This window comes from Chlorocebus sabaeus, chromosome 13 (assembly GCF_047675955.1).
Source record: "Chlorocebus sabaeus isolate Y175 chromosome 13, mChlSab1.0.hap1, whole genome shotgun sequence".
In the NCBI taxonomy this organism is placed as follows: domain Eukaryota; kingdom Metazoa; phylum Chordata; class Mammalia; order Primates; family Cercopithecidae; genus Chlorocebus; species Chlorocebus sabaeus.
In genome coordinates this window covers 49575515-49647603 of record NC_132916.1, presented here as the reverse complement: position 1 = coordinate 49647603, position 72089 = coordinate 49575515, and the positions used below count along the sequence as shown (strand labels likewise).

Here is a 72089-nt window from a genome sequence, read left to right as displayed (position 1 = left end):
AAAATTGCTCCACATAATATGTTATTGGAGAAATTTAAAATGACAAGGAGACATTAGAATGGCCAAAATCCAGAAAACTGATGATACAGTTTGGATCTGTATCCCCGCCCAAATCTCTTGTTGAATTGTAACCCCCAATGCTGGAGGTGGGCCCTGGTGGGAGGCAATTGGATCATGAGGGTGGTTTCTCATGGTTTAACACCATCCCCGCTAGGTGCCATATAGTGTGTGAGTTCTCATGAGATCTGGTTATTTAAAAGGGTGTAGCACCTCCCCACCTCACTCTCACTCCTGCTCTGGACTTGTAAGATAAGCCTGCTTTCCCTTTGCTATCTGCCATGATTGTAAGTTTCCTGAGGCCACCCCAGAAGCCAAGCAGATGCCAGTATCATGCTTCCTGTACAGCCTGCAGAACCATGAGCCAATTAAACCTCTTTTCCTTCTGAATTACCCTGACTCAAGTATTTCTTTAGAGTGGTGCAGGAACAGACTAATACAACTGACAATACCAAATACTAGTAAGAATGTGGAAAAAGAGGAATTTCATTCATTGCTACTAGGAATGCAATATAGTACAGCTACTTTGGAACACAGTTTGGTAGTTGATATAGTTTGACTGTGTCCCCACCCAAATCTCAACTTGAATTGTATCTCCCAGAAATTCTCATGTGTTGTGGGAGGGACCCAGGGGGAGGTAACTGAATCACAGGGGCTGGTTTTTCCCATGCTAGTCTCCTGATAGTGGATACATCTTATTAGATCTGATGGGTTTATCAGGGGTTTCCACTTTTTCTTCTTCCTCATTTTCTCTTGCTGCCACCATATAAGAAGTGCCTTTCGCCTCCCACCATGATTCTGAGGCCTCCCCAGTCATGTGGAACTGTAGGTCCAATTAAAACTCTTTTTCTTCCTAGTCTTGGGTATGTCTTCATAGCAGCATGAAAACAGACTAATAGAGTAAACTGATACCAGTAGAGTTGGGAGTTGCTGAAAAGGTAACCAAAAATGTGGAAACGACTTTGGAACTGGGTAACAGGAAGAAGTTGGAAGAGTTTGGAGGGCTCAGAAGACAGGAAAATGTGGGAAAGTTTGGAACCCCTAGGGATTTGTTAAATGGCTTTGACAAAAATGCTGATAGTGATACGTCCAGGCTGAGGTGGTCTCAGGTGGAGATGAGGAACTTGTTGAGAACTGGAGCAAAGGGGACCCCTGTTATGTTTCAGCAGAGAGAGGTGGCATTTTGCCCCTGTCCTAGAGATTTGTGGAACTTTGAACTTGAGAGAGATGATTTAGGGTACCTGGCAGAAGAAACTCCTAAGCAGCAAAGCATTCAAAAGGTGACTTGGGTGCTGTTAAAAGCATTCCATTTTAAAAGGGAAATAGAGCATAAAAGTTCAGAAAGCGAGCAGTCTAATGATGCAGTAGAAAAGAAAAACCCGTTTTTTGAGGAAAAATTCAAGCTGGCTGCAGAAATTTGCATAAGTAACAAGGAGTCTAATGTTAATCCCCAGGACCATGGGAAAAATGTCTCCAGGTCATGTCAGAGACCTTCATGGCAGCCCCTCCCATCACAGGCCTGGAGGTCCAGGAGGAAAAAGTGGTTTTGCAGGCTGGGCCCAGGGTCCCCACCCTGTGTGCAGCCAAGGGATTCGGTGCTCTGTGTCCCAGCCACTCCAACCATGGCTGAAAGGGGCCAATATAGAGCTTTGGCTGTGGCTTCAGAGGGTGGAAACCCTAAGCCATGGCTTGCAGCTTTGAGGTTTGGGAACCTCCACCTAGATTTCAGAAGATGTATGGAAATGCCTGGATGCCCAGGCAAAAGTTTGCTGCAGGGGCAGGACCCTCATGGAGAATCTCTGCTAGGGAAGTTCAGAAAGGTAGTGTGGGATTGGAGTTCCTACACAGAGTCCCTGCTGGGGCCCTGCCTAGTGGAGCTGTGAGAAGAGGGCCATCATCCTCCAGACCCCAGAATGGAGGATCCACCTACAGCTTGCACCATGTGCCTGGAAAGCAGCAGACACTCAACACCAGATTGTGAAAGAAGCCAGGAGGGAGGCTGTACCCTGCAAAGCCACAGGTGTGGAGCTGATCAAGACCATGGGGACCCATGTCTTGCGTCAGCATGACCTGGATGTGAGACCTGAATTCAAAGGAGATCATTTTGGAGTTTTAAAATTTGACTGCCCTGCTGGATTTTGGACTTGCATGGGGCCTGTAGCCCCTTTGTTTTGGCCAATTTCTCTCATTTGGAATGGCTGTATTCACCCAATACCTGTACCCTTGCTGTATCTAGCAAATAACTAACTTGCTTTTGATTTTACAGGCTCATAGGTGGAAGGGACTGGCTTTGTTTCAGATAAGACTTTGGACTGTGGACTTTTGGGTTAATGCTGAAATGAATTAAGACTTTGTGGGATTTTTGGGAATGCGTGATTGGTTTTGGTATGTGAGGACATAAGATTTGGAGGGGCCAGGGGTGGAATGATATGATTTGGCTGTGTTCCCACCCAAATCTCAACTTGAATTGTATCTCCCAGAATTCCCATGTGTTGTGGGAGGGACCCAGGAGGAGGTAATTGAATCATGGGGGCCAGTCTTTCCCTTGCTATTCTTGTGATAATGAATAAGTCTCATGAGATCTGATGGGTTTATCATGGGTTTCTGCTTTTTCTTCTTCATTATTCTCTTGCCACCACCATGTAAGAAGTGCCTTTCACCTCCCACCATGATTCTGAGGCCTCCCCAGCCATGTGAAACTGTAAGTCCAGTTAAATCTCTTTTTGTTCCCAGTGTTGGGTATGTCTCTTTTAGCAGCATGAAAACATACTAATATGATAGTTTCTAACAAAGCTAAACATGCTCTTACTATATAATATAGCAATTGTGCTTCTTGGTATTTATCCAAAGGAGTTGAAACTTATGCCCACACAAAAACCTTCACAAGGATGCTTGTGGCCCCTTTATTCATAATTGCCAAAACTTGGAAGCAACTAGTATGTCCTTCAGTAGGCAAATGGATAAATCAAGTGTAGTTCAACCAAGCAATGGAATATTATTACATTGGATGTACTGAAAACTGTGCATCCATTACAAAATAATATATAATGTAAATGTGGAGTATATGGTATTCTGTTTTAAATGCCACATCTTAAATGTGGGGTATAGACCAACTAATGAATAATATGTGTAAAAATAATATTTAATAACTTTTGGATGTTTGTTAACATGCCAAGTATCATGCTAGGCATTTTACCTACATTCTCTCATTTAACTTTCTTTGTCACTTGTGCGATGGGCATTATTATTATCCTCTAGTTTACACATGAAGAGACCAGGTCTCTGAAAACTTAAGTAACTTACAAATAGCCACCTAACTAATAAGAGATGGAGCCAAGATTCAAATCCAGGCAGACCGACCTTAAGGCTTGCTCCCTTATCACTTCCCTATGGAACCTAGAATGGTGTTCTTTGAAGATCAGATGAAGAAATAGGAAGTGACTAACTCAAGGACAAGCTGACTTGAGGATGATGATTGCTGTACCCAAAGACTGAAAGACCTCCCAGGTGAAAAAGGATTACACTTGGGCCCAAAGAATGATGTATGAAAGCCATACAAAAGCAAATTTTGCCTAAGTAAAAAAGATGATTTTCTAACAAAGAAGGTGTCAAAATAAGAAATGCACAGTCTGATGTATGTTCTTTTCTCTTTTTTTTTTTTTTTTTTTTTAACCTTTTGGGTCAATGGGTCAATGAGATAGGGTCTATGGACTAGATGAACTTCCTTTCAATCCTGAGGTTCTAGGACATGTTCTCGTTGTTGTGAAGCTTATCCAAACAATCTTGCTTTTGCTAAATGGAATACATAGTACATCATGTTGTCTTCTCATAAAACTAGAACCTTATAACTATTTTAGTGTTTCTCATACTATTGTGTAAGAATTGGCACTTATATTTGGCAAACTACTTGAGGACACGACTCTGCCTTATCTGACTTTTCTTCAGCATTTTTGTGCTAAAACATGTAGAATGTTTTTAGTAACCTATTAGAACTGAATTTTAGCTTCTTTTTAAAGAAGTTCTTTTGTAACACCTATGGTAGATCTCAATCACCAACATGCTAAGGGAGAGCATCCTGTCACAGGCATAGAAACTGTGGTGTTTATTTCATGGAAATGTAATGAGAAGAACATGAGAAAGTTTGAGAACTAAAAAGGGAAAATCACCATGACCACTTAAGGACTGGTATAGTCATAGCTATTAAATATTTCCCCAAAATGTCAACTCACTGTAGTTCTAAAAACAAATGGGCATAATTCTGTGCCAACACCACAGAACTTCTTCAAGGAATTGAAGAAAATGCTAATTATCAGCAGTCCAATTATTTTAATCTAAAGCTTCTTGTTGGCACAGAAGATTCAACAAAAGAAGCTTTGCCATATTAGTGCTTATATTCCTGCTGGTGACTGTGTTATATTCTTTGCTCGTGGTGTATTTTTCACATGGGGCCTAAAACAGAACAATTTTATCTCATATTTTAAAGCATGGAATGTAAGTGAATCAATAGTAATTGAACCATCCACCAATTATACTAGCTATCAGTTAGTTACAAAATTTAATCATTTAATTAAAGTACCTATTTTCAGGTTACTGAATATGTGGTTGAGCAACACATTTACTGTAATTGTTCACTGCTGAACATTCCTTGCTATTGAAACATGGTTGCTAACATCTACTTGGAAGATGGCTACAAGTTGACTCTCTGGGTGGAGGAAAAGGGGGTGGCTGAATGTCTGAAATCCATTTTATATCCACAGATATTTCTCTACAGAAATTGTTTTTGTGTGAAAATGGTAACCCTGACTTTAGTACTTAGTATCTCACAGAAATATTTTATCTTCACCTCATGGATTTACATGGCAGTTGTATAACTGAGTTGCCCAAATTACTGAATTTGTGTAAAGCTGTGTTGAATCTACTTCTCTTCAGAATTAAGAAATGTAGTATGCAAAAAACAAAACAAAACAAAAACCAAAAAGAATTATAGTATGCAGTGCTTCTGTATCTTGGAAACTAGTGTTTCATAAAATACTCTATTTCTATTACATATATTCTCACATGTAACATAAAGTCCAGAGGATGATGGGGCTTCAGGGCCAGTTGATGTTTTGGGGAAATATTTAATAGCTACAACTATACCAGTCCTTATGTGACTCAACAAGATCCCCTGAGACCAAGCGTTTTCCCATATCTTCACTCTGATATCCACAGCATTGGCAACATCATGAGGCTGGCGTTCCTCAAGGTCATGAGTTGCCCATCAGTAGTAACTGGGACCAATATGTTCCCATTTGTACTCAGCAGGAATAAGAGAAACTTGGTTCTATTTCCCAGGAAGTTTCAGTAAGCCTCATCTGGTGTTTCACTGGCTCAAACTGACTTAGATTTACCCATCCCCAAAAGAATCACTGGTAAGGGGATGGGATAACAAGACTGGTCAGCCTGTATGCTCTACACACACTTTGGAAACAGAGGACTTCATTCATTATTTTTCAATTTTCATATCTTTCCAAGGACATTTACAGAGAACTCTGCTCCAGGCACAGTAAATCTGTCCCTCCACCCACCTCAGAAAGCTCACCATCTGGCAGGAAACGAAGATAACACTGCACCATAATGAGTATGCAAAAGGCAGTGCAGGGTCCAGATGAGGAGGGTCTAATGAGGACCCCATAGTGTCACAGGATCCTTGGGGTGTCGCTTTTTCTGCCAGACACCTCTGTGGCCCCTAGTGCCTTTGCCTGAGTTTTGCTTGGGACCACTGGGCTCATTCTGCCCGCTCGGCCTGGTAGGCTGTGCTAGGCTCATGCTACTGGCCTAGATCCCATGCCTATCAAGGGTGAGCCATATGCAGAGTGGCAAGGGGTATGTGAGTGAGTAAGCATGGGGTCTGCCCGCTGCATGCAGCCAGGCACACTGGATGTGGCAGGGCAGGCAACTCCAGGTGCCAGCCTGGGCACCAGTTCCCTGTGAGGCTGTGGCTGGACCAGGTGTACCAAAAGCAGCTTCCACATTGCCACCAGGGAATGCAGTGGTACCCAGAATCTTGGAGATGCCAGGAACTGCAAAGCCCCAAAGAGGGTGTAACTGCCCTAGCCTAGGGAGCTCCTAAGTCTGGGCTCCCTGAAGGGCTGCAGCTCTTCTCTTCTCTCTTCTATCCTTCTTGTAACCTGCAACATGGCGAGCAAGGGGCATGTTTCAGCCCTGTTTGTGTTACAGCTCTTTCAACCCCACCATCTAGCAGGTCCTGAGTTCTTGTCCCATGTCCAGGAAGAATGAGGTACACAGACAAGTGGAAGGTAAGCAAAGTGAAGAGGTGCTTTATTAAGCAACAAAACAGCCCAGAGGAGACACAAAGTGGGTAGCTCCTCCTTGTAGGCAGGTCAGTTCAATGAAGTGTCCATTTCTCAGCAGAGAGGAGACCCCCAGTGGGTAGCTTCTCTCTGCAGGGAGGTTGTCCCATCGTCTGCCTGAGTCTGGCTGAGTCTAGGGTTTTTACAGGCTTCAGAGGGGAATAAGTGTGTGCTGATTGATCCATAGGCAGACATGGGCAGGCCTGGAAATATCACCATAAGTTCTCACTCTGGTACACAGAACTGGCAGCCTGGCCTCCAGGCCTCAGGCCAACCCTGACCTGAAGGTGGGGTTCCACTGGGTACCCACCCCTTTCTGCACAGAAGCCTGTCTGCCTCCTGGCTCTGTTATCCTGTCATCCATGATGTCCATGGTGTCATGGTGCTCAGGCTGTTCATGGTGAGGGGTGCCCGTAGGCCCTTGCCAAGCCACTCTTAGCTCCCCCTTGGCCTCTCTCCAGTGCTCATCAGCACTCAAAGTCTGGAAAGGGCTGAAGTGGCTGGGGGCTGGCTTGTCAGCATTGCCCTGAACTTGTGCACACCCAACTGGGTTGTGATAGTGCCCAGGCTCAGCCACAACTTCACTCTGAAATCAGAGCAGGCTCCAGGAGTAGGGAACAATGAGACAGTGGGAGCAGGCACTTTTGAGTCTGCAGGGGGCTTCCCAAGCCCCCAAGAATGCAGAGATGCCTGGGTCAGCAGCCTCGGCTGGGTGGCTGCAGCTGTGTCTGGGAGAGTGAGGCTCCCGCCACTCCAACTTGGAAGAGAGTGGGGCTTCCTTTTGTTCCCAGCTCCTGCTGGCTTCATAGGTCCAGATGTGCCACCACTGCCATCAATAGGTAGGGGCCCGTAACTCAGCCTGGAAGAGAGGAACAAATGGGACAGTCTTTCAAGTAGAAGTTATATTTTGGCTGTCTTGGGGAAAACACACAATTAGACGAAAGGATATAAAAAGAGAAAATCTTGAGAAAGAGCACTATAGGAGTAGGATTAAGAGTAGATAATGCAGGCTAAGTATGGTGGCTCACGCCTGTAACACCAGCACTTTGGGAGGCTGGATCACGAGGTAAGGTGTTCAAGACCATCCTCGCCAAGATGGTAAAACCCCATCTCTGCTAAAAATACAAAAAATTAGCCAGGAGTGGTGGAGGGCACCTGTAATCCCAGCTACTCAGGAGCCTGAGGCAGAGAATTGCTTGAACCTGGGAGGCAGAGGTTGCAGTGAGCCAAGATTGCACCACTGCACTCCAGCTTGGGCGACAGAGTGAGACTCCATCTCAAAACAAAACAAAACAAAACAAAACAAAAAAAACACCGCATGTTCTCACTCATAGTTGGGAGTTGAACAATGAGAACACATGGACACAGGGTGGGGAACATCACACACCAGGGCCTGTCAGGGGTTGGGGGGTTGAAGGAGGGATTAGCATTAGGAAAAATCCCTAATGTAGATGACGAGTTGATAGGTGCAGCCAACCAACGTGGCACACGTATACCTATGTAGCAAACCTGCACGTTGTACACATGCACCCTAGAACTTAAAGTATGATAATAAAAAAAGTAAAAAGAGTAGGCAATGCAGTGCTGAGGAGACCACAAAGAAAGACTGTTTCAAGAAAAAAGTGCAGCGACTAATGCAGCAGAAGGATAAATGAGAAGAATGTCAGTGACAACTCATCAAATGTCTAGCTCAATACATTTAAACCTCTCAACAGAGCACAAGCCTGAGGCTCAAGTAATTTCCCAAAGATGAGGGCAACTAGTGAGGAATTACGTCAGGATTTGAGCCCCAGGGATGGCTGGCTTCACAATGTGCTCTTAAAATATTACTCTGCCTTCTAGTGAGAATGAGGATTGAAAATGGTGAGTGTATTTTGAAAACAGGAAATGCAGTGTCATTAAAGGAGGTTAAAAGCAGATGAAGTAGGGAAGACATGACTGCAGACAACTGGGTTGAGGATCTAGCACGGTGATGAAGAGAGGAAGGCATGGCTCAATGACACTAGCTCTGTTGCCATTCTGTTGTTCACTAATATGTAAAGTTTTCTTAGCAGTTGTTTCTGAGGGTCTTTTTTCTTTTCTTGTGTAAGTTTCACACTTTCCCTGCAACTCTTCTGCTAATGTCAGGCCTGCTTATTTCTTCTTTAATGATATCCTGTTCAGGCAGTCTGTCCTTGCTCTAACCACAAGCATCCTTATATTCATACACCTACTTGTCAAGCCTTCGCTCCTTGTTGTTTCATCCTATGGACATTTTGAGAGACAGTCAACAAACTAGCAGGGGACGTCAGTCACTGAACTCAGTACGTGAGGCTTCTAGCCCAGTAGATTACAATTCTGGCTGTACATTTAAATCAGCCAGGAACCATTTTTTAAAATGTAGGTTCCTGATTACCACTTCAGACCTCCTAAATGGGAATCTCTGGGGATTGAACTCAGGTAGCCCTATTTTTTTTTTACATGCCCAGGCGAGCCCATGCAGTCAGCCTAGCACATGTCCAGAACCAGATACTGGGATCTACAGCTCTAGCTTCTAACCCACTCTTCTATTATTTAGACTCTGCTGTGTTCTGGGCTTTGAGAGCAAAGCAGCATCACCCTTGATGGTGGATGTTTTACCATTGTATCTCTCTTGCTTGCAGAGTTGTCTTGCTTGCAAAATGTCTGGGGACATTTTGGGAAATGATCCTAGGTTGACCTTGCATTTACCACAATTTTAAAATCACATCATAATTATATCCTATATGTCTCCTACACTTCCCTTGTCTGGAGCCCAAATCTCTTCTCACTAAGTCGTTCACTATTTTGTCTTAACCCAAAAAGGGGTAGTGTTCTACACTGGCTTATTCTTAAGAGTTGTTTAAAGCCAAAGTCAGGTATTCTTGCCTTTATTCCCTTAATGTTTTACCATCTTTTTTGTGTTTCAATTACACATTCTTGGCCCCACTGGGTGTCATGGCCTACTCTTTCTCAGTAAATTCATCTTTTCTTCAGTTGAGCTAGCTGTTGCCTGTATCATATGTATTGGGATACAGGTTGGGGTCTGAGGTATAAGGTATAAGGAAGGTATAAGAGTGAACAGGTATAAGAGTGAACAGTGAGACTGGGCACGGTGGCTCACGCCTGTAATCCCAACCCTTTGGGAGGCTGAGATGGGTGGGTCACAAGGTCAGGAGTTTGAGACCAGCCTGACCAATATGGTGAAACCCTGTCTCTACTAAAAATACAAAAATTAGCCTGGCTTGGTGGCATGTGCCTATAATCCCAGCTACTCAGGAGGCTGAGGCAGGAGAATCACTTGAAAAAAGAGTGAACATTGAGATGGTAGAAAACTAATAGGTGAGGATGGGAAGCAAAATTACCACATGCCACTAGGGAGCCTGTAACTTTTCATCACTTTCTAATGAGAGTTCCTAGTTCATGAAAACAAGGCATTGAGAGTGAACGATTGGGTGTCTCCCTGTAAGTCTCCAGGGTGGGGAATCAGAGCCTGCGGTGGTTTCCTAGGGAAGCTGACCTGGGGACTTGGAAGCCTTTGCTGTCATTGGCATTTGTGGGGAATGGAGTCTAGACCAAATTCTGTGACTTCTGGGGCGCTAAAAGGGCATGAAACAAGAACAGGGAGTGCTAGAAAACCCAAATTCCAATTCCCTGTGAATGGGGTACTGGGTGAGCTTATCATTTGTGAACATATTGTGTGTTGAGAGGGTATGGTGGTGGGCAGGGCCAGGATCTGAGAGAAACAAGAGAATGGATGAAAGGGAAGGGATGGACATCTTATGGAGGAGTCAGCAGGGCATAGGAGGAGTCAGGAAGACTCCAAGGACTCAGAGGATCTTTCATTCTTGAACTCTGTAGTCAGTGCTTAGTGTTCATGAAAAAGATGGTTGATTAGACTTTGTTCAGTTATGCTACTACTAATTCCTAATTCCGAATTTCTTTTTCAATACTCATGATTTCTATCTTCCTTTTTTAAGTTTCAGGAGAATATTACATAAGCCATTTTTAGGGAGAAAAAAACTATAAAACAGGGATCTCCAACTCCTGGGCCACAGAAGAGTACTGTTAGGAACTGGGCCACACAGCAGGAGGTGAGCAAGCATTATTTCCTGAGCTCCACCTCCTGCCAGATCAGCCAGTTTCTCACAGGAGTGTGAACCTATTGTGAGCTGATCTAGCACGTGATAATTGTGAGCTGGGCATGTGAAGGATCTAGGTTGTGCATGCGCTATGAGAATCTAATGATAAATGTAATGCACTTGAATCAACATCAAACCATCCCTCCCTCCCCCGTCCATGGAAAAAATGTCTTCCATGAAAGTGGTCCTGGGTGCCAAAAAGGTTGGAGACCACTGCTATAGAACATTTATTTGCCTTTTCCATGTTTGCATTTTATCTATTATTTCTTTATGGAAACTCCTTGGTGACAACTTCACAGCAAATGTCATGTTGCTTTATTTTCACTTCTTCTGCAATTATTTTTTCACCCTCCTGACTTAATTAGAATACTAATTTCAATGTAGAAATGTTTAGTGTTAATTCAACCAAAAGAATATTAATAAAAAGTGATGGTATTTACTTGATAATGGAAAATGATTATCATGTGCTAGATCAGTGTTTATACACAGTACATTTTTTAAAAATGTATTCCCAAACTTCCACCTCCAAACTCATGGGACCAGAAGGCTGAAATGATCCTTGGCTTCAGCATGTCAGTTGTCCAAAAGTCAAATAAAATATGTTTGAAAAACTGAGAAATTAAATATCTAAAATGAAAATGTTTCCGCTTTTCTGTTGATAAAATGCTTTGATTCCTCCAAGTGGACAGGGAAAGGGAATTCCTGTATCCCTTACTGTAATGTCTCTGGTTTGTTAAGAACATTGTAGAAAGGCCCTCGCCAGATGCCAGCACCTCAGTCTTGGACTTCCCAGCCTCCAGAACTGTGAGGAAATTTATTTTCTTTATTAATTCTGTTATGTATTCTTTACGTATTCTGTGACAGCAGCACGGAAAGAATGAAGACCTGAGACTTTGAATCAATTTGGCAGTTGTAGGAACAGAAGAGAAGATAAACTCAGTAGTCTTTTCAAATGCTTTGAAAAAGCCTTCATATAAGGTAGTATTGAGCTAAAAAATGACTCCATGACTAGAGTAGGACAATTACAAATTGATTTGTTTTATTCAGGTTTGAATTGAGATAATGATACAATGATAAAATCCTACCTACCTTTCAAGGTATAGCTCAAATTCTGTCTCCCTCTCAAGCTACCTATGGTTACCTCAGTCATGGGTGATTTCACCCTTATATAGCCCAGCTCCAGGAAACTCCAGACTCCTAAGCTCCTGCTCTACAGCACAGTGCTTTGTAGTATCTCTACAAGTTGATGTACTTTCCCTCCTCCACTAAAGTATAAGTGCCTCAGGGCTGGTTATGTCCTTGTATAGTGTTGAGTAGTGGTTAAAACATGAGCTCTGGAGTCAGATTATCTGGACTTGTATTCCAGAAAACCCCTTAATATATTTATGTCCTTGGTAAGTTGCCCAATCCAAGTCTCAGTTTTCTCACCTGTAAGTTGAAATAATCTAATAATAACCATCATATCTACTTCATAGTGTGGAATTGTGAGGAATAAAGTGAGAAATGAATATAAAACACTTACTATAGTGATTAGTAGTCACTCAGTGAATCTTCTCTATGATTATTACTCTGTAAATTCAACAATACTTAACACCATGTACTAAAATAGTGAATGCCTAAGCAAACACTTCTTGAATAAACTGGATACATGAATGAATTAGTGTCACCAAGGCTCCTCAGAGACTGTTACATGGGACAAGACTCAGGGTCTTGAGGACAAAGGATGGAATCTGGGATGGCCAGAGGTCACAGCTCTTAAATTCCCAGTTTTAAATTGACTTCCTACCATGTGATGATCCTGGAGATTTTGTTTGGTTTCCTTTCTTTTAGGTTTTACTATGTCCCAAAGTCATCTTGAGCTTTTTGGGAATTGAGAAGGCCATCCCAGAGGGTTTTTTTTTTTTCCCCACAAAGTTTTTTTTTTGAGAAATATATTATACATTTCCATCTTAATCATTTGAGAGGATCTCTGCATCCATTTGTCTGTTCATGCATACTGTACCTCCTGTGGATTGCCAGGGGGACATTATAGGTCTAATATATGTATATGTATATGTATATGTATATGTATATGTATATGTGTGTATGTATATATACACACACATATATATATATGCTTTATTTGACAAAGCCATAACTTAAAGTTTTCCAAAGATGATTTCTTATTATTATGAGATTATTATCCTTGCATTCATAAAAAGTTTTTGGGGGGATTTTACTTATAAGTTTCAAAGAGTATTGTCTTCTACAGCAGAACCTAAGCATGTTGCATGTGTTTTGTATAAATAGCCTTTGAAGCTTCCTAATCTCCAGCCTGATCTCAAGTTCGGAACTGAGGTATCTCAGGGAGAAGAGTAGAGAGGGGCTTGGGAAACAAGCTCAGGAGTTTCTTACAACTTATTCAATAGTCTAAGAAGTACTTGGTGTCTGCAATGTGTTTTTGTAAAATATCTGTGATCTTTGCAGTACACAAAAGATGAGGTGTGCCCTTACCCTGATTTTTTCTTATTTTTCCATCAAAACAATGACAAACAATTGGTAAGGGAATTTGCACACACCAGACATGTGATGTGCTCACTTGGTGATGTCATGGAGCTGCATATGACCACATGAATGACCAGGGACAGCAAAGTGGGAGCGCTATAATCCATTCCTTTAGCAACGCCCAGAAGCAGAGTCAGCAAGCTCTGAAGAACTTCATGGAGCCCTACCGTACAGGTGATAAGCTTGCTGAGAAGGAACTGAAATTTAAAAGGAGAAACAATAGGTGAGCAACTCAGAGACTTCCCAGTGGCCTAAGACAAGTTGGAGGAATTAGCAAGTAGGAACGTGATGGGAAACAAGTCCCAAAAGGAAACATGAACAGCTTGAGACAGTGGCTGCAGCTCCATGGTAGCATATATCCTCTATGCGCTTCACCTGAGAAATGTTTAGAATGCATCTTAAGGGGGAAACTAGACATACTTTTAATGCTCTTGGCTGAAAACAGCAAAAGCAAATACCATTAACTTTTCTCTTAATTGTTGGACAAAGGAGGGACGTGGTTCCATTATGTCTGTCGTGGCACTCTGTTTGGCATTGTGGTAATTTGCTAGGATCTGTGTCTCTATGTGAGGGACACCACATACCACCCAGGTTCCCACCAGAGTCAGCGGTCTGTTTCTTCTTTGTCTTCCTTCTGAACTGCCACTGTGTGTCTTCTACCTCCCAAAATGTGCTGTCTTGCATTATCCAACTAAGAAGACACTTTAGCAGCATAAGCATCCTCAGATGTGGTTCCTTCAAATAGCATCCTACCAGCAACCAAACAGTAACTGGCAGCCATCAGTCTCTGAAGAACAAGAGAGCTGAGACAGGCAAGATTACTTCAGGCTTAAAGAAGCAACAATAAGAACATGTGCAGATTCCACAAGAACACACAACGAATTTAATAAAGTCTTGGTGCCACAAAAGGCCATGTAAGGGGATGATGGTGGAGTTCTTTTGTTTCCCTACTGAATTTTCTTGTATAGGTTTGTGTATCTCGATGCCGTGGTCCCGAATCTGCACTCCCAGATGATAATGAGTCAGTTCATCTTAGACTGTGCTGCCTGTTGGTAACTAAGAGCTGGAGCTGGTCAGCTGAAGGGCTTGTTAGGGTACTGCTTAAGTGAAGCCAAAATTATGAGCTCTAACCCATGGGATTGTTAGGTTCAGTGTCCTCCAGTCATCCCCCAAACTGCCTGGATTTAGTCACAAGGGGCATCAGTTTAGAAGCATTGATGAGGCATCCATGGTGCAGTGCTTCAAGATGAGCCTTAAAATCCACACTTCCCTGGCAATAGCTAAAGAACTTCATTACAAATCAGTAGTAGTTGTAAATACAGATTGTAGGAGGAGGGAATATCTGAACACATCCAGAGGCTTCACACAGAAAGGGATATCTGAATTGGCTTTGGAAAAAAGCAAACTAACATTTTTGTCTTGTGGAGATTGAAGCAAAGCATAAGCCCAAAGAACTAAGAATAAAATTCAAGAGCACATTCAGGTTTGTCACGGTGGGCGGAGGAGTGGGGCGGCAGGAAGGGAAGGGAAGGCACACTTAGTTCGGGTGAGCTGTCAGGCGGGCTGGCTGTTCAGAGGTGGGTGCCCTGTGTGGGGAGGCTCTTTGATTCCTGGGGAGGAAGGCTAGAGAACAGGCAGTTCTTTTCTCCCTGCTAGAAAAGAGGAGGCGGCTCCTCACAAGGCTCCTTCCCACAGCTGAGCACTGTCCGTGGCTGCCCTTGCCCCTGCCTTTCCACATTGCACAAGTCCAGCACAGGGTACCCACTGGATGTGCCTGAGGCCTTCAGAGGGAAGGAAAGGAGGAAAAGGGACAGAAGAAATGTTCACAGGAACTACATATGGGCCTGCTACTTGTGTCAAAATGTGACTGAACTCTCTTCCAGCAGGTATAGTGAGTGAAAGGGTTGTTGGGTGGGAAAGTCGTGTGTGGCTTGCTTTTCAATGGAAGAGAAGGGAGGAGAAGAAGAGTGAAGGTTCCATATGGTCATCAGCAAATGGCAGCTTTTCATCGTGCTTGTCTGTGCAAATCTGGTTTCCTGTCCTTGACCCTAAATTGCTTTATCCTGTCACGAGGCAGCTGGTTCAGTCAAGTCCTGTGCTGCTCAGCAGCCGCCCAGGGGTGGGGGTGGGGAGACGGGAGCAGGAGGTGGCCGCCCTGACTCCAATTTCGTCTGCCTCTGGGTTAGCAGAGGCAGCTAGAGGTCCTGTGAAAAGCGTCTGGGTGGCCTCTGTTGGCCGTCCTCCAGTAGGAACTGTTCACAGGGCTGTTCTCAGGCGGCCTCGTTCCAGAGGGTCTAACTGGGAACACAAAATGCATTGCATTTTTTTTCCCACCAACCTCAAAGAGGTCCTTTTATGGACAGACCCGTGCCTGCCTCCTTTTTAAAAAAATTCCCGTTGAGAAGCTGACCTCCCTTGACCTGGGCAAGGCGACAGGTGACCCCTCAGAGAGTGGGAGGCTGTCAAAGCAGCTCTGTCTCTGGGGTCTCGGCAGAACTGAAGACAAATGAAGCTTTCAGCCTGAAAGGACAGGCGTTGCCTTGGGACATGCCATTGAATCTGATGATGTGGCCATGGTGCAGGTCTCCCCGCCTCATGCAGAAGCAGTGGCTGGTCCCTAACCTTTGAAAACTCACTAGGTTTTGCATGATGGTGTTAGCAAACAGGAGAGCAGGATGAGTGCCTTGCCTTTAGGAAAAGTTACTTGGGTCTTTATCCACATCTACTTGGATGTATTCAGTTTAAACATTTCCTCTCTACACTGTCTTCTCTGCAGATAGTCGTGGAGAGGAGTTTCCGAGTTAGGGCAGGACTCTGTATCAGCGACTGGATGAGACATGATGCAGTAGGTTAAAGGGATTTTTCTTAAACATTGTGGTGTCTGGGGTTTTTCAAACCTCAAAGAAAGTATTAATTTGATATTATCAATTTATTAAACCATAATTGAGCGTAATTACATGAACTGAAATGAAATTGAAAATGGACTCCAGCCACCACTCAAATGTCAGCAACTTGATTTACAGATCCTGTTTTAAGGAATGAGTAACCAGACATAGATCTATATAACTGAAAGCCAAAAGTTTTTGTTATTTTTGGTGCAAATGAATTTGAGTTGTTACAATGGATTTCGTTAGCTGTGTGTTTAGACCTCTATATTTATTTTACGTTTGGAGTAATTTTTTTAAAAAGGAGGCTATCAAAATGCTGGGAGTTCTTTTTCTACTGTTAGGAGATTTGGAATAGATGAATCACTTTTTCTCTTTGGTCTTTCTTTTTCTTTCTTTCTCTTTCTTTCTTTCTTTCTTTCTTTCTTTCTTTCTTTCTTTCTTTCTTTCTTTCTTTCTTTCTTCCTTCCTTCCTTCCTTCCTTCCTTCCTTCCTTCCTTCCTTCCTTCCTTCCTCCCTCCCTCCCTCCCTCCCTTCCGTCCTTCCTTTTTGTTCTTGGATTTATTTTAGCATTATTTATTTATATATCTTTATTAGTTTAATATGGACTTAGGACTCATACAATGTCTTGCAGTAAATTAACTATTCAAATTTGGTGTTGCAAAGCCAGGAGAAGACACAGTATTTGCCATAAGTGATCTATAAGGCCTAGAGAAAAAATGGAAATGGTACCCCACACACAGCTCAAACAGATTGCTGGATTTAGGTATATATTAGTTCACTTGATCCAAGAAGCGGACATAGCAAGTATCATGACTTTGGGACTTGGAGCTAACCCAGACCTAGTTGTAGTGGAGTCAAGCTTCAAACCCAGGTACTTTGACTCCTCCCCTTGTGCTCTTTTAGCCACAGGTAGGAAGCCTAGAGAAAACCATCATCAATGTAAAGATAATTCACCAAGTTCTTACAGTGCTTGTATATAAAGAACTGAGTCCTGAGTGGCTGAATCTTGAGTGGTTGGTTGGCTCTAGATCAAACACTAATGCTCTGTTTCTGTCAGTGTCTGCATCTGTGAAGTGGGGTCATTCAATACAAGTTATTTCATGACTCTGCGCCAGGGATAGTATAATAAATGATAGTCATTTACTTAGAGATCATTCTTTACTGTACAAAATTTCTTTTACACACAAAAGAGCTTTGAAAGGAAAAAGACTACAAATGCAAGTTCTCTTCTTAGAACTTCAGTTTCCCCAACAGCAAAAGAAGTGGCTCATACCTATCTCTAATATTTAATGGGAGTTTGGAAAGTCACTCAATGTCACTTGGAGAGTCTTTTCTGAGCTTAAGAGATGTTTACTCAAAAAAATTATTGAGCATCTATTATCTGAGAAGCATTGTATTAGGTACAGGGAAGCAAACCTGGATCCCATCCCTCAAAGACCTTGCAGTCTAGTGGAGAAACAGACATTAATAATAACATAAGGTCTATTGTAACAAGTGCTAGAAAAACTGAGACAGTCACAAGCTCAGGGCAGCCAGAGAAAACTGCACCAGGAAAGCAGTGAAGACTCAAGGGGATGGAGATGGAGAGAAAAGACTGGAGATGCAAAAGATATTTTTGAGGTGGATAAGACTCTCACTGGGCAATCAATGTGTGAAAGTACGACTTTTGGTCTTTGTTTCTGTGTCCCCAGCATGAAGCACATACTGGGGACACAGCAGAGGCTCAGTAGCAATGGTAAGACTTAACTCCATGGAGAGAGAGAGAGACAAACTTGCAAATTATAGGCATTTGAGGAGGATGTTTCTTTATTTGAGTTTAAAATCTAAGAATTAATATTTACCATTGGTATATGTGAAACTGAATGTGTGTGTGTGTGTGTGTGTGTGTGTGTATGTGTGTGTTCATGTGTGTGAAAAAGAGAGAGAGAGGGAGGAGGTGAGAGAACCATCCAACAGACATCCATTAATCCTCTGGAAAGCTAAGAAGCATTAGTATGACCCACACTGATATGGAGAGCTAAAGGAGTCGGCATGTGGCTTGCTCCTATGCTGGTGTGTCCTGCAGAAACCTCAAAGGCATTATTATAAGACTAAGTAATTCAGGCTTGGGAAATCAGGATGGGAACTGGACTCTGAAGAGAGGATAGCAGTTTACAAAAAGGAGATGATATACTGGAGAATGGATGTACTCTACAAGAACTGTGAGCATAAGGGTAGAGGAATAAAGCAAAGATGGGAGCAATCAGCAAGGAATCTTGTAAAGGATCTAATTCCTACTGAGCTTTCCCTTTGGATGCATTCCGGCTTGATTTTGTCTTTTCTAAGCTGAAATTTCCTTTATGAATCTCAGGGTTTCAACTCTTCTTTAGTCCCTTGTTTGTTTCTTTCAGGGCATTTACTACCAATTGTCATTATTTTGTTTATATTTAGTTATTTGTTTTTAAGTTTCTCCCCAAATAGACTATAAGTTCCAAGAAAGATTTTTTTTCACCACCCTATCCCTAGAATCTAACTTAGTAGACATTTGTTAAATATTTGTTGACAGTGAAGGCTAAATTTCACTCTCCTGTTTCTTCTGTTTTCTCTTGGTGATATTTATATCATTCAAATGTTTACTGAGGGCATAAGTACCATATGGACTATGTCCTGAGTGGGCACAGGAATGCAGAGATGTGCATACAGTCGTGGGTCATTTAACAACAGTAATATATTCTGAGAAATGCATCCTTAGGCAATTTTGTCATGGTGCAAACATCATAGAATGTGTTTACACAAACCTAGATGGTATAGTCTACTACACACCTAGGCCATATGCAATAGCCTATTGCTCCTAGGCTACAGCTCGATTCATGTGAGTGTACTCAATACTATAGGCAATTGAAACACAGCGTTAAGTATTTGTGTATCTAAACATAGAAAAGGTCCAGTGAAAATATATTATAATCTTATGGGACCACTGTGGTATATGCAATCTGTTATTGACTGAAACATTACACAGTGCATGACTATGCATGATTTTTGGATTAAATGAAGGCTCAAAAAGACAGACAGAAAAGTAAATAAACAAGAATGCAGTGCGCAGAGAGAAGAGGTCCATCTTGGTCAGGATGAGTTAAGGAAGGTTTTACAGAGACGAAAATATTGAAGCTGGACCTTGAAAGCACCATACGTAACCGCAAGGTGGAACACAGAGGAGGAATCACACAGGCACAACATGATGAGCTGTGCTTGGAGCTTGATGGTTGGAACACGAGATGAGCATAGAAGATTGTTGGGAAGTGAGGTAGAAAAGATGGGAAAAAAATAATTTGCCTGCCATTTTAATAAAGACTCTGGGGTTTAACTTTTGTGGATAAAGTATATTTGAAGAAGCTTATGTATGTAGGGAGATGTGATTAGTTTTCACAATTAGAAAGTCATTGCAATTGCCTAGACAAGAAACAGTAAGGGCCTGAACTAATGCAATGGATAGACATGAACGATTTTAGCATATTTTTAGGAATAAACACCCATATAATTTTGCAGCTCACTATCTTAAGGTTCAGTTGCAGAGAACAAAATCTGTTCTGGCCACATTAAGCAGAAAGAATTTTTTTTAACAGAGTATACATGGTTAAAAGAATGTTTGAAACAGCTAAAGAATCAGATACTGGACTGAATTTCTAGAAATAATTCCCAATGTTACACAACAGAACTGGGCTGCCAAGGGAGTTGCTTCTCTTGTTGTGAGCATAATAACCAATTGATCAATTGGGAAGTTGCTGGAACAACCAAGTTGTCTGTTGTAAGATACACCAGCAAAATGGATGCCTTGTTGTCTACTTTTCTCCTTTCTAAGCTCAGTTCTGAACCAAGCCTCACATAAATATGTCTGGTTAGTGGAACATAAATCACAATCAGATCTAGCTTCAAAGACATCTAGGAAACATCATTGCTTAGTTTGCAGGTATTTTTGAGTACAAGAAGACACAGTAGAAACAGATTGGAATAGATATTGAGCAAGCAAATATCCACCATTATATCCACTATAGAGGTAGTTAAATGTAGGGGGTAAGAGTGAAGGTTTAAGGATGATTTTCTGGCTCAATTTAGGTGACTGGGATATCAATAACTGAACAAGGAAATAGAGGAAGGAGAAATGCAGCATTGGCTTTGGTTTCAGATATGCTTAGTTTAAGATACCAGCAGGTCACACAGGTGGAGATTCCCAGCAGGCAGTTGGATAGACATTTAGCAGAAGTCAAAAATTTGGAGATCTTTTCATAGACAATAGATAGAATTAGGGAATAAACTAGATAATCCAAATAGATCATCATAGTAAAACGAAAGAGGGTCAATGATGATACCCAAAGAATGGTATCTTCCTGTCTCTTCCAACCAATGTCGGATCATAGTGTTAAGGAGGAGTCCACAGTATAGATTTTAGAATGATCTAATGGGGGAAAAATCAAGAAAGTGCTATTTGCTCTTCTGACACCAGGTATGAGAAAATGTCAGAAACAATGTCAAATGCTGCAAAGATGTCACATAAGGTTTGGAAAAATGTCACTAAAAGATTACAATAATAAAGATGTTTGTAATCAATTTGAGAGAGAACTCTGTTGGTCGAATGGCAGGTAGAGAAATCATTCAGTGAATTGTGGGGCAATTTGACAGTGAAAAAGTGGAGATAAGAGCTAAAGAAGCCAAATTTAAGGAGTTTGACTATGAAAGGCATGGGAGCAATAAGGCTGAAGATGAGAAAACGGAGGAATGGAATTTTTTTCTCTTTTTCTCTTTTTCTTTCTTTCTTTCTTTTCTTTTTTTTTTTTTTTTTTTTTGAGATGAAGTCTCACTCTGTTGCCCAAGTTGGAGTGCAGTGGTGTGAACTCGGCTTACTGCAACCTCCACCTCCTGGGTTCAAGTGATTCCCCTGCCTCAGCCTCCCAAGTTGCTGGGATTTACAGATGCATGCTGCCAAGCCCGGCTAAGTTTTGTATTATTATTAATTTTGTAGAGATGGGGTTTCACCATGTTGGCCAGGCTGGTCTGAACTCCTAATCTCAGGTGATCCACATGCCTTGGCCTTCCAAAGTGCTGGGATTGTAGGCATGAGCCACCATGCCCAGCCAGAAAATAATTTTTAAGATGAGAGAAATGTAAGCAGGTTTACAGGCTAAAAAGAAGAATCCAGAAGAGAAGGGAACATTGAGGATGCAGAACAGAAGGGACTCTATGGAGCAAAAATCTAGAAGAGACAGGAAAAGACAGTGTAGTATACAGAAGAGTGTATATATGTCCATGTCCTAATCCCCAGAACCTAAGAATACGTTACCTTCCATGGTACAGGGGACTTTGCAGGTGTGATTAAGTTAAGAATTTTGCCATGAAGAGATTTTCCTGGGTTAGCTGGATTGGCCCAATGTAATCACAATATTATAAAATAAAAGAAAAAAATGAAGACCCCAGAAGGAACTAGCCCTGCCAACACCTTGACTTCAGCCAAGGCAAACTGATTTTGGACCACTACCTCCAAAATGGTTAGAGAATAAATTTGTATTGTTTTAGGGCCCCAATTTGTGGTAATTTATTACAGCAACAATAAGAAACTAACGTAGGCAGGAATCAATGAATTAAAAACAAATGTAGGCATCAGCTCTAAGAAGGTGGGAGAAAAAGTATCCTTCACAGAGAAAGGAAGAAAGAAAGTAAGCATAGGATGGAATGAGGATATCTTTATAGGTACAGAGCACTTGTGTATAGGTGTGTGTTCTACAAAAAGCAGAGCAAGGTTGGAGGCAGGAAAGATGAGTTTCCTGAAGGACGTTGGGGATACGTAATAATGATTTCTCTATTTTCTCAATAAGGTAGTAAGTAAGGCTATCAGGCTATTTTCTGAAAGTAAGAGAACAGTATGCAATTGCAATATTAATAGAGTTCTGCAAGTCATACCTTGTCATTAAGTATTGGGTAAAAGGTCTTTTTTGTTGTTGTTTGTTTTTTGTTTTGTTTTGTTTTGGGACAGACTCTCTCTCTGTCACCCAGGCTGGAGTGCGGTGGTGCGATCTCAGCTCGCTGCAACCTCTGCCTCCCAGGTTCAAATGATGCATAGTATGGCAGCAATTAAGATGGAAATAATGAGGAAAAGGAATACTCATCAATGGAAATTAGAAAGAGACAAGGTGGGAATATTTTAAGGAAGTATTTGAGGTAATAGATGAATATTAAAACAAATAATAATACCTCTAATCCTCTACATTTGACCAATTCTCTTTGGCAGTTCTCAGTAGCTGCAGAAAAGGTAATTATATGATTGAGGTAGTATTTAAGGTATGTTAATGGAAGACGGTGAATAATCTGGAGATTTGGTGTTCTGGTAAAATAGTTGAGTGATGTACAATGGAGTATAGCCTAGTTAAAAAGAAATGGATTAAGACACGACTGATAGAGAAAAAGAAGGGTCATGGGAAATGAAGTTTCAATAAAATAGGGAGTAGCTGTGTACCAATCATACAAGAGTGAAATAGGTGGATATGAAGGTATGAAGGATGTTGTGAGATTAGTCAGGGTAATCCAAGATAAACAGCATTGAGTTATGTGGAAGACATTGGTGGGGCTTACTCAACAGTCAGACTTCTCATCTGATCTTTTTTTTAAATTTTCATTTCTAGCAGAGATTCAGTTTTGCTCAGGTGCCTTTTCTTTGTTCAGGTAATCAACAAGGTTGATTCCCTCCTCAGCCCTAGGGGTCAAATCATTATTGGCTAAGCCAGTGGTCTCAAATTTTAGTGTACATTGGAATCACTTAGAGGGTTTCTTGAAACACAAATTGCTGAGCTCCCTCCTAGCATTTCTCACTCACTTGGTCTTGAGTGAGGCTTGAGAATTTGCAGTTTTAACAAGTTTCTAGGTGATGCTAATGCTGCTAGTCTAGAAGTGGCACTTTGAGAATGACTGGTGTAAGCCAGCCATGGTGATCTAATCCCCCTTGTTTAGGCATGGCCATGTGACTAAACCCCAGTCAATGATAACCTAGGGGAAGTCTCCTGTAGAGGTTCCCAGACATGTTTCCCATCTAATATATGGAGCGGTATGAAGGGAAAGAAGTCCTCTTCTTCAGTGAACATATCTGCTTACGAGGTCCCTAGAAGAGCTCCAGCCATTGTAGCCATGAGGACAGGCACTGCCAAAACCCTGAGGATGATGCACACATACTTAGACGGTTTTTACCCCCATATTTAACAACCTCTTTGAGCTACTGAACTGACCCACTCTGGAACCACACTTCCTCTGGGCTTGTACTATGTGAGATAATAGATCATCACTGCTTAACCTCCTTTTAGTTGGATTATCTGTTTCATGGAGCTGAGTGTATTTCATTGATACAGATTTAATTTTATCTCCCGATAAGCAAATAATTCAAAGGACTAGAGTATCCATTGGTTGATAATGATGTGGGAGAAAATTTGTTGCCAGAGAGAATAATAATCTTTTAAATATGTAATCTGGAGGTTAAATATGTAATCTGGAGGTTATTAAAGTTAAAATACATAAATATTTTAGTGTAAAATCTTTCTTCCTGAAATTTATCTTATGGAAATAAAAGTACCCATATAAAAATACATAATTAAGAGTATTTATTGTAATTTTTGTCTAATCTAAAATAAAAAGAGATAATTTATATATGTCAATAGGGGAATATTGAATCAATTGTGATACATTTACTCTACGAGATAGTATGCAACTGTTTTTTAAAACTATTTAGATTTATATCTATTGACCTGAAGAGATACCCCTAATATGCTATTAATTTGCAGAGGTGTATATAGTATAATTTGATAAAAATAATAAATATCAAATATATATTTGTTTAAAATGCAAAAATTAGCCGGGCATGGTGGCATGTGCCTGTAATCCCAGCTACTGGAGAGGTTGAGGCACGAGAATTGTTTGAACCCAAGAGGCAGAGGTTGCAGTGAGCCGAGATCGCACCACTGCACTCCAGCCTGGGCGACAGAGAGACAGTCTGTCTCAAAAACAAAAACAAACAAAAAAACACAAACCTCTTACCCAATACTTAATGACAAGGTACAACTTCCAGAACTCTTATTAATGTTGCAAATACATAAAAATTGATGCTGCATATGGACAAGGAGTAGATGATATCAAGGGCAAATTGAAGCATTCATTAAATTAGATAATGTAGTATGGGAAAATTTTTATTTTTGATTTCAATTATGTTCATTGGTTGCATTAAGGTGACATTAAACCTGTGGGATGTTAAAATTTAAAAGTGTGATTGGCAAGACTGAAGGAATAACAACTGGTATGGACTGGGAAAATAAAGTGAGGGTGAAAGTCCCTGGAGGTGAGGAGACCAAAGACCTTTACATCTTTTGCCCAGAAGTCACCAAAGAGAATTCCTCCTGGTGATAACCTGAGCCAGAGTCCTCAATAAAGGAGGGAGAGTTTCTGGGAAAGTGATGGATGACAGAGAAGAGAAAAGAAAAATGACATGAACCTAAAACAGAAAGAATTTGGCAAGAAGCTGGGAGATTCCATTAAGGCAACATGGTAGAATGGGCATTTTTTAAAAATGGCCAAGAATACTCTTGCTTCTCCCTCCCCTCTTTCCCCAATCTTTGATTTCAAAAACTGAGTGGAGTTTGGGCTCCACTGGGCTGCTCTTTCTGTAGACTCCAACAGGCCAAGTCCTATCATTGCACCTCTGCCTGAGTTGCTCCCCAAATCCTATAACACTGTTTCTTCTTTTGGGCCCACACTCATCCCTCAGGGTCAACTGGAAGTACTTTTGTCTTCATGACTTCCTTGCAGTTCTGACTCCAAGAAGTGTGCTCCATGTATGAACTCCTAACACAACTTGGCACTTCATCACAGACGGTCATTTATTCCTCCTCAGTGGTTCTCTATCTGTAAATCTTGTTTCATAAGAGCAGTGCCAAAAAGTCATCATTCTCTCCAAGCCTTTTGCTCTATCAAGTCCTCATCCTTTTTTCCTCTTTCATTTCACAGAGAAAATAAGATATCAGCTGGAAATTCCCTCACATTTCTCTCTCTCTTCCGAGTCCTTCATGTTGGCTCATCAAGGAGGAGGTGTCCCTCCACGTGTCAAAGGCAGGCTCTACTGGCACCTGGATTCTCTTCTGTTATTTTCTGAGCTTCTTGATGTTCCAGCACTATCCTAGTTGCTGACTAGACAGTGATGAATCACACAAATGTAGCCCCTGTCCTCACAGAGTTTAGAATCTGATGGAGAGCAGGCATTTGTAATTATAAATAGGATGGGTGTTACATCATGTGGGATTCTCTCTCCTCCTGTCTTCTTGGAAACTGCTAATGATTATCTCCTGCTGTCTTCGTTATCTCTAAACTCTTTTCTACAACATCTCCCAAATGAACATTTATATTTGGGGTCTCATCTTAAATGTAACAATTCCTTTACCCATATTTTTCTTCAAATACAGTTCGACATTTTCCTCTATTCCACAGCAAGACTTCTAGAAAGAGTTGCTTATGATCACTGTATTCTTTGTCGTACTTCTCCTTGACACTTGGCTTCGGAAACACTCCCCTGCTGCCACCACCACATCCCAGAACCTCGCTTACCAAAAACGATGACTTTGACTTTGGTGAACTCGATGCACATCTTTCAGTTCTTGTTTAACCTCTTGGCAACATTTAATGTTGTTATCACTGCCTGCTTTTCCAAACCATCTTTGTTTGGCTTTAGATACTCCACAATTTCCCCAATTCCTCTCACCACTTTTGTTCTCTGTTTTCATCTGCCTTTCAGGTTCATCTTCCACCATTAGACATTTAAGTTTCCAGGTCTCCCTGCTTTCACTTGATATTTTTTACCTAGGCAATCTCATCTATTTGTAACCCCTAGGTTAACATGTCCAGATGATGTTTCTGTTAGTGTAGGCAGCTTAGGCATGAGCAGGGCAGGAGAGGCCCCTCCTCAACCAGGAATATCAGGAGACCATCAGGTGATGGTCAGGCGGTTGTTAAGCTGCCTCTGTAAAATAATAATTCATTGCAGCTGACGCCAGAAAAGGCATTCTCCCAATAGGTGGAAAACCTGAAACTGGTGATCAACTTCCTGAGGAGATCTCAGGAGTTGGGCAAATGGGCTCAAGCATGTGCACTAAGGGGCAAAATGGAGGATGACCTTCCTCTAGGAGCACTGGACGGGTAAAGGGAAAACGCCTCAAGTGAGCATGTGCACAACTTTAGTAAACACACCATGCCCATGCTCCCCTCCAAATGCTGGCAGGCCACTGTGCATGCAGACAACCCACCCTAAGGCAAGAAACGGGGAGAAGAGACGCAAGACCCCAGAAGCGTGCCAGTGAATAAAACTTCAAGCCACAGGTCAAACAGTGCACTTGATCTCTCAAGTCGCCTGCTTGGTCCTCTTCCAAGTGTACTTTACTTCCTTTCGTTCCTGTTCTAAAGCTTTTTAATAAACTTTCATTCCTGCTCTAAAACTTGCCTCAGTCTCTCACTCGGCCTTAGGCCCCTTGGTCAAATTCTTTCTTCTGAGGAGGCAAGAATTAAGGCTACTGCAGACCCGTACAGATTCGCTGCCTGTAACATTTCCACATTTGTATTTCCAGTTCAGATTCCCTCTTGGAATTTCAGACTAGTAAATCCAACAGCCCCTGTGCAATTCCCTCTGGGAATGTTTCTTAGAATCTTGGACAAGCTTAGGGCCCGTTATAATGTGCTCCCATATCACCTCGTATTTCACACTATTCTTTTTTTTTTTACTACTTTGTTGTGACTTTATTATCTGTCTTCATCCCTGGAGTATATTCTGTGAAGGCAGGAACCCCAGACAATGTCTGTCTTATTCATCACTGTATCTGCAGTATCCAGCAAAGTGCTTGGTATGTAATGTTAAGTTTAACCTACAGCTAGCTGCCTCCTTACCTTTTTTTTTTTTTTTTTTTTTTTTTTTTGAGGCAGAGTCTCGCTCTGTCGCCCGGGCTGGAGTGCAGTGGCCGGATCTCAGCTCACTGCAAGCTCCGCCTCCCGGGTTTACGCCATTCTCCTGCCTCAGCCTCCCGAGTAGCTGGGACTACAGGCGCCCGCCACCTCGCCCAGCTAGTTTTTTGTATTTTTCAGTAGAGACGGGGTTTCACCGTGTTAGCCAGGATGGTCTGGATCTCCTGACCTCGTGATCCGCCCGTCTCAGCCTCCCAAAGTGCTGGGATTGCAGGCTTGAGCCACCGCGCCCGGCCTGCCTCCTTACATATTTTAAGTTCATGGTTTCTGCATACAGAGTGAACTGTGACCTAACTGGATTGGTAAATAGACCGCAACCTGATCTTGTACCAATCACTGAGTTCTGGCCAATCACAGGAAGTCAACTGTACAAACGGTATTCAAATAAGGCAAATGCTGAGCTGTAACCAATCCAACAGTCCAACTGTTTCTGTACCTCGCTTCTGTTTTCTGTACATCACTTTCCTTTTTCTGTCCATAAATCCACTCTGACCCGTGGCAGTGAAGAGTTTCTCAGAATCTATTCTGGTTCACAAGGAGTCGGTGGCAGGGGTGTGTGTGAGAGGGGAGCTGATGGATTCTTGAATCGCTCTTTGCTCAGTTAACCTCTTTTAAATTTAATTTACCTAAAGTTTTGCTTGTCACAGTTATTACTACTGATTAAAAACCTGGGTTGATAAGTTTAACAATTCAATTTAAGCCATTGTTAGAGTTATCTTATTTGTTTTAAAGAGCATCAATATTAGCATGCATTTTATCTGTTGCAGTATCATAGTCTTTTAATGACTGATACTTTTGTTGAATATGATAAAAACAAATTACTAGAAAAATTAAGCAAACAATGACAAAAAAGACATACAAAACGCATGTCTACATTTTTCATTACTAGATTCAACAGACTTGATATTATGAAAGGTTTCTAAATGTTCACTCTCAATTTCTGTAATTTTGTTGGTGCTGAACAGTGACAAAGAGTTCACAGACCAGCACTGGACAGCAGATCCTACTTCGAGTAGCAGTGGACTCAATGACAGAGGTAGTCATACCTCTTAGCTTTTTTGCATTTTTCCTAGTTGTTTTATTTGCTGAATAACTCCCTCTTATAATTGTAAGGAAATAAAAATAATGTTCTCTCTACCCTGAACAGTTCTTAATCAGGATGAACCCCTGTAACAAAAGACAGAGTAACAAAGAAAACAGAGTAACAGAGAAAAAAACATAAGTTTATTAGCATGTACACCTCATATATACATGGGAAACACCCTGAGAAATGAGTAAATTATTAAAAGGTGGCTTTGAAACAAGACTTTACTAGCCTCATCTGCTGACACAAAGCAAGAGGGATGTGGGGGAAGGCCCAGCAGATCATAGTAAGCAAGGTTAAGATGTGTTATATAAATTTAAGTCAGTGCCTTTTCCATTGATGAGTCTGTACTAATTGTTGTCATCCTTTGCTTCATGGTACAGAGGGGGAGGCATCTTTACAAATGGAGATTTCCTTTATAGAAATAAATTTCCCTTATAAAGGAATAAAAGAGTAACTTGTCCAGTTAGCCCTTTCTACCCCTGGATTCCACGTCTGTGGATTCAACCAACTCTGGTTTGAAAATATTTGAGAAAAAAACATGCATCCAAACCAGACATTTTTTCTGTTCATTACTCCCTATGCAATACAGTGTAACAACATAGTTATTTAGACAGCATTTACATTATATTAGATATTATAAGAAATCTAGAGATGATGTAAAGTATATGGGAGGATGTGCATAGGTTATATGCATATATTATGCCACTTTATATCAGGGAATTGAGTATCCATGGATTTTGGTGTCCATGGGGGTCCTGGAATCAATTCCCCACAGATACTGAGGGACAGTTGTACTCTGATTTCAGAGTGTCTCCCATGTCTGCAGTTTCTCAAAATAATCCTTGTGCCAAAACGGCACATTTTGAGATGGCTTGCTCTCGCCTCCTACATAGTTAATCCCTAATGTGGCAGTGGAGGGTACAGATGTCAAGCAGGTGCTCTGAGATGATGGGGAACATCAGTGTGCATGTGTGCCATAGGGGACCTGCCAGGCTGCTTGTGCTATGTGACTACCGTAGTCCTGATAGAGTTGCCACAGACTCAGGGTCCACTGTCGTGCAGCCTTATCCTTGGCACTGAATGCTTTAAAACCAAAGGACTTCCTGAAAAACTCTTATCTTTTCATAGCTTATCACTATTGTCTCCAGAATCCTTCAAATATTACAATTTTTATGACCTTTAGAAAATGCTTGCACTGTTTCTAATAAACATGGTAACTGAAACTTCTTACGGAATTGCCAACGGTTTTATTTTTTTCAAATTTTCTACAACCAAATATCTATGGATACAAAAAGTTCACCATGACAAGATCTACTGTTTTCCCACATAATTTTTCACGGTAAGACTATGGGGAAGTTTCAACCCCTTCCCTTTTGTCAGTTTTGGAGTATTTCTTTGTTTAATATTTGAACAACCAAAAAATGCCCAGTCACACACCAGAACCTCATTTTATCTCAAGCAGAAGCTGCTGAACAGAAAGCTCAGCTTTTAAAAGTCTTGTTAGGGTTGCCAGATTTAATAAACATAAATACGGGACACCTAGTAAAATTTGAATGTGAGATAAACAACAAAATATTTAATATGGACATGGACATGATGGGCCTATCCTTTGTGTGGAATACACTTATACTAAAAATTTATTCTCAATTTTCAGTCAAATTTAACTCAATGTCTTGTATTTTATCTGGTAATGCTGTCTTATGTAAATTATTTTAGATGGGAAGATTTCCCTATGTTACTACTGCGTGCTGTTTTGAGGTTTGGGGGATTTTTTTTTTTCACTATTTGAACACACTTTTTAAAAGGCTCTCTGCCAGTCCCAGCTCATTATCAATGACACCATTAGCATCACCATAGCTTTAAATTATGTTAAAACAGGATTAGAACTACTGACAAATTGTAAAAGCAAGAGACTCCCAAGGAAGTAAGGATCAAATTATGATCAAGAAAGGAAAGGAAGGAAATGCCAGCCTCGGTCTGTAGATAATGCTCAGCATAGTGAATGCTCTGTGATGGAGTCAGACACAGAATACCCTCGGGAGGCCGATGGGCACTCAGTCTCACATTTCGCAGATGGAGAAACTTGAACACAAAGGGAGTTAGTGCCTTCTTCAGCGGGGCAGGAAGCAGGTGTGTAAAGGAATGGGAGAAGAGAAAAAAAATATTCTAAAACTCAGTCTTATCTACCAAAGCATGAAGAAGGCAGACATCACAAATATGTGGATATTTTTATTAAAATAGTCTTCTTCTATCTGGGCATGGTGGCATGCTCCTGTATTCCCAGTTACTTGGGAGGCTTAGGAGAATCACTTGAGGCCACAAATTTGGGGCTACAGTGCACCATGATGGCACCTGTGAATACTGACTGCATTCCATCTTGGGCAACATAGCAAGATCGTATCTCAAAAAAATTTTAAATAGTTTTCTCCTAGACAGTGAGAAAATTTTACCTCTACAGTTACCACCCTTTATAAGCACAAATCATGGATCAACACATTCTGAAATTTGAAAGGTATTAGAGAACATTTATTCCAATCTCTTCATTATGTTGATGGAGGAACTATGAGGCCAAGAGGTTATGTGGCTTTACTGAGTTTTATAACTTGTAGGAATCCACCTGAGTCCAGGACTAAGGATTTCTACAACTCAGTGTTTTCAATCCAGCTTCTTTTAAATTAACAATTGATCCATAAGAGATAGAAAAAAACAAGGGTCAGTCTCCTCAACCAAGGAAAGTGACTCAAATGGATTGGGAAATATTGGGATCTTAAAATGTCCCTCTCTTTTCAGTAATCTTAGGAACTGCCATCTAAGAATGGAGTCTGATCTTTTTGTTAAAAAATAAATTACAAAAAAATAAAATTATAACACACATATATGTAAAATAAGCATATGTCAAAATATGTATTTACTCATTAATGAAGAAATGCGTAAGATGTTACAAATAATTTAAACAGTGTACAGAGATAATATGTTACATTGTCTATCTGAATGCTATGGACTGAACTGTGTCCTACCCTTTCCCTCAAATTTATTTGTTGAAGCACTACCCCGATCCTCATCCCCATGAAATTGTAATGGAGATAGGGCAGTGGTTTAAGGAGGTGATTAAGGTTAAATGAGGTCATAAGGGTAGAGCCCTGATTTGATAGAATCAGTGTACTTATAGAAAGGAAGAGACATTAGAGATGTCTCTCTCTGTCTCTCTAGCATGTGAAACCACAGTGAGAAGGTGGCTGTCTACAAGCCAGAAAGAGAGTCCTCACCAGAACCCAATTGTGCTGGCACCCTAATCTCAGACTTCTAGTTCCAGAATTGTGAGAAAATTAATTTCTGTTGTTAAAGGCACCTAGTTTATGGTATGTTTTTATGGAAACTCAAGTTGATTAATACACTGAGAAAATCCATTTGCATTGCCTTAAACAAGAATCACTTGGATAGCTATGGGCAGGAAACATTTGTAGTTTTGTACAAGTTAACTTTTCTCTCTATGGAGTTGTAAAAGGCTAGTCAAAGACAAACAAAGGGACACATCCCTATAGAATTGGATAATCCTCATAGCCAATAGTGCCTGGCACACTGGAATGCTGGAAGGGACTATGCTAAGATACTGTTATATAAGGGGCTGATTCCTCTCAGCCCTTAGGGCAGTGGGATGAAATTTGAAGTTCCTGAGTTCTCTGGCTCCTCCAATTATGCTAGTGTGCTATACAAGTATGATCATTTCTACATACATCACAGTGTGAAAAAGACTGAAAAGTACTGCCTTAAACAATGAACACCTGTACTACTTTACCCAACAAGAACTATGGAATAAAGCAAGCAGTAAAGGGGTGGTTCAGTCCCTCCATGATGTCACCAAAAGTCCACATTCTTTCCATCTTTGCCCTCTGTGACCCTAAGCATGTCTTAGCTACCCTCATGGTGGCTGTTATAGTTCCAAATACCACACCCTCACAAGACTATGTGTGAAAGCAGAAGAGCAAGTTGCTTCTCTTCCTTGTTTAAATATGGGAGAGAAACTTTTTCCAGAAAGACCCTAGAGGGTATCTGCTTATGTGTCATTGACTAGGTTTGCTTTCCAAGTGAATGAATTCTCATGATTGAGAAGTTAAATTAAACAACATTTCTTCTTGGGGAAGGGAAGAAGCTACATTTTCTGAGAATGGCAGGAGCCATTTCCCACAAGGAACAGGTGATTGGGCATGGGATGTGTGTTGCACAAGCCATTAGTGTCTTGTCACTAATTTGTTATGTGACTTTGGTTGAGATATTTTACTTTTCTAGTTATTAGTTTTGTTGGTAACAAAGCAATGGGGGTAAAGCAACAGCAGGAGTATTTAACTCATGTCTACATAGGCCCATGACTGTGCTTCTGTAATTCTGTGAATCCCTAATTTATATGCAAAATTTTCTGTATGTGTATTTTTCAGAAAAGAATGCCAATAATTTTCATCAAAATGTCAAGGAGTCTATAAAAATGGGTAATAACCACTGGCCTCAATGATTTTTATAGCTCAGGCAGCTCTCACATTTTCAGGTTTATAGAATGAGTGAAGAGTTTACAAATTAGAAATTAAGTTTTGAAGAATCCCCCTCACTGGGTTAACTTGTGAATAGTGGCCAGTTTGTGCCTGGGATCTATCTGTCCTTGCCTGAAATAGGTAATGCTAACCCCAGAACCAACAAAGAGCTCTTAGCAATGGTCTAATGATCTCACTTTCTCAGTTTAGGTGAAATCCAAGGATGTTAAGTGATTTACCCAAGACTCACATCCAGTGCATGGCAGCTCAACTCCTAGAACCCAGGTTTTCCAACCATTTAATCTTTTACCTAAAAATGCCAAATGGTTGGAATTTCTCAATCTCTCTTCTCTCTCTCTCTCTCTTTCTCTTTTTAGATCAAATAATGATAGCTAACTTAAAAAATTCATTATCAAGTTCAAAGTCTAAGTCTACTGTGATTACCCTAAATCCTAAATTCTCCACAGTTGAGCTACACAACGTGGGATGGATCACTGACATTTTAGTTGCTACCATAATAATAGTAGCAACAGCAATAATAAAAGTAGTTATTGATCTTGACTTCAAGATATTGCAATGATGACAGGATATTCATCATTCTTTGGCACAAAATCAAAGCCTTGATAGAGAAGGCCTAATGCAGAAAAATCTGGAAATCAATCATCTATCCTTACCAGCATACCTGGTCTGCAATATACAGTAGTCTTAGGTGACATTCCTTATCCCTTTGCTATCAGCTTCCCCTAGCTTTAAAGAAAGGAGGCATGGAGAAATTCGCATGTAAATAATGAGAAGGTGGAAGAAGAAAAGGTAAAAGGGATACTTAAGAGTTCTTTAAATTCACTATAGCAGAGAAATAAAAATTTTATTTCTAAAAAGATCTGGCCACCCTCTTGCATGCTTTTCCCATTTTTATCATTTAGGATATTTGCAGTGGTGACTAATAGAAATCCCAACCGAAATGTCTTAAAAATAAAGAGACAAGTTTATTGTCTCCGGACTTGAGTGAGGAAGCATGTAGCCCAAGAGACTCTTTAAAGACATTTTGTTATCATGAGGAAAGCTGGTGTGAGAACTAAGCTGATACAAGAAGCAGGGCAGAGCTGAGACGACGTCAGATAAATGAAGCTATTTTATTTTTTAAATTGACTTAGCTTGTGTTTTCTGTACATACAATCCAAAATAGCCAAATGATGCATCATTTAAAGAGCCGGTTCTTCAAGTCACACAGAGCTTAAACTTAAAATAAATGAATAAAGAGCTGGTCCTACATCACTAGAAGAAAATCATGGAAAGGTATCTGGGTTGGGACAGGACAAAGACATAAAGTCACTTGTTCCAAAAATTGATAAGTCAAGGAAATAAATTAAAACTATATAGTTGATAGCAGAGCACGCTTTAGAGCACTGGATTTTTAAGAACTCCTTTAAAATGTCACTAGCATAATCCGTAAAGCAAACCTAAGTATATTTACATGAGATATCAGATTTCTCTCTGATTTTCTAGTCTAAAATATTTCTACTCACTGAAATGACCAGGAGTGCATTCTCATATCTATAATACATAGAGTGTTGTTCAGAACTGTAAACCTTTATTTTGAAACCTGAAATAAGCAAAAAATTTCCTCATCAGAATTTTGTCCTAAACATGAACCCAATCTGGGCATGTGTTCATCATTTATAAACCACAAAGGAGAAATCTGGGCCAAGTTTCAGGTGAAACTTCTTTTTTCCCACTGGTTTCAAGTCAGACAAAATTTAATGTCTCAAGTCCATTGAAAGTGGAAGTTATTGATGTCAACTGACAGAAATTCAGATATAAGATTTTCCAACCCTGCAGTCTAAGCATTGAGTGTCAGAGAAAGAGCTCCATTATTCAGATCATTCCATTTGGCAGCCATGGTTCTCTGAATGGGTGTTGCTTAGTTTCTGTTTGGAAACTAGACTTTGAAGTAACCAGTTGAAGCAGGCAACTCACCCAAAGCTAAGAAAGGTTAAGGCAAAAGGATATGAAGATCAATTTATCTAAGGAAACCTTCAGGGTAATCATTTTAGGTGATTTAAACATAGTCATTATTCATAACATGTGTAGACTTCTTATTTGGTATACCAAGGAATAAAAATGGCCTAGGTCTCTTATTTGGCTTATTGGGATCCTACATACTCTCAAGTGTAATAAAGAAATCTTGAATAATAATTTTCCAGAAGTTCATCTAGATTTTTGGAGCTTCTGAATTGAAATTTCTCATTAGCAAGATTCATAGTCCTAAAAGGACCAAGTTCCATGCAGATCTGCAGAACAAGAGGTGAACACTTTTGTCTTTGATTGTACATTCTAAAGGGTGGAGGTTTAAAAGGAGGAGGCTGTGCCACAGATGAAGGGTTGTGATTCCTAACCCAGGGGAGCATTGTGTCTTCTCTGCTCCAAAAGAGTGAGTTGAGCTGAGAAATATGTGCCTACCTTGGGCAAATTAACGAATATGTGAGAATGATGTATGTCTAAGAAACTGCAGACGTCTACATAAATGTTGTGTGGTCAAGAGCAAATTTCTTTCAAGCCTGTGGTTCTCAAAATTACAGTCCATGAGAAACCTATGGAGACTGTGTTTACGGTATCAGCCCCTCTGGAAGCACCTCCAGAGTCTAATTCAGTAGGTATGGGACAGAGCCCAATAAACCACACTTTTGGTAGCTTTCCCAATGATTCTGATACCAGTGAGATGGATCTTTTCCTTTGAGAAACACAGTTTTAGCACGGACTGCTTTAGCCCAAGCCAAACTATGCAATAGGAAAAGCTCTACTAATTGGCATCATCCTATCTTGAATTCTGATATGCTTAGCGCTCCCCTTAAATGAGTTTACTTTCCTAAGAATAGAGGCAGGCAAACCTAGGTTTAGGACCTGGTTCAACTGTGCAGTAACTGTGTGATCTAACTTAAACTACTTACCATTCAATCATTCATTTATTCATTCAACAAATATATATGAAGGCCCTGGACCTAACATCTTGAAAAACCCTTATATAGTTTACATGAAGGAGGCAAACAAACATATACAGAGAAAAAAAATAGGTAAATTTCAGAGATCAGTGAGTTTATTTAAAAAATAAAACAGAATGAGATTGAGAATAATTCATGGGGCAGGGAGGGGCAAGCTACTCTTTTAGATGGACAGTCAAACTCTCTTAGGTCAGATGAGCAGAGGCTCAAACAATGTGAAGGAGCTAGCTATGCAAAGATCTAAAGGAAGGTCAAGAGGACAGCAAGCCCGAAATAAGATTTATGAGCCATGGAACAGAAAGAAGACCAATAAAGCTGGAGCAGGACTGGCAAATGGGAGAGTGGAAGAGAAAGATCAGGTCAGAGATTAGGATGAGCCAGAGATTAGGACGAGCCAGATTACCTAGAGCTTTGGTAGCTTGATAAAGTGCATTGATTCTGTTCTAATTAGAATGGAGGGCCGTGGGAGCATTTTAAGCAAGCCACAATCTCTTGTACAATGGTTAGAATACATGTAAGTACTTTACAGGGATGCATCACATCATTTTGGTTCTTAGTAAGAGTTCAATAGACTGCAGCTATTGTTATCCTTTCCTGGATGAGGAAAATGCTGCCCACCTCAGCATTCTTTGCTCATCAGCACTATATTCCTCTACCAAGACATCTTACTTGTCCTGTATCTCATCATCTCAGGGTCAATTAAATAGACTGAGCAAGTTACTTCTGCTGCCATGTGTGGATTTGAGGCCCCTGGAGAATTAATACATAGTAAAGATGGCTTTCCAGAGCCTTATGACACCCCTGTTCTGTCTCACAGTAGAAAGAACTTCAAGGATCATTGGTTTTAAACTGAAAAAATCAATCCAAAGGTCTAATAATCCAAAGTTGAAAGTGTGAGTTAAGTATTTTGGATAGAATGGCAACTCATACACTTCTTATGGCTCCCAAAAGATCGCCTTAACCCCAGGTGTATGTGAGGCAATGGTAGTCTGATATCCTTATTCTTCTAGCCTGAACCAACTTAATAGTGTCATGGTTTCATCTTTTATAAAATCTTATTAATGCTTCTGATACTATCTCATTTGTTATTTTAAATAAGAATAAAAAATAGCTAGTCCAGAAGAGGCATTTGTGGTTCAAGTAATCTACTCTTGGCCAATAAATATGTATTAAGGACCTACCACCTGCCAAACACTAAATTTATTTCATACAGTGACTTTCAAATTAAATCTTTCAAAATAGTCCATCATGTGAAACAGATGACATGAAGCACCTTTAGGGAAAGTAGGGCCTCAGTCCCCAACTGGGGCTTTTGGATTGGCCATTGCTCTCCAGATGTATACCTGAAGGGTCTGAAGGAATTTGAACACATTTGAAAACTAATGTTCTCGGTGAAAAGACTCAATAGTCCTCAGATACTGATACAAAATGGATTTAAAATGTTTGTGATAATGGCTCAAATGTTGATTCTTCATTCTTTGTTCTATAAAAGATATTTTTGATGTTATAGGTTGTATGTCAAACCCTTCACGGTTTTATAATTTAATGTACCTTTTTAGTCAAAGGTCCTATAACCTATACCATTAAATAAGTATCCTGAATCTTTTATCTCCAAGAAGCCCTATCCCCTTTGTTAAAATATAAACTTAGGTACATTAAAATTTTAAAGAGTTAACTTGAACAGACAGCAGGTCATGAATTGGGCAGCATCAAACCACAAATGGTTTGGGTTTCACTGAGAGGGTGTAATGTAAAAACTGTTGCAAGACGTCCTCAGAAGAAAGACAAAGAAAATATTTGATTGGCTAAAGTAGAAAATCTTTAGTTAGAATTAGTTGGTAGTTTCTGACTGGTAAAGTTTAAGTTTCATTTTGCTATTTACTTTGAGTTGTCTCACTTTGCATATGTAGTAATCTAAGGCCCTGGAGCCATCTCAACCTAAGAATGACTTGATTAGTCTGTTTAACACTTTTCAATCAGTCATCACTTCTACATCCCACCAATAACGTCTAGGACATAAAGAACCAAAAGTCTCCCCAGGGGCAAGGTGCAAGACTCCCTCACAAATGTGCATGAGAGGTAGTCAGCCAGCCAGTCCCTAATATACCCCCAATGAAGTTGAGTTGATTTAAGCAGGAATTTAGAAAGGTGGAAAGTGTTGTGATTTATGAAAGTTTCACTTACCAATAATATGACCCAAGGCAGGTATCTTAATTTCTCAAGTTCACTGTTTTGTATTTTATAAGACAGAAAACAAACAATACCTTTCAATGATAATAGTCGATACTCGATAAAGGCCAGTTTCTCCTTTTCACTCTCATTCTCAATTGCGAAGCCCCATACTTCTCACCTGGAAGCCTGCAGGGATGGGAGAGAGAGGAGACAGGGTTGTGCTACTATTTTCCAAGGACGTATGCCTACTGTTTTCCCACGAATGCAGCTGCTGTTATGAAAAGAAAAAGCGAATTCATTGCAAGTGTCAACCAGATTCAAAATAGCCGTTTTTGAAAAGTATACATATTATAAGATTTGTTTTCATTCATGTAAAAAGCCGCAAAACGAGTGATATTAAGAGGTCCTTCAACTTCCAAAGACTGGGAACAGCACTGGGATTCATAAAGCTGGAAACAAAAGTGCAGCCGCCACGCCCTGCCCCTCAGTTGAAGTCATGTTGTCTCCAGAATCCCACCCAGCAGCTGCCTCTTCCCATCCCTCACTATTGGTTATCAGTGGGTAGATAAGGACAATAGCTTTGCTTTTCTTCACTTCATCTATGGTGTTTCCTGGCTTCCTGCCTCGTCCCCTTCAGTATCCAGGTCTCTCAGGGTCTTGGGAGTCGCCTGAGCAGGCGGGGATGTCTCAGGAGTGCAGCCGGGCAGGCGGGCCGCAGAGTCACAGGCTCTGTGGTGTCATTGGCCAGTAGACTGGAGGGAGACAGCTCCGTGGCTGCATCTGATTGCTAATGAGCTTTCTGGGGCCCCAGCTTTCTCATCAGCACCATTTGTTTTTACAGGCTGCCTGCCCTTTGTTGACTTGAGGCTTGTTTTCCCTGCCTTAGAGGCACTCGGAAGTTTTTCCTCGCTGGACCTGGCTGTCTCCTTTTCTTTTGAGACTTCGTGGGAGCTAAATTTAAACTTGATTAACAACATTTAGTCCAAGGAGGGTCAGGATACTATTTTCATGTTAAATGCTGCCCTTTATGTTCTTTTTGTTTTGTTTTAAGACATAATAGGCCCTCACAATGAGATCCCTTCTGATTTTGTTGCTATGGTATGAGAGACAAAAAAATAGTAAAAAACATTTGATTGGTTGACTCTGATCAGAGGTGGGAAAAGGGATTAATACTTCTTTTGTAAAACTCTATTGATAGCTCTATTTGTAAAACCTCACAAATACTTCTACTAATGATATTTTTACTCTTTGCTACTGAATAACTTCAACTTAATATTTAGTGCACAGCTTGGAGTCACTTGTTCAAGGAAACTTCCAGACTAGACTCCAGATCCCATTCTGCAACCACTAACTTTTCCTTTCTAGGATTTTCCAAGGTGTGATTAAACAATGAGACTGTAAGTTCCATTAGTGGAGGCACGACATCTCTTGTGCCTCATCAAGGGGACTGAATAAATAAATGGACATATATAAATATATAAGTGGAATATATAAATGGGCAATGGCCAGATCACATATGAGAATAGAACTCTGACCATCCACCTCTGCAGCAATCACTTCTGTAAGCCAAACTATAACCTCTGGCCTAGAATGGTCAGCAGAACAGAATGGTATACTCCCCAAACCAATCACATATATGCACCACTCCCAGAAAGCCCACCTCATGCTAGCATGAGGCTCCCCCATGCCAACAGCCTCTAATCAGAGCATACCTGAAGCCTTCCTTCTTCTTCACTAGAAAGATTTGCCAGTCCTCTCCCTGCCTTTGAGTATATACCAGATGTGATAGTGGCTGACCTCCCAGCTATAACAAATGGGATAAAGAGCCTCTGTTTGTTCTCATTTGGGTTGTCTTTATTTTCATAACATGTAATCTCTTGTAATCAGGATAGTGTCTAGCATATAACAAGCCCTTAGGAAAGATTATCTGAATGAATAAATGAATAAATAAAGGACTACACATTAATCCATTGTGGATTCGAATTCTGCCTTCCTGAGGACCTGGCTTTTCACTTCGCCTCTCTAAGTATCTGACTTGTGGCCTTGGAAAAGTCACTCAATGTGTCTGGGTACCACACTGTAAACCAGCAAGTTTTGACCAAATAATATGTATGTTCCAAATATTCCCGGATCCTCATGTTTCAAGTAGCCTTCATAAAACTTCTCTGCAACCATAGGACAGGATGCCCACCTAAATTTCCCCACCCATGCTTTACTTAAAGAGGAAATGTACTGAGTGTTTTCTTTGATAATCCACTTCTTCTAAATGATGGAAGGAAAAGATAAGCTTTTAAGAAAATCAGCTTGTTCCCCTTGAATTATGACTTGGTGAGCCATGATACATGCAAAGTAAATGGAAAGATGATTTTTGTTGCTTATTTATTTATTTGCTAAAGATTCTGAGGAAGAATCATGCTTTCCTACTGGAAAAATGTGTTAAACTCTCTGTACCCCTTCTGCCTTCCCTACACTTACTCACTTGGCTAGGAGGCTCCCTCCTGTATTCTAACAATGCAAACCTTTCATCTTCAAGGCCTACATCACCTTCCACATTCTACATTCACTCTTCCTCAACTTTTCTTGTTTCTGATAATCTTCTGTCTAAACTCCTGTAAGATATCACTTACAGTGCACATATAGTTTTTTCCTACTGGATTATAAATTATTGAGGGAGGAAATTTGCATCTTCCTATATTTCACATGATGACGTGATAAAGCATAAAGAGTATCATTGAATGAGAAAATACGGTATACCAGCTGGTTTCATTTCTCTTATGTTATTGATTTTCTGCTACCTGTGGATAATGGTTATAGACTCCATTTTAAAGAAGGAAAGACTGAGTTTCAGAGAGGTTGAGTAAGTTCTCCAGAGTCACAAGGACAGCAGTATTGGGTCTCAAAGCTACTTCTTCTGACTTCTGGTCAAGTTCTCTTTGGATATCACTACACATTCCTCCACATCGTAATGATTAAATCTGTTGTTATGTCCCCATTGACAAATTCAGCTCAAATATCTAAAACAACAACAAATATAGACTGGAGGACAAAGTTTCAAAGTTTCAAGTTATATTTTCAAATTAATTTGAAGTTGTAAGTCACAGCGTGGGTTCTTTTTTAATTTTCCTAGAGCTTTGAACTCAGGCCTATGTCCTTTTTGCATAGAAACAATAATCTTTGTCTTTATGTACGGAGTAATTTAGATACTTTAAAACTTTTTTGTAGCTATTAGGCTAAAACCTAAAAACCAAAATAGTCAAATGAAAAGCAATTTGATTACAGTGGACATTCAGTTCAAAGTTAATCTGTTAGATACCATGAGACCTTATCACTTCTTAGGTTTTTTTCTTCTGTGACCTCCATAACAGAGATGTGAAGGTAAGCTAGAAGAGAACTTAAGAGGAGAACAGATTGGAAGTAGCACAACATCCAGCACAGTAGTTACCGTTAAAAGCATATTTATAAGGCTCAAGTGAGGAATTAGAATAATGTTCTTATTATTTTTATTATTCAGACCTTTACCAAAGCTATAATTCTAGCTTTAAAATTCAAAATGTAAAGACCTAAAGAATTTACAGGCAAATCTCAATGGTATCCAGAAATGTTTTAAACGATGAAAAATGAACCTAGAAGTTGTACTAAAGCAATTGGGATTTTTTGGCCTTTGGAATGGAAGGAAAACAAAATATTCCTCTCTAAAATACCGAGGATTTTAGTCAAAAGGTTAAACGCAGGGGTACACTCTGCCTCTCCTCTCTGCCTTTATCAGCTCAGAGACAGTGGCATCAGAGATCTAGGATCTATCTCTTCCCATAAATTTACCTTCCCACATTTCCCCCCCTTTTGGAAGCCTGAAGATACTCTGTTCTTTGTTTTGCCACTATACAAGATTGATGGCTCTTTGTGAAAATACTATTGAAGCAAGGCCTCTAAGCCACTGCCTTGAGAGAGAAGTGCTTTCTTGAACTGAGGCCTCTTCTGTGTGATGGGTACAGTGCACATTAACAAACTTCTGTTTGTTTTTCTTTTGTTAATCTGACTTTTGTTTTCAGGACAGTGTTTCAACTAAGAACCTAAAAAGGGAAAGAAAATACGTTTCCTCCCTTACAGAATGAACTCCACAACTCTTACCAAACAATGGCCTCCAAGGATATCAAGAATAGTAAATTAGACAAATGAGAGAGGCTGTTTCCTTGGAACCATTGCAAAACACAAAAGAAGTGGGCAGCTTCATCCATGTCCCTGCAAAGGACAGGAACTCATCCTTTCTTTTTTTTATGTCTGCATAGTACTCCATGGTGCATATGTGCCACATTTTCTTTATCCAGTCTATCATTGATGGGCATTTGGGTTGGTTCCAAGTCTTTGCTATTGTGAACAGTGCTGCAATAAACATACATGTTCATGTGTCTTTGTAGTAGAATGATTTATAATCCTTTGGGTATATACTCAATAATGGAATTGCTGGGTCAAATGGTATTTCTGGTTCTAGATCCTTAAGGAATTGCCACATTGTCTTCTACAATGGTTGAACTATTATTTACACTCCCACCAACAGTGTAAAAGCGTTTCTATTTCTCCACATCCTCTCCAGCTACTGTTGTTTCCTGACTTTTTAATGATCGATATTCTCAGCAAAGTAACACAGGAACAGAATACCAGACACTGCATGTTCTCACTCGTAAGTGGGAGGTGAACAATGAGAACACATGGACACAGGGAGGGGAACATCACACACCAGGGCCTGTTGGGGGATGGGGGACTAGGGGAGGGATAGTATTAGCAGAAATACCTAAGTAGATGACAGGTTGATGGATGCAGCAAACCACCATGGCACGTATATACCTATGTAACAAATCTGCACGTTCTGCATATGTATCCCACAACTTAAAGTATAATAATAAATAAAAAGGGAGGGGGGCAGACATTTAACTGTGTCTTTTCCTTCGTGGTACTCTGATACTTTACACCTACTTTTCCCTGACTACTTATCACTTTATCTTTGTCTTATTTCCTTATTTTCTCTTTTGTCTTCACGGGGCTGTATTTTATTCATTGTATTTGTATTTTATTTTTGTATTTCCTGCACTTACAAGAGATCAAGGGTAACTCTGGTTTTTACCTGTCCAGTATCTTTTTCCCCTTCCTCAATTCTTCTCTACGGAGCCACTCCTCCCTGAGTCTTGTTCCTTGTTGAGCGGCTGGGCGACCTCAAAGCAGAGGGGCAAGGGACTTGACTGAACAATCAGAGAATTTCATCCACCTTTCTACAGTGATGAGTTTGAGAAACAGTGTGTCATTCAAGTGGAGAGAATGAGAGTTGATCCCCAGATTTCAGCTGGAATTTTTGGTGCTGAGAAACTTCCTTTTTTGGGGTTTGATACTGGTAGGACGTAGGACTGGAATTCCTGGAGACATCCACGTGGAGAGAAAATGTTTCAAGACAAAACCAATTTGGAGGACAGCAGAACTGAAAGATGCAAAGAGGCCAAGTCCTAACTACAGTATTTTAGCACTTCAATCCAGCCAAGCTTCAAGGTTGTCTACCCAGGGCATTTCAATCTGTGCATCTATAGGCTCATGTTTTCTTATTTTCATCAAGTCTGAAGGAGAGGATGGTTCTTGTTGTTGTTGTTTCTTTTTTGTTTTAGAGACAGAGTCTTACTTTGTTTACCCAGGCTGAAGTGCAATGGTGCGATCTTGGCTCACTGCAACCTCTGCCTCCTGGGTTCAAGCGATACTCCTGCCTCAGCCTCCTGAGTAGCTGGGATTGCAAGTGCACACCACCATGTCTGGCTAATTTTTGTATTTTCAGTAGAGACGGTGTTTCGTCATTTTGGCCAGGCTAGTCTCAAACTCCTGAGCTCAGGTGATCTGCCTGCCTCGGTCTCCCAAAGAGCTAGGAAATCAGGCATGAGCCACTGTGCCAGGCCAAGAGGATGATTCCTAAACTAAAAGAGTGATGATAGACATGAGTAGGTAACCAGGACTGTCAGAATAATAACAATGCTGAATTGGGTTTTTAAGGGGCACCTTTGCTAAGCGTGGTTTTCACTGTAGGTGGGCTTCTTGTATGGTTTTCCTGTCCTCACAGCTTCAAGAACCCAGTTGAAAGTAACTCCTATATCTGTATTTTTAGATTAGAACTTCTCCAGACATAGCCAGCTGCCTACTGGCCCCTCCATGGGCGCCTCAAGCTCAATGCCATTAAACCCACATGTTTCCTTCTCCCTCAAACTTATGCATCCTCTTGCTTTCCCCATTTTGCTTAAGGAATTTAAGGACCCAAGCCAGTCTTTCCCAACTAAACTACTTCCTCACGGGTAAACATCATGTTTTTCTTTTCTTTTTATCTTGTTAGCTCCAATCCTAGTAGCATGCCTACCATTAAGTAGATGCTCCAAAACTTTTTAGCTAAATAAAATTATTAATAAAAAAAGAATAAGATATGATAAGACTTGTCTGTTATTTACAGATAGCTAGAATGAGTTTTGCTTGAAAGAAAAAGAATGAAGTGGATGACCTCTTAGGATTCCTTCCAGCAAAATATTAAAAAATAGAAGAAAAAAAGGTCTTTGCCTTGTTTACCACGAAAATCACACGCTGACTTGTGGTTTTCATGGCATTTTACAGTTGAAAAAATTTTGCTTTTGTTTATATTTCATTTCTGACCCATTTAATAAAGTAAGTTAGATGCCTAATTGGTGTTGATGCAATACAGTTAGTCATAGACATTGAATCTATGAAATAGCTTCTTAGTTCAAAGATCTGGTATTGTCCTAAGTATCAATAATGCAACTTTGCTCACAAGACATTCTGACCTAATTATTATATTCTTCTCGTCATTTCCTTTCTGTAGGACAAAGCCAAATGCAGTGCTTAGAATAAAAGTCTCTTCTCCACAATGCCATATTTGCTCAGAATATCCCATCATAGAAAAATGTGATGGTTCATAGAAAGGACATGAGGGGCCAGGCGCAGTGGCTCACACCTGTAATCCCAGCACTTTGGGAGGCTGAGGCAGGCTGATCACGAGGTCAGGAGATCAAGACCATCCCGGCTAACATGGTGAAACCCTGTCTCTACTAAAAATACAAAAAATTAGCTAGGCATGCTGGCATGCGCCTGTAGTCCCAGCTATTCTGGAGACTGAGGCCGGAGAATCACTTGAACCAGGGGGGCGGAGGTTGCAGTGAGCAGAGATCGCACCACTGCACTCTAGCCTGTGTGACAGAGCGAGACTCTGTCTAAAAAAAAAAAGGAAGGACATGAGGGAGAATGATGTATTTGGCAGCCAAGACCACATACTCAACCTAATCTAAGCCTAATCTCTTTGGCTTAGAACTAGAACAGGACAATCAGTCTGAGGGCTCAAGGAAATACAGACAATAGTCTGAAAAGACATTAATTACACCTCAGTACTTTTTTGCCTGTAGGAGAATTCTGTGTGTTTGCCACATGGAAACACTTGTTTCAATCTAGACATGTGCAACTCAGAAAGTGTGGATGAATGTGATTGCAACGGGAGTGAAGAGGTAGGGAGCTAGGGGAGATGCCAAAAAATGTGGGCACACCATGAGGTCTAATAGGAACCACACTTTCGTCAGAAGATATGGTCCTATGGTTACCTATGGTCATCCTATCGCACTGACAACCTCCCCATCCCTCCACAGCACTCATGTCCTTCACTCCATAAACCCTGACCTTGTTATACATAGCATATATATTCTTATATCTCTATCTATTGACATATATGTTTCACAGTAGGTTTAGATATCCTGCTGGCTCTTAAGTACCTTGAGGTCAACCCTTATATCTATTTTCTTTTCTTCTACCCTGGATTATTCTATGATTTGTGGCTTTGAATAAATGCTACTGACTGATATTGTTTGGCTGTGTCTCCACCCAAATCTCATCTTAAATTCCCATGTGTTACAAGAGGAACCTGGTGGGAAGTAATTGAATCATAGGAGCAGGTTTTTCCTGTGCTATTCTCGTGGTAACAAATAAGTCTCACAAGATCTGATGGTTTTAAAAAGGAAACTGTCCCTGCACAAGCTCTTTTTGCCTGCTGCCATCCATGTAAGACGTCACTTGCTCCTTTATGCCTTCTGCCATGATTGTGAGACTTCCACAGCCACATGGAACTGTAAGTCCAATTAAACCTCTTTGTTTTGTAAATTGCCCAGTCTCAGGTATGTCTTTATCAGCAGCATGAAAACATACTAATACACTGACCAAGCTATCTACATTTTGCAATCTCAGAAAATTCTTTATGAGAAGAGTAAAAATTTTATGGGGACCTGTGACTACAAACATGATGTGAAGGACAGCTCTGACTAACATGGTTGTGCTGTCTTATTTATGTATAGGGGATGTCTTTTTTTTTTCCTTTTTTTGGACAAAGCTACCAATTTTTAACCCATTTATTCATTTGTTTTTAAAACAAACATAAAGTACCTGAGTATTACTCTTAGTTAAATTCAGAAAAGAAAACTGAGATTTCTGTTTAATATACACCTTATACATACAACCTGAAGGTAATTTTATACAATATTTTAAATACTTTTGTGCAGGAAACAAAATTTTGACTGTATTTTGACTGTGAGCCATTATAGAAGGTCAAGTGTAAACTTTTCACTTTTGGTATCATGTCAGTGCTCAAAAATTTTTGGACTTTGGAGCATTTTGAATTTCAGATTTTCAAATAGAAATGCTCAACTTGTATAAGAGAGAGCAAGCTTATTTTTATAGGTGTGTATTTCTTTCAGTTAATGTCTTATTCATGTTCTTTGCTTGTTTTTAAATCATTTTTGTTGCTCTTGATTTATAATAGCTCTTTATTAAGAAACTTAGCCCCCTATCTGTCATATGCATGTTAAATATTTCCTATCTGTACTGATTTTCAAATTCTTATTTCTTATTTATTTTATACCTCATAGAACTTTAATATTATTATCCAGTCAGATTTGTCTTTTTTTTTTTTCCATTTTGGATTCTTGGTTTTATGTCATATTTAGGAAATCCTTCTCCATTTCATGACGATTTTGAAAAATCTAGTGCTTTGGTACTTTTAGTGCCTCTTTACATACACGCATATATAAAATAATTATTTCTCACCACCGCAAGTGAAGTGTGACAAAAGCATGGAATAGGAGGTCAAAACTTGAAGGCAAGCACTGGCTCTGGCACTTTGCTGTTTCTTCAAGCTCTGCTCTTCAAGCTGTTGTGCTCTCTACAAAATGTAGATCAAGGTAAACATTTCAAAAGGACTTCATGGGGTTTAAATTATATTTGCAAATAAAAGAAACGTATAAACCAAAAAAATTGCACCATAGCTAACTATAAGCAATACTTAATAATTGAAATTAGTAATTTTTTATGCTATGGACTGAATGTGTCTCCCTCAAATTCTCAGGCTGAACTCCTAACTCGCAGCATGATGGTATTAAGAGTGGGGGCCTTTGGGAGATAAAGAGGTTTAGATGAGGTCATGAGGGCTAGAGCCTCCATGATGGGATCAATACCCTTCTAAGAAAAGGAAGAAACACCAGAGCTTCCTCTCTGTGCCATGTTAGGATACAGTAAGAGGGTAACCATCTGCAAGATTAGAAGCAGGCCATTACCAAACCCCAACCATGCTAGACTTAGATCTTGCGCTTCAGTCTCCAGAATTGTGAGAAATAAATGTCAGTTGTTTGAGTTACCCAGACTTTGATATAGCAGCCAAAGCAGACTAATACAATATACTTGAATTTGATAATTTGATTAAAAGTTTCCAAGAACATATTAACAGTGCGAGGGCAGGTCTAGTGTAGGAGCTTGAAAGAAATTACTCACTAGTGGAGAATGCCTATCCCGGGTCCTGTTGCTATTGACTCTGCATATCATACATAGAGTCTGCTTAGATTCAGGATGATGAAGAGAGGAACATTTACACTTTAACTTATGATATGCCACTAGAATACATTTCATGTCAACATGAGGCAAATTAACCAAGAGATCAAACTCTAAATTCTGGAAATAATCATCAAAAGATAAATGGTTTGCTTCCAATTCAGCACTTCAAAGATTAGCAAATTATTAAGCAGAAATGAAAGTTTAAAAAACTCATCAGGGTAGATGAAAGAGAATTTTCTAAGATTTTGAAAAATTTAACCAGGTTCAGCCGACTTAAAGATTTTCATGATGTTTTTCTATTTTATTCAGTTAAACCAAATACATGAGCATCTTTGCTGCTTTAATGTTTTGGAGGTATCCTCCAGCTCCAATACAGTCTTATTGTCATTATGAAGTAAGAGTTTCTGGGTCTTTTAACATAGCTAAAAAGATGGGCTCCAGGCTCTGTCTTGGAATATAAAAGCTCATCTCATGGTACTGGGTGTATTCTCGCATTTTAGGTAAGATCTAGTTGGTTCCTCAACCAAACTTGAGGAGAAAACGTAAGTTCTACGGTATAAAAATAAAATTTGGTTCAATTTTTCCCTTTCTATCTAGGCTGCCCTAGAAAATGATCTGGTCAGTCCAGTAACTGAGCTTGCAGATGTGGCAGCCAAAAGCAGCCTTTTGGACATTCTGCACGAGATGCTGGCCTTCGCAGCAGCCTGACGCTGTGAGGAGTCTTGAGCAGCAGAGGCACTTTCCTACTTTCAACCTGCTTTAAGCTCTAGTATTCTCGGTCTGTGTGGCCCCAGGAAGAGCAATTTCTTCTCAGGAAAGGAGGGCACAGTCTCTTTTCCTTTCCTCTTCTCTGCTATTGCCCTTGCCCACCTTGTTTTTCTAGTACTGGGAAGTGCCCGACTCCTCCCTTCCTCCTGGGAGGAAACAAAGTGAATTTCAAAATGACATACTTGTGCATCATTTTCTCCAAAGAACATAAAACATATTTTTATGAAATTTCTTGTTTGAATAGCTCTTGGAAACATAGATGACAAATATTAAGTTTTCAAACAGGAAAAGCTCCAGCAAAAGGCTATCCAGGGATTTTCTGTAAGAGAAGAGTTTCAGAGCTAGTTACTGAGAAGTGTGAATGCTTTCCTATATCATATCCCATTTACAAAATTTCTGCAATGGTAGTCTCTCTGTTCCTGTACCTACAAGTCAGTCAGGATACTTTTACAAATTAAAAACTGGGGTAGTAAATATAAAGAAAGGAAGTACTCTTGGCTCCTTGATATTGCACTATACTTCCAGAATTTCTAATGGGATGTGGGCAAAGATGGATGTTATGGAGTTTCCTTTTCTAAAATATTGTTTTAAATATACCAGCTAATAAAAACAATCTAGTCATTTATGAAGAATAATTTTTTGATTACTTTTTTTAAAACATCAGATCTCTCTGGGATGAAAGGAATAATTTTGGAAATAAGCTGGGTAGAAATGTGCATGTAGAAGGCCCTTGGTCAGGATGATCCTTAAGTGGAAGGACACGGAAGGACTGGGAGTTGGTTGACACATAAGATCCTTGGGGTTTTCCAAGCCCAGCTGTTGAAGCCATGGTCACAACTGCTTGTTGTTTCCATGAGTCACATTAAGAGTGCTCAGATGAGTGCAGTCGTCAAAGAAGTTATGCCTTCTGGTTAACGCTGCCATAAATATGCCACAGCTAGCCCTTCCTGGGACTACAGAAAAATTTGATGTGCTTTTTGGGTCATTTTAGTGAAATGCTTACTTTCATTTCATGATTTTTGGCACTATTCCAATTGCTAACAAAAACAACTGGGAAAGAGACCCTTCTAAATATATGCCATTAGCTCCTAAATATAGTATTTAGGAGCATCTGAGAAAAACTCCTTTTGGCTCTCTGGGATAAATGTTTTTACGTCTGTGTCTATGTGATAGCCAACAAATGGTATTAGAAGTAACTAGTCAGACTCTGGAATCAAAGTGTACATTTCTTAATATATAAACTAGTTCCACGAAGTCAAATAACCACAATAGACTTAGTTCCCTTGTAAGCAGCCTGTACAGAGATTCGAGACCAATCATGGATATCCAAGAAAGACAGTCCTAGAATGGAGACGGAGAGAAGCACTTTTGCAGAGGAATACATTGAGATATGTTTGATTCTAAGCAAATCATTCCATCTTTCTAGGGGTCATTGTCCAAGCTTTAACAGACTCTGGCATGTAATCCCACAAAATTAAACATTTCAATTCCAAAATTATTACTGAGTACATTAGATAAGCTAGTTATGTTCTTGAACTGCGGATGTTAAAATACTGAAAAATTAGATATGGTCCCTGCCTTCCAGGATTATGTACCAGATAATGAAATAAATATGCAAATTGAGGGCCCAAATGATTATGTAGCCAGAAAATAATTTTTAAAATGTAATTCTCCCCAAAATAAGTTAGATTTAAATAAAAAGAGGTTAAATGCACTGTTTTCTTCCTCACTTAATTTCTTTTATACACTTTGGCATATTCCCCTCACCAGTGCTCTTCTTTCTGACCCTAATGATGTGCCCAGTCCTCTCCATTCTTTGAATGCTTCCTGGAATGTTTTTTTTTTTTTCAATTAAATTTTTTCTTTATATTATATTTTCATGACAAATCATACCACAAAACCACATACAGCATATATTTACTAAATGTTAACCTATTCTGAGTTGTTATTAAGAAGCGACACATGCACATATAAAAAATAATGACCTTCTAGATGACAGAGAAAATGATCACTGGTGCCATCATGAATTCTGTAAGAGTAAGTCATGGCATACCATATTAGTTTGTTCTCACTCTGCAATTAAACACATACCTGAGACTGGGTAATTTATAAAGCAAAGAGATTTAATTGACTCACAGTTCCACATGGCTGGGGAGGCCTCACAATCATGGAGGAAGACAAGGAGGAGCAAAGTCATATCTTACATGGTGGCAGGCAAGAGACCCTGCACAGGGGAACTCCCATTTATAAAACCATCAGATCTCTTGAGACTTATTCATTATCATGAGAACAGTATGGGGTAAACCATGCCCATACTTCAATTATCTCCACCTGACCCTGCCTTGACACATGGGAATTCTTATAATTCAAGGTTAGATTTAGGTGGAAGTACAGAGCCAAGCCATGTCACATACCAACCTCTTTCCTCTAGTTAGCAAACTGACAGAAGGACAGCATATAGAAATGCAGTAGTCAAAAGCCTCCAAAGAGAACATTTTTAACCAGTAATGTCTGGAAGAAAGTTCAGTTAAATGAATTCTTTTGTTGAACAACTATGCTCAGTGAGGATTGATCTAAGCAAACCTGATGGGAGATTCTATTCAAGTACATAGGGCCCTATCCTCAGCTCTATCCTGCTCTACATTTTAACCAAGGAGTAGAATTAGGTTATATAAAATTAGAGTAAATTTTCAGATCCTTTGAGACTGGGAAGAATAACTTATTTTATTTTCAGAACCTGAGGGACTTTTCAGATGCTTGAGAAAAGAAATGCATCTAAGATTCAATTTTACAGCAATAAATATGAAGTCCTATATTTTAGAGAAAAAACAAAATAAAGGGTGAGTGAATAATGGCATAGCAGTGTTAATGACCTGGAGGCTTTAGTTCATAATTGACTCTTATTCATTAGAGGTGAACTATGGCTTATAAGTAAGTGATTTACCACGTAGCAGGTAAATCAAGGAGTTAAAAGTTCTATTCTACTCTACTCTGGGTTGTTTATTCAGACTGCACCTAAACTATTTTCTGTGGGCAATATATTTTAATGGTAGACAAATAAGATTGCATTTAATAGGGTGTCATCTACATGGTTGAAAAAACTGCAGATAATTTTACTTAAAAAGAAAGTTTCCAGGAACTAGAATAGTGGAAGAAAGACACACACATTATGGTTGCCTACAAATATGTATATTCTTTTTGGATTCCAGGTGTGGGGACAAGAGTGACTTCATCTTAAATGTTAACCCACCATGTAACTTCTGACTAATCCCAAGTCCAGAAATGCCTCCAAATGTCTTGTTGCTGTATTACTCTTTATGTGGAAACACGTATTCACTGTAAGTTTCCTCCAAAACCACTCCTGATGCTGTTGCAGAAATCATAGCCTGTGACACCCATAGCCACCTACACATTCTCTCTAGAGCATGTATACTATACTTTCCCCAAAATGTAAGCCCTGGGTCTGGGGTGTTGTGGTATGGAGAGCTACCTGTTTTGCAACCACCGAAGACCACACTTTCAACTGTAAATTCCGCCTAGTAAATCATCCCATCTCAACAAACTGGATTTATCTGTGTCTTTCTTTGGTTCCACAACTCCTTTGGCCCTTTCACAGAACACAAAGTAGAAAAGAAGGCCCAGAAGACAAAAATAACAGGTAACATAGAATCACTGAACAAAAATGTTTGAATGATAGACTAGGTTGTTTTGCGGGAGCAGGGAGTTCTCTTTTTGGAGAGGATTTGGGCCTCTTTAGAGATTTGAACCAATGGCCTCTGGGCTAGTATCTGTTGGGAGACAATTCTCCATGGACCACTCATGTTTATCCATATTTTGTGAGCAGAGTTACTGACTGTGTTTTCATCATAATCTTGATTAAAATATGGTGAGGCACAAAGAGAGCTGCTTTGAAATCACAGAAGCTTATTATCCTCACAGTTCTCTAAGAGAAAATATAGCATGCCATGTGGGGCCACATAGGGAAAGATCAGGATCGATTATAAGGTAGAAAGAGAGTAGGTAAGTGCCTTACAGTGGTTTTTGCAGGGAGGAGGAGGTGAGGTAGGAAAGGACACACTGGGACAGGTTTGCTGTATTTTAAAGTGTCACCCCTATAAACTCATGCTAGGCTAGGAGTGTGGGGAGGTCAGGTGGTTATCTCAGGTCCCTAGTAGTTTACCTAAAGTAGTTCACATTCCATCTTGAAGATGTTAGTTCATCAAATTACAGAAACTACAAAACATGGTTTATATAGATTGCCTCTGTGCAGAACTATATTTTCAAATTTGTTTGTACAGAAAACAGCCTTAGAAATTAGATACACTGTCTCCTTCCAGAGCAAGGTGTGAGTTTGTTTACTATTCAGTATAATAAAGGTAGCTTCTCTTTTCCTGGGAAAGGGCAGGCCAGATTGCTGCCCATTATAAAACATTTGGGTTCCCTAAGCTCATGATTCCTCTCCTCTTATGCATCCAGAGCACATGCAGGTATCATTTGGCCCTCTTTGTATTGCTCTTTGGGAATTGGAGCTCAGGGAACCAGAGTTAAAATGCTGATACTTTGCCACTATTTCTGTGAATAATAAACTACCCTTTGTCTGTGTCTTCTGCCAGCATCCAAGAAACTGCAACTGGCTAACTTGTTAACCTGCAAATAGGATGAAATTTGAGACCCTTTTTAGTTCTTGGCAGTACTTTTTGATACTATGATTCTGTAATTTAAAAAAATCTGGAGGTAATGCCTTAGTTCAAACACGGTATTCTAACAGTGAGAATTCAAGTGCCTGGTAGCATAAGAGAGGTGACTAAGAGCAGGTAGGACTCTGAAGAGACTACTGGGACAAATTCCATGGACCACCATCTGTTCAGTCCATGTTATAGCCAGTTCTGCTTTAGTGGAAAATCTTTAGCACAACATGTGGGAGCAGAAATACAGTCACTTCCCAGGGAAACTGTGTTATTTCAAACTTTGAACAAAGATAATCTGTTTTGGAAATATGAGGCAACCTGTACTGTATTTGATTCCATACAATAATTGATGATACCATACAAAATTCCTCTTATTTCATATCATATTGTCCCAAAAATATATGAAGGCTTATCTGTGTAAGGAAGATACAGACGAGAAGATGCCCTCTGAACCAGCATTAGACACCATCCATGAGGAAGATCCCAATCTTTCTGGTTTTTCTGACAAATTTGACTTCTGTATTTTTTCATGGGCCCTGTATCAACTGGCTTTGATTCTCATTTGACAAATAAATTTAATTTTCAGTGTTCCCTTATCTGTTCTTTGATTCCTTATTTTTACTATCAACATTGGATTACATTTGTTTTCCATGAGACCTTTCTATTGCTGTGTTAAAATAGTGAAACTACAGTGTAAGTATGTTTTAAAAATACATTAATTCTTTTTGGAAATATAGTAATAAAAATGATGTATTTCCCTGAAATTCCAGCAGCTTTAGCAAGACTGATGCCCAATTATTTTTACACGTTTATACAATTATCTTTACAAGTGTTTTATCAAGTTAAAAAATGTGAAACATCACATCTACCTGAGAATTCATGTATGTGTTGACTTTCGTGTATCACATGCACATGTTGAGGTGGATTTACTGTCTAGATTCTACAGGATGTCATGGACTGGGTGACAGAAAGCCATAATGAGTATCAAACCCACCGACTCATTCCACATCTCACGTGAATGGGGTTAGGACTGATGTTTAGGACTGATGCTTTCTCCAAGCTTGCACTTCATTAAGGAGAGAGCGTTGATTAACACCCAGACTGGAATGGGAGCAAGGAATGCCTGGATCTCTGTGTGGACAAGTTGACAACTGAAGGTAGTGTGTGTTAAACAGGGGTCTGCCATAAGAATGCCGCTGGTCTGTGACATACTACGGCCTGCACCAAAAAGACTGTAAAATGACAGGGAAAAAAGGTTGCTTATTGAAATACTTGTAGCTAGGGTGGGAAATTTGCTTTCATTATTTATAAAAATAATGCATTCTGTGAATGGAGCATGGGTAAGAACTTTACTTTTCACATTCCCCATTAGATTTTTTCTTCATAGTTCAGTGAATAATGGAGTTGGGGGGAATGGCAACTGATAACATCTGTTCAGTTAGATGGCTTATGATTGGGAGAAAGACCATTTTAGAGATAAAAGCCGCTGCTTATCTCATGGAAGAAAAACTTAGTAGTTAGAAATGGCAATATTTAGGTAAACTGTTAGAAGCAGGAAAGAACCCGTACTTACATTCATGGACTGATGAGCAAAATCAGCCCTGGTTTATTAACTGGTTTTGTAAACCACGTGAAGATCAGCTAGAATTTCAGATACCTTGCCCTGTGGACCAGCATTAGACACAATTTATGAGGAAGATCCTAATCTTTGTGGTTCTTCTGACAAATTTGACTTCTGTATTTTTCATGGACCCTGTATCAACTGGCTGTGATTCTCATTTGACAAATAAATTTAATTATCAGTGTTCCCTTATCTGTTCTTTGATTCCTGGATCCATCTTATCTTCTCATTCTTTTCCCATTAGTTTCTCAGTTCAAATTGATTACCTGTTCCCAATCTCAGTTTTTAATGGCATTAACTTTCACCCCTACTCTCTCCATCCCCATTCACATCTGTGGTTCCCTCCTCAGTCATAGCATCTTCCTCTAAAGACTGACACAATAGTTCATCTGTCTCCTGAGTGCAGGTGAGCCTCCCACTCCAGCGGTGCTTTGCTTTGACCACCCTTTAATATCATTCACTATGGTCCCTGATAGAAACTGTCACAGCCTGGATGTAATCATTCAAATTTTGACATTTATTTATGTCTTGTACTGGAATTGGGTAAACTATTTGTTTTGAACTAGGAATTAGATTATAAGCAGAAGAAAGGTATAGGTATAAACAGTTTCATTTCTGGACAAAATGTGCAAAATGTGTATTCACTAGGAATCAGTATTCAGACCTTCTCTGATCTTTATTAATTGTTACAGAATGAGGAATCTAGTGCACCAAGTTGGTAAATTAGGCTCTTCTTGGAAGTAAAAGCCCACATTGGAGGAGAAAAATCATGAGAAATATTTAATAAAAGTATGCAATTTATAGAAATACAGCAAAAAATAATCAGTGTGAGCCATTGTAAGATAATACATTTTAGAGAAAAAACATTTTTAATTTAATTATGATTATTGTCTCTGAGCTACCAAAGAAACTGTATGCTAATAACTGGCATGATTATTGCAGACTGTTCTCAACATCCTTCCATGACCACAAAAGACTGAGCAACATTGTCTGGTGTGAATGAGATACAGAAACACACTGCCACCACCCACATATATATTATCCCTTTCCTTGCACAAAACCTAGGTGAATTCATACTAGATTATGATGTCTTACTGATACACCTGACGAAAGACATGATAGAGCTAGAGAAGAACCAAAGGAAAGTAAAAAATATTCAATCTATGGAAGATTTTAATACCAAGAGAAAGAAAAAATAACTAAAATTAATGGCAATTCATTCAAAAGACATAGGGAAAGAGGACACATTTCACTGGCAACTTTTAGAAAAAAAAAACTTTTAAGAGCTAACAAACTAGCTACCTTAAACCAGCAGCCATCTTTGTACTTAATGATGCACTATTATGGGCATTCTCATTAAAAACCAGAACAACTTAAGGATAGTTACCCTAACCATTGTCATTTTTTTGTGTTCTTGGATTTGCAGCCTATGCAATAAGAGAGGAAATAATCACAAAAGTAATAATTTTGGAATGAAGACAACTTTGTTGGTTTACTCTCTGCCATCTCCTGTCCTGAAGTTAAAAACCATGGGAGAAAAGCATACAGCTGTGATGACTGTTCTTAATTAAAATTTTTGCTCACTAATCTCCAGTGGTAGTTTAATGCTGCCCCAAAATTTTTATATATTTACCAATTTCATTCACTTTCCCACTTTTCTAGATGATTATTTATATGTTCTGCTCTTGCTTAAATCTTTAATACTTCCTTTCCATGTCATTTTCAGGCTATTTTGCTGAACTGAAGAAGTCAAAAGAGAATGCTCATGAGATCCCATCACCACCACTTTACCAAACTACTTCCATATGTGACTATTTACTCTTTCTTCTTTTCTATTATTGTTGATGAACTGGCCATGTTCCTAGCTAAGGTGGATCCTGCCACTTAGGTATTAGATCTCATCTGCCCTTTCTCACTCTGAAATATTGCTTCAATAATTTTTTCCTTGTATCATTACTTTTTCCTGTTTACTAGTATAATAAGTATGGAAATATGCCGTTATTTTCCCATATTAAAAAATTCTCTTGAGTAGGAAGCTCAATATTGTAAAGATGTTAGTTCTTTCTCAAGTTGATATACATTTATCAACTTAAATCAATGATCAATTTATTAATTTAAATTGATCTACATTTCTCCCAAATTGATCAGCATTCTAAAAATATCAACATTATATGTGTATATAAAGAGATAAGATGTTTCTAACGTTTAACGAAATTGAATAGGACTTGAAGAACAGAGTTCAAGGAATTGCACTATTGAATACGAAAATCTATTCAAGATGAAGAGTGTTGGAGGAATTGTATGATGAATGTTAAGATTTATTATAAAGTTGCAAGACTTATAATGCTATAAAAAGTAGCCTTCAGCTAGGTGCGGTGGATCACATCTGTAATCCCAGCACTCTGGGAGGCCAAGGCAGGCAGATCACTTGAGGTCAGGAGTTCGAGACCAGCCTGGTCAACATGGCAAAACTCCTCTCCATAAACATACAAAAATTAGCCAGGTGTCGTTGCACATGCCTGTAATCTCAGCTACTTGGGAGGCTGACTTGGGAGGCTGAGGCGTGATAACTGCTTGAACCTGGGAGCCAGAGGTTGCTGTGAATCGAGATTGCACAACTGTGCTCTAGCTTGGACCACAGGCCAAGACTCCGTCTCAAAAAAAAAAAAAAAAAAAAACGGAAACAAAAAGTAATCTTCCAGATTAACAGAGTTGCAAGAATTACATTGCCAAATAATATGACTTATAATTTACAGAAATTGAGATGGTCAGATATTTGTGTAATAATAGACAGGTTAATGAAATAGAACATGAAATACAGACAAATATTCACATATATATGGTCACTTGATTTTTGACAAAAGTATCACTGTATTGTATAAAGGAAGTTCTTTTTCATAAATGACATTGAATCAACTATATGCTCATATTGTAAAAATGACTCCTAGCTCTCACCATATACTATGCCTCTTCCAGATGAACTGTATTCTTTCCCATTTAAGTTAATGGACACTATGTCCTTCCAATTGCTCAGACCAAAAATCTTGGAGTCATCCCAATTCCCCTTTTTCTCTCTCATTTAACACTGAATACGTTGGCAAATTCTTTCAGGTCTTCCTTATAGTGTATCCAGCATTAAATCAATTATCACCATTTTAAGAGTATGCGTTGGTCCTAGGTATTATTTATTCTGCCTTGCCTAGATTATTGCAACAGTCTCTGCGGTAGTTGGGTTCCTCCAAAACCTGACTCTAAGAGAGTAATCCCAGGAAGCATGGTAGGGTAGTGGGAGAGTGTAATAGGAAAAGCCAATGAAGCCTGCATGGATGAGTGAGTTATGCTATTTGACACTGAAGGCTAGTTCTACAGAGTATCCTCTAATAGACTATGTAGAACACACTTCAGAATTGTCTCACTGAGGAAAACTGGAGTCTTTAGGCACCAACTCTCTTCCCAATTTGGTAAGGGTCAATTCTAGGCATACATCCCTGGCACTTTCGTGCTCACTGCTTTTCAGGCAGACAAAAAGGAAGCAGTTAATATATGTGGGGATTGTCTACAGGTGTCTCAAGGTGAACCAAGGCTATAGGGATGGGGTGACTACAACTTCTACTCTACTTCCCAACTGGTCTTGCTTCTGTCCTTTTAAATCTGGTCTTAACACAGTCAGAATCACAGAATCTAAGGCATCTCATGCCACTTTTATGCTGAAAATTATCCAACATCTCCCCAAATCACTCCAAGTAAAAACTCCAAATACGATCCATAAGAACCTCCAAAATCTGATCTTTCATTACATTAAAAATATTTTATTTATGACTGTTCTGTTTCAGATTTGCTCTGACTTCTTTACTCCGAAGTTTTTTTAGTGAGGCTCTCTACTCCAAAAATTTCAGCACCCACTCTTGTTATTTTATATGCCTCTTCTCTGCTCATTTGTTCTTGCTTTGCTTTAAGTACCGTTTATCCTAGTTTATACATTGTTTTTGTAAAATTTGGTTTATTGTTCTTCTTTCCTGCTGGAACTATAACCTCTATAATCTGTTTTGGGTCTTTTTGTTGTTTTTCATTTTTTGATTTCTTCAGTACTGTATTCTCAGTGCTTATTAAGTTTGGCTGACACATAGTAGATACTTATTTGTCATTGAATGAATAATGTAATTTGTATATAATCTGATTTTCTTTTGACAAAATCCAAGATAAGCTAATAATTAATAAAATGTGCTTGTAAGAAGCAGTTATAAGGCATAATAAAAATATTAGGTCTAATAAAAATCTAATAATCTAACTGTAAAAAGATCTAGTAATACTTTGTCAAGAAATGTCTGAGTTCTACGCTAAGAAAACAAATATTTACTGAGATATAAAAGAAGGTTTTACTATATGGAGAAATACACCATATGTCATGGAAAATGAAACATGAAATATGTTAATTCTTCCCAAAGTTATTTGTACATTTGTCCAAGTCCAATAAAAATTCACAAGGTATAAATTTATAACATTAAAATTTTTCTAAACTTCATTTCGAAGAATAAAGAGACAAACTTAGTCAAGAATATTTGGGGACAAAGAGTTTTAAAAAGTCTGAAAAAGAGTAGCTAGGGAAGAACTTACTTTACAAGGTATTAAAACTTTATATAAAAATTTAGTATGGTGCTAAAATCAATAGATAGATTGATGTAATAAAATACATAGGCCTGGTGTTGACTGTAATATATAAGAACCTAACATATACTGAAAGAGACAACCTAAACCAATGGGAAAAATATCTTTGAACAGTATTTTCACTGTCTGAAATTCATTCTAAGAAATTAGTAAAAGAGAAGGTAAAAAATTCCTGAACAAATAAATTAATCACAGCACTAATTAAAATAACAAATGGTTAGAAACAACTAACCCTTTTATAACAAAGCAGAGTGGTTAAATAAACTATAGCAGATCCATATGATGAAATATGCAGCAGTTAAAATTACATCTTTATCAATTTTATTGATATGAGTAAATACTTATTATAAAGTTTCAAGATACTTTATATCCAAATGGTCATAAATGTACCTCAGCTACATTATATGTATAAAATGACTCAAAGATATAAACAAAAATCTTATAAATACATCTATATAAATGGAAAAAGTATGACGTTTAAATCTATTAAATAAAAATAACTAAAAGGAGGAATTACATAAGTTTATAAAATTGTTAAGGGAATATATGGAAAAGTGAACACTGACTTTTCTACTAAGTCCTAGAATTAGGAAGGTCCTCCTCGAATCTTGAACATTGTACATCTAGAAAAAAATTCAGAGCTGCTTTAAGTTATGGGTATTGTAGATGCCACTGGAGGTGGATTCTAGCCTTGAGAAAGTTCATTTTGGATGATTATGCTGCTATATATTACCACAGTCACAAATAGTTCATAGCCACATTTCAAGTACAGATGATTCACAAAGTTTTTAATGTAAATGGAATTTTAAAAGTTACTTTCTCCCTACTACCTTTATCTCTTTAAACAAATCTGGTATCTACAAATAAGAGACAAAAATAGATTCTTAATATGGTTTGACTGTGTCCTCACCCAAATTTCATCTTGAATTGTAACTCCCACAATTCTCACATGTCTTGGGAGGAACCTGGTGGGAAGTGATTGAATTATGGGAGTGGGTCTTTCCCGTGCTGTTCTCGTGATAGTAAGTCTCTCGAGATCTGACGGCTTAAAAAAACAACAACAACAACAACAACAACAACAACAACAACAACAACAACGGGAGTTTGACTGCACAAGTTCTCTCTTTGTCTGCCACCATCCAAGATGTGACTTGCTCCTCCTTGCCTTCTGCCATGATTCTGAGGCCTCCCCAGCCAGGTGGGACTGCGAGTTCAATGAAACCTCTTCCTTTTGTGAATTTCCCAGTCTTGGGTATATCTGTATCAGCAACATGAAAATGGACCAATACAATTCTATTGCCAAAATTTTATTTTTATCTTTTAGAAAAATAAATGTAAATTTAGATATGCCCCTGATTAATAGATGCTGTAAAAAATTATTTGATATAATTTTTTAGCATTAGTTTGTATGTCCCTAATCTAAATAGGGCACATTTCATCAAATCTTCTTCAAACCAAAAGATTACGTAAATAGAAAAGATTTGCATTATACTTATAGAAAAGACAAAGGTTTAAAAAATTATCTTGAACTATTATACATGGCTGAAATTTTAAATTTACCTGAACACATGGCATCACTGAATACCCTGTTTTTAAATTTTGTCCCATTAAATTTGCTTTGACAGGCAAAATCCAGTCATCTTACTAATTTTTCAATTTTTATTAGGACCCCAAGTGTGATTTTTAAAAATAAAATGGTTTTAATTAAAAAAAAAAAAAAAAAAACAGGAAAAATGAAATTTGAGCTGTACCTCTACCCTTAATCTCCATGTCAGAAAAATGATTCCACAATGTCTTTTACCTGTTAAAGAACAATCGCCTAAAAATAAAAACATGCCTCCCCACTGCAGCCAAGAAAGCTTCTGTTCTAAGAAAAAGATGTATTTCCTTGTTTTGATGATGTTCATATTTTGTGGCCTGTCACCACTGAAAGAGAACTTTCAATTCCCCCTAAAACCACAAAATACCCCCACTTCTCCCTCATCATTGTGGTTACCAGTTTATTTATCAGTTGTGGCAAATGGTCACCCTTTATACCATACTTAGCTAAATATTGTTTGTTTTAGGAACAAAGCACAGAGGACAAATATTTCAATGTGGTTTTTCATTTGGGGAGGGAGTGGGACTAACAGTTGCATTCCAGTTGATTCTCAGCCTCTCAGCCCGGTGCTCTGGAGGCAGCTGAAGCTTCAAAGAGTCCTCCAGACTCTGAGGAGACACTTAGGCTCTAACTTGCACGGAGGAGGCAGGAATTAGATTGGGTGCAATTAACCTGAGAAGTCTATAGATTCTAGGCCCTAGGCAAGGAGAAAGATGGAAAGACTACAGCAGCACCCTGGTTTAATTATTATAGAAACAGATCATAAGGAAACAGTGTCTCTTCTTTTAAAGAGCCTCTGCAAGGGAGTTTTTTTGGTCAGGATTTAGGCTGATTCCAGTAAACTAAATGTGGAATGAATGTTAATTCAAGAGAAATCAAAATTAAAAGAAACCACCTCTACCCAAGGCCACCCAATACGATAAAGAAAAATCCCTTTCAAGTCTAAAATATTACTACTGGGGGTCCATGATAAAGGAAAGAATGTAGTGTATTTTATTTAATTAAAAATTTGTTAGTCATGACTCACTGAATTGATTTCTTGGTACACAAATGGGTCATGATCCTCATTTGGAAAAAACACCAATCTTATGGGAATCCATTTATGAGTAGGAAAAAATTTAGATTGGATGCTGTGAGCAGCCCAGATGCATAATTCTTCAAGGCAGTGTGGCCTGAGAAAGAGGAAGTATAGGATTTCAGCGGGGTCACCAATGAGAAAAACCTACATTTTCTTCCCAGCATTGGATTTCCTGGTGTCAGAATCTGAGGCACAATAGTGTGAGCTGTTTCAATGGTCTTGCCCATTTGTTTTTCTACAAATCTCTCCATCAAGTTTTGATAAGACTGTCAGTTCTGGCTTTCATTGTTACCAGTGGGACACTGGGCAAGAAGTATGGTATGAATGGGGAAAAACTCTGTGGGGTATTGGATAAGAGCATAGGCTGGGGAGTCAGACAGGCTTTGAAGCAAATCTCATCTCTGCCGTTTACTAGTTGGTCACCTTGCCAATTTACCTAACCTCTCTGATACGTTTTTTCAGTGGAACTTATGGTGACACCAAAGCATGTAGCATAATACTGGGCACAGGATGCTTAATAAACAGTAGATATGTGATGTGATTTTTAATCAAGGGTCTACTAGAAATAGCTATGTGATCTTGTACCAATCACATAACACCTGTGAGCTGAGAGAAGCTATGACCCTGTCTTCCTCTTCTCTCTACAAATAATGCATCAATTAAACCATGGATCATTGGCCTAGAGAGAAGTAGAAAACAGTATCCTTCCTACTTCTCTATAGGCCAGCGACCCATGGTTTAATTGATCCATTGTCTGTAAAGTGAGGGGCTTGAATGAGGTGTAATGTGCTCCCCAGCTTTCGATTTCATTGATTCCACTAGGAATTTGGGAATACAGTGACCCGGTGATTGAAATGTATCTGCCAGCTAGATTTGCAGAAAAGACCACCTTTGAGCTTTCCTCTATCATCCAGACGCTGGCTTCTTTTAGAAACTACCTTGTTTGTAAAAATCCTTCAGAAACCATTTCAGAAACGGAATAGAATTATAAAATCAAACTTATACCTACATGTTTCAGCAGAAAAATAAGCAAGCTGCAATGACATGATGCAGTGTTGCCTAGATGCCCAATGTCATGAGAGGTTTTGCTATATATCACTGGTGAAGATCTCACCATAAGTAAGGTTTTCCTCATCCAGTTATTATGAGATCTTTTGCCTCTTTGATGGTATAAGGATTATACAAAGGTACCTTTTTTGCTTTTATATTTTAACCTTAATAATCAGTTGTTTCTCCATTAAAGTAAGAAAGGTAATCTTTACTATTAGAAAAATGATTCCTGTTCTCCTTTTATCCCAAGTGTCCTTCCTCCTTCTCTCTAGTCCAATGATTCATTGTTTAATTTATTAAGTGACTCAAAATGACATCCGTCTGTTGGCCCTGAGCTTTCAGTCTTCTCCTTTTCACTGTCTTCTGGCCTAAAATAAATGTATTCCTTCTTCCTATGCATTTACCTACTTTTTGTCAGAATTCATGCCCTTCAGCTTCTCCAGGTTGGGTTGTTTTTGCCTCATCCATGTCTATGGGATCTCTTTCATTCTCCCTCCTCTCTCTTCTCTGCACCTTCGTGTTAGTGTAGGTATTTACTATTTCCCACCCGCACAATTGAAAACATCCTAGTGGGTCAGCAAGTCTCCTTTTCCCCCTCATCTCAATATAGTCTTGCTACAATAATTAGTGAAAACATTCTAAATAATATCACCAAGTAAGTCAAACCTTGCTTTAAAATCATCAATGACTTAGTACTTAAGGAAAAGGAAAAAGAAAAAAATCCAAGCTGGGAACTCTCCATTCCTAGAAAAATCGTTATTGGTTTGCTGTTTAAAATCTATCCTATCAGCCTTCTGCTCAGTCATGCTATTGGGACTAGTACTAGCTAAACTTGTGCTAAGACATAAATGACTATTCACCTGGGTAAAATTGTATGAAATCACCAATTCAGATCTTTAATAGCAGGCAGCACAGTGAACTTTGGCAGAGAAGGCAAAAATGAAGTGAGCCCATGATTGTCCCCAAGTAAATAATCTTAAAATCAGACAGAAAAACATACATCACCTACAGGAGAATGATAATAACAATGACTAATAGTGATGATGATGATGATGATAATAATAATGCTTTCTCCTCAGAAATAATGGAAATAGAATAATGAATTACCATTTTTTTCTTAAATAAACAAAAAGACTGTGAACCTAATATTCTGTAACCAGTTAAAATATCTACCAAAAATGAAGTTGAAATAAAGAGATTATCAGACTAACCAGATCTGAGAGAATTCATTGCCAGGAGACGTCAGCTACAAGAAGTGTATAAAGAAGGTCTTCAGTTTGTAGGATAATGATATACGGAAACTTGATTCTACACAAAAGAATAAAGAGTGCCAGATATGGTTAGTATACAGATAAATCTAAAATTTTTTTCATATTGTAATTTCTTCAAAAATTAGTTGATTCTTTAAAGCAGAAATAACAAAATATCATGGTGTTTAAAATATACATAGCAAACAATAATACAAAAATAGGAAGGGAGAAAATGGAAGTATACTACTGGAAGATTCTTACCATATACATAAATTAGTATAATACTGGGGGTAGACTCTGATAGATTAAAAATTCATGTTGTAAATCCTAAAGCAACTACTAAGAAAATGAAAACAAATCTAGCAGAAGACAAGAAATAACTAAGATCAGAGCAGAACTGAAGGAGACAGAGACATGAAAAATCCTTCAAAAAAATCAGTGAATCCAGCAGCTGTTTTTTTTGAAAAGATCAACAAAATAGATAGACCATAAAAATCCTAGAAGAAAACCTGGACAATACCATTCAGGACATGGGCATGGGCAAAGACTTCGTGTCTAAAACACTAAAAAGCATGGCAACAAAAGCCAAAATTGACAAATGGGATCTAATTAAACTAAAGAGCTTCTGCACAGCAAAAGAAACTATCATCAGAGTGAACAGGCAACCTACAGAATGGGAGAAACTTTTTGCAATCTATCCATCTGACAAAGGGCTAATATTCAGAATCTACAAAGAACTTAAACAAATTTATAGGAAAAAAAACAACCCCATCAAAAAGTGGACAAAGGATATGAACAGACACTTCTCAAAATAAGACATTTATGCAGCCGACAGACATACGAAAAATGCTCATCATCACTGGTCATTAGAGAAATGAAAATCAAAACCACAATATGATACCATCTCACGCCAGTTAGAATGGTGATCATTAAAAAATCAGGAAACAACAGATGCTGGAGAGGATGTGGAGCAACAGGAATGCTTTTACACTGTTGGTGGGAGTGTAAGTTAGTTCAACCATTGTGGAAGACAGTGTCGCAGTTACTCAAGGATCTAGAACTAGAAATACCATTTGACCCAGCAATCCCATTACTGGGTATATACCCAAAGGATTATAAATCATTCTACTGTAAAGACACATGCACACATATGTTTATTCCAGCACTATTCACAATAGCAAAGACTTGGAACCAACCCAAAAGTCCATCAATAATAGATTGGATAAAGAAAATGTGGCACATACACACCATTGAATATTATGCAGCCATAAAGAAGGATGAGTTTGGGTCCTTTACAGGGACATGGATGAAGCTGGAAACCATCATTCTCAGCAAACTAACACAAGAACAGAAAAACAAACACTGCATGTTCTCACTCATAAGTGGGAGTGGAACAATGAGAACACAGGGACATAGTGAAGGGAACATCACACATTGGGGCCTGTTGGTGGGTGGGGGGCTAGGGAAGGGATAACATTAGGAGAAATACCTAATGTAGGTGACAGGTTGATGGGTGCAGCAAAACACCATGGCAAGCGTATACCTATGTAACAAAACTGCACGTTCTGCACATGTACCCCAGAACTTAAAGTATAATAATCAAACAAACAAACAAAAGAAAACAAAAACAAAAAAGTATGATAATAAACCAGAAGCCAGTGGAGGAGATGAAATAAAATACTAACATGTACTCAATCCAAAAAAAAAAGAAAAAAAGGGGAAGAGACTATTAGAGAATCTGAAACAAAAAACAATTACAAGGTAGCATATTTATAAACAATGTATCAATTATTGCATTATATATAAATGAGATAAATCAAAGATAAATTTCCCCAGATTCGATTAAAGACCAAGGCCCAACTATAAGTTGCTTAAAAGAGACATACATTAGATGTAAAGACAAGAATAGTTTAAAATTAAAGGGTGGTAAAATATATGTCATACAAACATTAATTTTTTAAAAAGTTGTGCCTATCCCATGTTCACTGAAACACTATTCACAGTAGCCAAAATATAAAATCAACCTTAGTGTCCATTACTGGATGAATAAAAAAAATGTATATATGCACAATGGAGTAACTATTCATCTTTTAAAAAGTAGGAAACCATTTGCAACAGTAGGAATGAACCTGGAGTATATTATGTTAGGTGAAACAAGACAGACACAGAATGACAAATACCATATGATCTCACTTATATGTGAAGTGTAAAAGCGTCAAACTCATAGAAACAGAGTTAAATGGTGGTTACTAGAGGCCAAGGCATGGTTCACTGGGGAGATGTCAGTCAAAGACACAAAATTTCAGTTGGACAGGAGGAACATGTTCAAGAGATCTATTGCACATCATGATGACTATAGTTAATGATATATTGTCGATTGGAAAGTTGCCTATTTAATAGAGTAGATTTTAAGTGTTCACACCAAGAAAAGTGGCATGTGACGTAATGTACATGTTAAATAACTTAATTTAACTATTCCCCAATGTATACATATACCAAAACATTATGTTGCATACCATAAATATATACAATTTTTACTTGTCAATTAAGAAATAGTTAATAAAAATAAAAATTAAAAGATAAGAATAGGAAAAGTAGTTGTGTCTATATTAAGATCAAAGTAGACTTCAGAATGAAACTATTGATCAAGGGAAACATTTCACAGTTTTAAACAGATCAATTCATCAAGAGGAGACAGCAATCATAAATGGGTATTCACCTAAAAACAGAACTTCAAAATATATGAAGCAAAGAATGGCAGAGCTGAAGGGAGAAACAGACAAATCCACAATTGTCCTTAAAGGTTTTCATACTCCAGTCTCAGTAAATGATTTTTTTAAAAATGGCATAAATCAGTAAAGACATTGAAGATTTGAACAAAACTGACAACAAACTCAATCAAATTGACATTTGTAGAATTCTACATCCAGCAACGGTAGAATAAATATTATGTTTAAGTGCACACGAGACATTCACAGAGATAGAGCACTTGCCAAGCTATAAAATATCTCAATAAATATTAAATAATTGAAACAGTTCTAAATCCGCTTTGAATAAAACAACGCTACTTTAGAAGTGAATAAGAAACATATATCTGGAAATCTTCAAAGATTTGGAAATTACACAACAAACTTCTGTATCACCTACAGATCAAATAAGAAATCTCAAAGAAAACAAACAAATGTGTATTTAGAGCTGAATGATAATACAATATATCAAAATGTGGGAATTGTACACACAGCAGTGCTTTAGAGAAAAATTTATAACTCTAAATGTTCTTATTAGGAAAAAAGGTTTAAAGTCAATAATATATGTTTTTACCTTAGGAAGTTAAAAAAGAATGAAATGAAATGCAAATAAGCATAGGAGAGATATAGTAAAGACAAGAATAAATGTCAGTGAAATAGCAAACAGACAAACAATAGAGAAAACCAAAGACACCAAAAGCCAATTTTTTGTAATGATTTATAATATATTGGTAAAGTAATTAGATTGGCTAAGATAAACCAGGAAAAATCCCCAGCAATTACATAACTTCTAGAATAATGAGACTTTATTACATATTCTATCAACATTAAAATAATAATGAGGAGCCTGTAATCCCAGCACTTTGGGAGGCCGAGACGGGCGGATCACGAGGTCAGGAGATCGAGACCATCCTGGCTAACACGGTGAAACCCCGTCTCTACTAAAAAATACAAAAAACTAGCCGGGCGAGGTGGCGGGCGCCTGTAGTCCCAGCTACTCGGGAGGCTGAGGCAGGAGAATGGCGTAAACCCGGGAGGCGGAGCTTGCAGTGAGCCGAGATCTGGCCACTGCACTCCAGCCTGGGTGACAGAGTCAGACCCCGTTTCAAAAATAATAATAATAATGAGGAAACATTATAAACAATTCTATGTCAATAAATTCAATAATCAGATAAATTGAAGGGTATGAATTCTAAAAAGTAGAAAAATACGTATAAAAGAGGAAGACATGTATTTCTTTTAGACCAGTAGAAAGTGAAAGGGAGAAAAAGACTGATAGCTCAGGACCAGCTAAGGAGTCTCAGTTCAATGACTTCTTAATAAATTAAACAATGCATCACTGGCCTACAGGAAAGTAAGAAGGATCTTTCCCTTATAAAAGGAAAACAGAAATTATTATTCAAAGAGTTAAGACTAAATTTCCTTCTTTAATAGAGAAGCAACTAATTATTGAGATACACTTTTTAAATGCTAAATACGGGTATTAGATTATTTTTTAAAAATACTAGAAAGTTTGTTATTATGTTCAAGTTCAAAAGTGGGTGAGACTGGCACTTTCATCCAGGTTAGACAAAATGTCATATTAGATGATTATATGGATTTCAGTTTGAGGGTGATATTTCTGGAAGGAAAAGGTATTTTTTAGTGGGCATTGGTTTTTTTCAGTTCGGTCCCCTAAAGAGGCATATATGAGATCTTTATGAAAATGAGTTCTGCAAGTATGTGTGTTGGGTGTTCAACAGAATGTTTTCTCAAGGACCACCTTCTATACGCAAAGAGTGGTCACCAAATTCATAAAATGTGAACGTGAAGAAAACCTGCCACTATCTCCATGTTGGAGGGATCTCTTCCACCCAGGGTCAAAAGCAAGCTGTTTTCTAGTGTCTGCACATTTCAGGGAAAGAAGAGTTAAACCCAGCATTCCCTGGTAACAAAATGAACTCCCTCCCTTTGCTTATCTCCTCTTCTCTTCTCCAGTCTTATTATCTCCATATCTCTCTGCGCTCAGACTCAATCCATTCTCTTCTCTTTCATATTCTAAACAGCTTTTGTTCCGTGTTGGTTTACTTCCATTTAGAGTAAATCAACTTACCCACAATATGCTTTGGGGGGGGGGGGGGGGAAGACAGATTACAATATTATGTTTATGTTATTATTACATTTTATTTTTATTTTTATTTGTAGAGATAGGGTCTCACTGTGTTGCCAGAGTTGGTCTTAAACTCCTGGGATCAAACAATCCTTCTGCCTCAGCCTCCCAAAATGCTAGGATTATAGGCATGAGCCACCAGGCCTTTTCTTGTTATTATATTTTTTATATATGCATAGAAAAATACCTAGAAAGACAGACCCAAGTTAGTCATGGCTTCCTATGGATATTAGGGTTATCAGCGAATATTCCTTTGTTTTTCTTTCTATATTTTTACTTATCTATGTTCTCTATTTTTCTAAAATAAGTATAAATTTTTTAAAAAATTAAAAATCCAAAGCTCTAAAAATCAACTAAGAGATCACTAACATTGAGATAATCCATATATGTCTTTCTTTTTCTTTTTCTCTTTTTTACTTATCTGAACTCTCTCATTTTCCTAGAATAAGCATAATTTTTTAATTTAAAAAATCAAAGCCTATAAAGGATGAACTAAGAAGACATCAAAGGAATTTTTCTATTTTGAATTCTAGCTGTTTCATGGAGAGTGAAAAGACAAATACCTTTAAATAATGTCTGAAATATAAATATATTATAAAAGAGTGAAGGACTTGATATAGCCGTAGAATATGAAATAGCAAATTGAAGTCTCAATCTCTTTGGCTGGGTCTAAACTCACATATATTTTATTGTCTTGCCACTGTGCTTAGCTGTTGGAGAGTTTTATGCCACTAACGGCATGACTAATTTGATGAAGATCTTAGGAAGTCGGGAAATAAAAAATATCTATATGGCTGACATATGGGAAACCATATGAAAAAGTGAACTTCCTTTTCCCAAAAAAGTTGTCAATAAAAGACAGGTCAAATTTCTTTAGTTAGCTCACTCTTACTGATGGTATAACATTTACCCAGGACTGTACTAGACACTTAATTTACTCCTTACAACACTATGAGTGAGGTAAAACTATTGCTTCCACTTTTCAGAAGAGAAAATTGAGGCAACAACATCAAGCAGCTAGTAAGTAAAAAACTGGGATCAAATCCTGGCAGTCTTTCTCTTAACTACTGTTCATGGCTTAAGGAAAGGGTAGCCAGACTTTGGCCCTTATATGACAATAGATGAGATGATGGTTGAAATATCACTGTGTGTTGGACAAAATTGATGAAAACTATAGAAAGAACCCATTTCATTTCAGAGAACATAGTCATAGGTGTGAAAAAACTTTAAGATAATGGCAGTTCTCGCCTTAAGGCAGGTGAACACCTGTTTCTTACATGATCATCTGTTGTCTATTCAAGTTCTAAAATACCTAATGATACAGAATTATTTGTGGAGTGCTGTAGAAGGCAGGCTCTAAGTTGACTCCCAATGGCTCTCACTTTCTAACATCTACACTTTGGTATAATCCCCTCTGCTTGAGTGTGGGCTGCACATGGCCACTGGCTTGTGACACATGGAAGAGGGCAAGAAGGATGGGATGGGATATCACTTCTTAGATGAGGTCAGAAAGACTATGACTTCTATCTTGCCCATTCTCTCTCGCTCTCTTTCATTCTCTAGCTTACTCTGAGGGAGGCCTGGATGCCATATTGTGAGCGGCCCTGCTGAAAGACCCATGTGGCAAGGATCTGAGATCATTGGCCAACAGGCTGCAAAGAGGCCTACCAACAGCCAGGCTAGTGTTCTTGGAAGTGGGTCTTCTCCTACTCTCCTACTTGAGATGACTGCAGCCCCAGCTGACACTTCGATTGCAACCTTGTTAAAATATCATGAGCCAGAGACACCCAGCTAAGTTATGCTTGGGTTCCTAGCCCACAGAAAGGGTAAGATAATAAATATTTGCTGTTTTAAGCTGCTAAGTTTTGGGTTGTTATACAACAACGGATAACTAACACAAATACAGTCACTGATCTCATTGAACACACTGGTAATTCTTTGGAAAAACGTCTACTTTCTCCCCAAACTAAAATCCATTAATTCTAGCAGTTAGGTGTTTGGCAGTGCCTTTAAAACGATGTGTAGAAGTACATGACCAGGTCTTTAAAATTGCATTGCTAGACTGAACAAGAGCTGTCTTACTGGGCTTCCCACGTTCCTGCCTTCAATTCCTGGGTTAGTGTCACAGGTTGCAGATTTTCCACTCCATCTCCCTGTCACGTCTCTGGCACTTCCCCTGCTTGGCTCCTAGTAATCAACTTTGGCTGACCTCTAACTCTCCACCTCCTGGACTGCAAAATAAACCCAGCGCCCTGATCACAGCTCCTCTGCAACTATGTTTACTCCTTGGTTTGGGATCTGCCCAGACTCTCATTGCGCCTGCCATAGCATTATCTTTCTGTCCTGTACCTACGGATGAAGCAAACCATTGATTTCTCCAACTATGCTAAGTAAGAGCTAGTTATATTGTAAGTAACTTAATAATATAGAAATTCTAGAGTTATAAAATAATGAAGCAATTTTATAAAAACTATCTTTTTAATAGGTTAAAAAATAAAGCGATGTCATCATTTCCAATAAATTTTGAACAATAGAAGGCAAGTTCTACCCATTTCCAAAAAGAAAACTTGTGTTTTTGAGGTTAAAAAGGTATGAAAGGTAAACCATGTAATCATATGGTTATTTTTTAGCTTTAAACTAATAAAATAATGGTGCCTTCTTAGCACAGTAGGCAGTGCGTCAGTCTCATAAACTAATAAAATATTTTGCTCTATAATACATTTGAGGTGTTTTCTATATCAAGAATTTGCCTCACACTGACAAAATAATTGTGCAACATATATTCGTTGAAAATCTGTAAAAGA

The 72089-nt window shown here is 38.9% G+C and overlaps 1 long non-coding RNA gene across 2 annotated transcripts; it reads left to right on the top strand.

Annotated features, from left to right (window-relative positions):
- The first annotated feature begins 14728 nt into the window (after positions 1-14728).
- On the top strand, positions 14729-71147 carry LOC140713241 (uncharacterized). 2 transcript variants are annotated; one of them, XR_012095133.1, is made up of 3 exons: positions 14729-14979; positions 56473-56553; positions 70849-71147. It is a non-coding gene; the product is annotated as an uncharacterized lncRNA (long non-coding RNA). The 2 variants fall into 2 exon arrangements; XR_012095132.1 differs by lacking the exon at positions 70849-71147 and adding an exon at positions 51647-51775 and having other exon boundaries at positions 56473-56787.
- The last annotated feature ends 942 nt before the right edge of the window (positions 71148-72089 follow it).